Source organism: Pholcus phalangioides, unplaced genomic scaffold, assembly GCF_987345545.1.
Source record: "Pholcus phalangioides strain wild (caught in Gottingen) unplaced genomic scaffold, Ppha-v1.0 ptg000007l_1, whole genome shotgun sequence".
NCBI lineage: Eukaryota > Metazoa > Arthropoda > Arachnida > Araneae > Pholcidae > Pholcus > Pholcus phalangioides.
In genome coordinates this window covers 55,965,607-56,025,323 of record NW_028301600.1, presented here as the reverse complement: position 1 = coordinate 56,025,323, position 59,717 = coordinate 55,965,607, and the positions used below count along the sequence as shown (strand labels likewise).

The following is a 59,717-nucleotide window of genomic DNA, read 5'->3' as shown; positions in this document are numbered from 1 at the left end:
GGTGACTATATTTGAATCAGAAAAATACGGGAAATTGAGATCTTAAATAAGGCACAAAACAGTTTTTTGTAATATAATATTACAAAAAACGTTGCCATAAGTCGACAAAATCACTAATTGCTGAAAATTTACAAATGCGTGATAAGTAAAGGTCTAATGAAAATTGCCGTAAATTAAAATGTAGTTCACGGGAAAAATGTTTAAAAATACATGACGAGTGAGTAGTATATCTATGTTTATAGTCATAATTATCGTAATACAGTTGTATAATTTATAAGTTACGAAAATTACCTTCACATTCACAATTTCAAATAAAGTTTGTTAAAGAAAACGGGACAATTGAATAAAAAAAGTCAGAATGGCCAAAAATACAGGATGTCTCGTAAAATACGAGTCATATGGTCACAATAAATATGCTGTTTGCTGGCGATCCGCTGAACTGTTTCAGACATTTACGGGTCCTTAGGTTTAGAAAGATCGAGAAACGCTGGGTACATTCATTTCGACTAGACAATGTGCCGCCACACAAGTATAGAGTCATCCAATCATGGTTAAAAGAACACTCATCTGCGTTTGAGGTTATGATTTGGCCACCAAGTCGTCATATATAAACCTTATCGAGCATAATTGGGATTAAAAAGCTGTAGAATAAATACGGCTGCAGTACTCGGAACGCAACATTACCGTGGACCGCTCTACAGAATACATGGTGTGAATTGCCAGTAGAATACTTCCATAAGCTAGTCGAGTCGTATTTCTGCATTCGTGTGCCCTTTTAGAGGTAGCTACTATTTTTGTTTATGTGTATTGAATTTTAATTTTTGTTTCTAAGGTGAGATGACTGATTTCGAATTTTCAATGTCTGTCTTTTATCACACGGTGTAGCTACTGAAAAATGCCTAGTGTTTCATGGCCGAAATATTATTTTTTACTGTAAGTTTGCATGACAGCCCGGTACTCAACGCACCAATCTGATGTTTAAGAGACTTATGTTTGAATCCTAGATGAAGCAGCTTCGTCTAGCAGTGTTTCTCCACCTTTCTGAGGCTAAGGACCACTAAATTATCTGAAAAAATTCGACGGACCACTAATTTACAGTTATGCGGAACTAATTTTTTATTTGACCCTTGTGAAAATGTCATCAGCAGTACAGTAGATTCCGCTTATGGCGTTTTTCAAAAAAACATTATGAAAAAACGTTGTTAACGGGAAATACGCTTTAAACGGAATATTTCTATCAGTAATAGTAACAGCTGCGACCACGATAATTGGTCGCGTTAAAAGGGAAAGCGTTGTAAGTGGGATCTACTGTAGTTATTTATATACAATGGATTATTTTCATTTATATTGAATTAAATTTTCAAGTCTGCCTGTGGACCACCTCTGCTACGGACTATAGATTGAGAAACACTGGTCTAGCGCTTCGGAATCCATCCTGACATACAGGTCTCGATCTGATGGGCCTTGGTAGGTAGAAGATATCTGTTGTTTAGTCGGAATCTTTCAGCCCTGAAACCACCGTGGAAGCCTACAATATTACATGATTTCAATAGGGATTAAGTTTTAACATCATAACATAAAACTCGAATTTTTATTTTGTAAGTGATAAAACAAGCATCAAATTACTTCTACTTCAATGCATTTTTTTTTTCATATGGTATATAAAATAAAATAACAATTGAAAAAATTTTGAAATACCGGGTGATCCAAAATTCAGTTAACACTTAACAATCTATATTTTATGTAATAATAAATGTACGGTGACGAAAAAGTTACAGACACACACATGAAATGGCGTTGGGTTTTATTGAAAATCAAGAACAAAAATTTACATAAAAGTAATTACAATAATATTAACAGGTAGTGGTCCATGTCAGAGAAAACGATGTTCATTATGAAAAATATTCCATATGTATGAGCTACTATTGAATAAAAAACCTAAAGCACGTTCGATGCTGCAGAGGTAGTATTATTAAGTCAACATGGCGAGATCTTGGTTTTCACGTGCTTCTCGTCACTGATTTAATTTCTGTCCAATTTTTCACCTGTGTGACAGAATATTGAAATTATTTATATAAGTTTTTTTTTTTCAAATAAAACGTCATTTCATGCGTCTGTGAGTGTTTATTTCATTCCCATACATTCAGTAATCCGGGATCCATTACGGATTTTTCAAATGTATGCGCACTGATTTTTAGATCGCCCGGTATTTTATTGCTCGAGCATGCACCTGCAGTGTTAATTATTAAATAGTTATGTATAGTCTACATTTTTAGATTCATGGAAATGTTTAGAGGGGTTTCGAATTACTCGACTTTTATTTAGATTTTTGCAGTAACATCTCAGGTATCTCACTTTGCTCTAAACATGTATTAATGTTTGCGTAGTGTTATTTTCGGTATTGAAAGTAATGATTTCAATTGTAACAGAGGCTTCGGAAGTGTCTTAGACCTGTGGGTGCTCGACTTGATCTTTATGTAGGAGATTTTAATTTCTGAATTAATTCTGGGGCGATGCTGTCTTCAAACACACACAACACACACGCACAAACACACACATGGGTCCACCCGGGTAGTATGGTCCGGGAGCTTCATGTGCAGAGAGGGCCTCATGATAATCAGATCTGGGTAAGGTTTTTGAGACTGAGTACGTAAATTGGTTAGAAAGCATTTTTAGTCAGGTAAAGAGCCTGAAAAAATGACTTTGAACGAGGCCCGTGATGTTCTTAAGACGGCCCTGTTCTGGGGGTGCTCAGATCGGTGCTAGAAAATACTGTGGGTGCCTGGAAACCCACTGCATCCCCGGCTCCGACGCCACTAGATTGTAATAGTTTTCAATTAAACTGTATTATGTTTCTATACGCAACGTAATCTTACATTGTTTTTTTTTTGTCGTCGCACTATCTTGTGTTTAGTGTGGGGGGACTCTTTTAGAGATAGATATATATATTGTGACGTTTTTTTTGCTGTGATTGCGCGAACACGCACATAATCACTCTCACTAGATCGCTTGATTATTGGTTGAACGCTTGTCATGTGCAAGAACTAACCACTCGCGCATGTATATCATACAATCAAAGCTTTGAAGCTCCATCCAGCGTTAAAAAAAGTAATTGCCGTGTGCTGGATTAGGTGGTTTTCGTGTGCACCCGTGTCTTTATACGTTTTTTTCTTGTTTTGTTTTAGTTATTTATTCGCGATAGGTTTAATTTAAATTAGTGTAAATTTTGATTATTCAGTGCTTTAAAAGAAAGACATTGATATTGAACACAAAATATATAGGAAAAATGTAGTGTTTTTCGGAAGAATCGTTTAACATCTTGCGAACAGTGCATTTGGAATACGAGAAACGAGCTGAACTTTTCATCGGATTATTGCGTACCATGAATTAAAAAAAGGTAAGATATTTTATGAAGCGAAAAAAATGCGTAACACATACAATTTGAGTTGTTTAGAGAAAAATATTTTATACAGATATACGATGAAACCTGTTATGAATACCTTTTAAAAAATTGATTGATATTGAAAATAGAATGATATATTAGGAAAAAATTTTGGACCATTAAAAAATTTCCCTATAGAGATGTGACTCCCCCCCCCCCTTTCACTGTATTTGTTTGTGTACTGCAGTTCTCTAGTTTTTTGAAGTGCTTGATTTAGAACATTTTAATTCGGTACCAACAACATTGGCGTTCTTAATGTAATTGGAAGTAAAGGATTAACAAACACCATAAATGAAGTAATTCTTGCGTATTACATGTTGCATTGACGTTCAAAATCAGAGCCGCAACTAGGTACTCGATGAGCTGGACAAGCTCGAACTTTGGCACCCCCGTGTAATGTTTAAGGAGTTATTACAGAAAGAATTTGGCACCCCCTTCGGTCCAGCGCCCGGGGTACCAGATCCGGTTGCTCCCCCCCTCCAGTTGCGGCCCTGTTCAAAATACAATTTGATGCTCAATTATATTGTTATATAGAATCGCAGTTTGATTCGGAATTTTCAATTTTATTTCCAATTCACAAAGTGAAAATAATGGAATGTTTTTTTCGTGTAAAGTAATTTTAATGGAGAAAACCGATTTTCTATCGATTTCAATTGATGTTTTTCCGATTATGGTGGAAGTAACTGATTTTTGATTTTATTTAGTGTTAAGTTAGAAAAAGCACATGATGTATCTGATTGGATTTCATTAGAAATATCATGTGCACGGTATTAAAGTTTAAACTTGTATAATACTGAGTAAATTTTGAATTTAAAAAAAAATTAAAGGTATGATGTATATATATCTATAAGGTATATGCATATATATCACATTATACTCAATCGACTTGAATATCGACATTGATTTATATCATTTAGACCCCCCCCCCCCGTCTTCCTATGCGATATTGTAAACCAGAATTATGTATTGATGAAATTCCAAATGTTACACACATTATACACGGGAATTGAGGGAACTAATGAAATACAGTGAAACCTCTCTTTTGCGGTCACCGGCGGGGCAAAAAAAATTCGTTCGTAAAAGAGGTGACCATTAATCAGGGGTTTAAATGCATACTTTTATTATGCAAGGGAAAATTATTATTTAACCGTTAAAGAAGGGTGACCGCATCTGGCAATTGTGTCGGTAAAGAAAGGTTTTACTGTATCTAACATAGACGTTTTCAACGAGATGCTTGTGAGCAATCGTGGTGCTCACTGAACTTTTTCATTAGTGCTCTATGCTTGAGCCCGAGTTAGTACTCATTTAGTATTGATTGACTCGCTCATTATGTTTGACTTTGAGTATATGTCAGAGTTGTCGTGTGGGTGAGTTTTTTTCTCGTGATGGATATAGACGGTGCTTGCTCAGCTGTAAATAGAAAGAAAAACGTACGCTGTTGCCCAAGGCAAGCATCCATTGCACATTTCGGTGAACATTCCACGTAATTTTAATCAAAACAAATAGTAACTTCTGCATCTTTGCTCGGGTCATCAGACCCACCTGTCCCCCCCCCAGTTACGTCCATGCAGCAAATAGGAGAGGGCAAGGGGATCTGGTGCCAAGGGCACCGAGTTTACCCTTTTCCCGTTCAAAATAACGGAAATGGGGTTCCAAAACGGATACCGACGCTGGGCAACAGTAAATTTTCGTTTCTAGTTGCGGCCCTGGGTTCATGAGTGCCCGCGACTGAAAAAGAAATCCAAGACTCCTGTTCTAGAAAGTATGCTATCCCTTATTTTAGTGGTTCTCAAAACATGTACCGCGGCTCCTAGGTGCGTCCCCAACTTTATCGGGGGTGTCGCGTTGAGCTGCCTACAATAATGTGTGCCTTCACGGTGCTTTGAAGTGGTTCCTTATTGAACTATTCTACGGAGTCGCGAATATACATCGACTAGAAGAAATGGGAGCCGAAGGCAACAAAACGTTGATAACGACTGCCTTAACTCGTCACTTATTAGCACATGATGGCAGAATGTTTGCTACTCAAACACCGTATGTGTGTGTCTTTTGATTTTTAAATGTTTGAAGTCATCGATAATCTGCTTATGATGACCCTTAGCTTATTCGTGTTATTTGATTTAGAGATTAGAGGCTGCTGCTTACACAACAGAAAAAAGGTTTGAGGTTTAAACAAAACTATGAACGACAATGCCATTTTCTTTGCCAACAAATTATTTATTAAGTAATTATAAGGTTTTATTAAGATGCTTTTCAAAGCATCGAAACAAAATAGGTCATTATTACCGGAAAATGTTGGATAGAGGATTGATGTTCAAGATATTGCAGTAATTGACCCATGATTACTGTATATCCATAAACTATGCACTGTATTTTCATCTAAGGCCGAAATTACGCTATAAAAATTTGATAAAATTCCTTTTATAAAACTTAAAAAATCTAGCCAATAAAGTTCATAGGTTACGTTCGAGCAAATGCAACCCATAATCTTACTGGTTGAATTTTTCAAATTTTATAAAACGTTTTCAGAGAAAACTTTTATAAAACTTGAAAAATGTAACCAAAATATGCGTATCGTTACATTCGAGTAACGCTTCGTTATATCCGGCTGTAACCAACAGATTCATTGGTTGTTTTCAAGTTTTATAAAAGAACATTCACAAAACTTTTAGTGTAATCCCGGCCTAAGACGCGGTTGTCTTAGAACCTGCCCTTCATAATTTACGAGATAGTGAATTGCTTTTTACCGTCAGTGGGCATGGGTTGCCTGGTTTTCAAATACTATCAAAGCAATTTTCGAAATTTCACTTCACGGTCAAATAAATAGGTAGTGGATTCCGTTTATAACGTTTTGCGAAAAAACTACCATTAAAAACGTTGCAAGCGGGAAAACGCTTTAAACGAAAAATCTGGATGAGTATGAGTAAGAGTTTGAGAGAGCGGGGAACGTTGTATGCGGGATTCATTGTAAAGGGTTCCATATGTTCCTTCAATCGAATTGACGAAAAAGACCAACGATGATAGAAATTATTATTCTCAGTTGTATGCAATATTGTAATGAGAGCTAAAAGTCTATTTCAAACCCATTACATCTGTTTCTACCATCCCAGTTCCCTTCACCCATCCACTTTGAGCTATACTTTTTGGATATTCATTTCGTTACAAAAAGCATATTTATCGTTATATTATGAAACGCATAAATAATGCATTTGTTCTCATGCGCTTATCTTGTAAAAGATTGCCGTTCAGGTTTTTAGTATTTTAATGTGATATCAAAGAAATTTTTACCTTGACATGTTCTCAAGTTATTGTTGTCGAGAAGTTTAAAACTCTGATAAGAATGAGCAGAAAAAAGAAACTCGGAATATAAAGAAAAGTAAAAACTTCCAGTCATGAAATCATGAAAACAACCTTTCGAATGATTTTCATTTTATTATGTTACGACGTGAAATAAACGCGAACGTTTCTTTAAAAGAAATGTTTACAATATCTTAAAATATACGTTTCAAGAGCATTGTTATCTTCCTAATAAAGCTCAAGTCTAATCAATCGAAACAACTGTTTGAATATACGAGGAATAATGCTATTTAAAAACAAAAGAGACCAACACGATGTCACATGTTCTTCGTGATAACATTATGATGTGGTTATCACGATATTTGATTTAAAAAAAAAGTTTTTGCATCACGTTTATTCAACGATTTTCTTTCAGTCGATGTTTTTTGTAAAACATTCTAATAAAACGTGTCAAAGTGAAAGAGCCTCGTTCGAAAGTACTTTGTTGAATCTGTCAGATAATTGGGACAACGCACGCATTTGTTGGTTCATCCTATTAGCGGAAAGTTATTGTCAAACTGGATTTACTTTATTTACTGGGTTGAAGTTGAACTGTCGCATAGTGGTGCGTTTTGCGAAAATCGTGGCCAAAACCCCAAAAAAAAGTTTTGCCGTTCGACCCTGATTTTTTCACAGATGAAGAGTGAATAACCCCCGGCTTCTGACGTACATTTTTTTTCGTTCATCACCTCTTAGTTTTTGCCCAGAAGGAGCTCCAATGTGGTGATTCAAGTAGCAGTATACCGCACATCAATCTTAACCTTTTGCAAAACCGCTCTCGTTCAGAAATTTCGTAGCTCTCCGGGGAATTTTAGGCAGTTATTTCTTTTCTTGCAAGTTTGTTAGCAATTTAGAAATACATTTTGAATTTCGTTTTTGATATTTTTATTAAAAAATAAATTATTTTTAATGCGAAGTCATTTTTTAAAAAAGTTCATTTTTGTGAGTGGCGGTAGAAACAAGTGACCTGATGTGACCTCCTGAAATTCATTTCCCAACATACTTTAACATGTTTAGTTTATGAAAAAGGTGAAATTAGCTGCTAATATCTGCTACTCCGCTGACCCCAGCGACTTTTCTTCAACATGCCATAGCTGAGGCTTGTCTATACAAAGGCGGAATAGATCTGAATTTGAGAAAATTTCTTTAAAAATAGCAGTGTTTATTGCTCTGATAACCGCAGATTATTTGAGCTTTAACATTGAAAGCTGCAAAATATACCTCAGATTTTTTTTTTGTCTTTTTTAGTTTCAAACTCAGGGTGCTCCACTCTGAAAAAAATTTAGATTTTTAACGAAATACTTATATAAAGGATCATAGCTCAAATTTTAGGCAGCAATGCACCGATTTAGAAAATCGCGTAAAGAAATGAACACAGAATGACGTTTTAAATTAAGTAAAATTTGAAAGGTGTACAGAAATCGTAAAAAAATGAATTGAAAATCTTGACTGATCTTAACAAACGTTCTCATTTTCTGCGAAGTACTGTACACACAAAGAATCGGTGGTGAACACATATCAGAATTTGCTGAGACTAATAAGAGAACAAAAAGGACAATAACTGATTCATTAAGGAAACAGCACATACATCAAAAACTTAAATAAATTCGAAAAAGTTTCTTGCAAAAATTATCAAGATGTGATGCACGAATTAATAACTTTTTTTCATCCATTCATATCTAGCATGGGGGAAACAACGGAAAAAAAATTAAGATTGCCGCAAAACGTCTTCAATAACTCAAAACTAGTTTTGACTATTTGAGCGATATCTATATATGTAAAATTGATTTTCTGTGTATCCACAATTTTCGATCGATCGTTACCAAATTTTACGTATACTCGTAAACGATACAGGACCCGACTTGAACGATAGGCCGCTGTAAAAGTTTGACAAACAGGTCAAATGCCCGAAATTATCAGGCAAGAATGGCTCTTGGGTCTCAACAATGACTTTCGGAATGTTTACTTTATTCACCGTGGTTCTCTAACAATGCACCTCAGACAAGTTTATTCCGTTACAATGGTTTGTTACTTCTTCAATACTCGCAGTATGTTGAGAAAACCTGGTCAATGCCGGCTATTATGGCTAGTTGTTAATAAATCATAATTATGATTATAATATTATGATACACAATTAATATATAGTACTGACCATAAAATTTTTTACACCTAGACCACGACCAGAAACATTTCTCCATTCATTACAAACTTTTATTATAAATTGCTGTGTTTAAATTACGTTTTATGCTTATTTTAATTTCCTGTTTTTACTTCTTTTTGAATACTTAACTAACTTTTTTATGCAGCATTTTTATGTTGTTATAAGTTTTTAATGCATCTCAGCAGTATTCTTACATGTTACTGCAATTCAAATGTCATATATATGATGATGAGATATCATGAACAAATCCATGCTATGTTTTTTATCGCAATTCTATCAATAGCCATAATGCAAACATATATTTTATCCATTTCATATCCTTAAAATCCCTTTAATCATATAATCTTCACCCTGCCGTTAAAAAAGCATAATATTTATTGTTCCAAACATTTTTCAAGAATATGCAACGAATTTCAAGGCGAGTAAATAGTTTTGACCACGTTTTTCGCAAAACGCACCACTGTGTCGTATTAAAAATAGATTTATCTTAAAGTATTTGGTTCTGTAAAGGTAGTCCTTTCTACTACCGATTTATAGCTGCCAACGTTCCTAGAGCAGAGGTTTCCAACACGGAACCCTTGATTGTCATGAGGCTAGTTCCACTGAACTCAAATTCTGAATAGTATTTCTATAACATGCAATATGTCGCGTAAAGTTCACGTAAGTTCTGCAATTGAAGAATCCACTCCTAGAGGATATAAGTTAAAAAAAAAAGAAAAAGAAACGTATCTTTTTACGACTCATAATTTTCAGATAAAACGGGAAATAATATTTATGACGTCTTATTAGTCGCAGTGTACGAAACGGCTTGTATTTTGAAAATAATTCAATATGACAAAAAACCAACAAAACGTGAAGTGACACTTTAAAAAAAATGGCCAGATTTAAGCCGGAGAGTGCTCTCTAGGCTGCCAAATAATTTTTTTTTCTTATCACGTGATGTCACTAGATAATCGGTACTTGTCATGTAACAGCACACGTGTGTTCTCTTGGGTGTGAAGTCTCAATTTTCAGTTCGTTCACTCATATAAAGTGATGATCACTCATAAGAAATATCTCATACTTTGCTGTTACAATAAAAGTAGAAAAATTTGAACAAAAATTTCAGTGATGTATTTCTTTAACTCTTTCAAATGTCAGCAGTCCTGCAGGAGAAAAACTCCAAAGAACTTTTAGAATTGCTGTCTCCTTTGTTTAGGCGTCCAAATGGAATGAATTTATTTAAAGGGACTTCGTGAGTATCAGTAACAAAAGGGTTTTTCCCCCTTTAGAAGATCTCCCGGATTCCGTGATTTTCAAGGGTTCGATGTTTCATTCCTCGGAAACCCAAAAAGTAATCATGCAAAACATGAATACCACAGAACTCTGTATAATGTATAGAAAGGTATACTCGAGATGTCTCGGAAAGAAACAGGTAAAGCTCTTTCTTAGATCCTGCGTATCTGCCACCAACTTTTTTATTGTGGAAATATCTTGAGTGATTGCAGTTGAACTGTTGAAAACACCAGAAACGATCCCATATTTATGTTGTGTTTAACATCATAGCATCGGTTTTCTTGTTCGTCAATAAATATTGTCTTAAAAGGAGTCAAACGATCGAAAAAAAAATATTGATTGCATTCATTGATGCAAGTGATGTGTTATACCGTGAATTTCTGTTCCAAAGACAGATAATTAACTACGATTTTATTTTGTTACTATCAGGAAAAACTGCCGCCAACCTTATTTGTTGTGAGTTAAGAAGAATGAAGATTGCATTGTCACCCTAGAGGATACATATTGCTGATTTGATAAAGAAAATACCTGACCAAAACTGTATACCTACGCTTGTACAGTTGATCTTTCTCACTGTGAATTTTTGTTTTCCGTGTGAAAATGACTCTAAGAAAAGCAGCATATTTCAGCGAATACCAGATGAGGCTTTCGCTGATTGTTCCCGTGGTTAAGTTTGTTGGCGAAGAATCCGCCAATTTAACAACAATATGAACTGCATGCTGCGGAACGAATCGATTGTCGGTTTCCCGCACATTTTTGCTAGAGGGTAAAACTTTGACCAGAGGCGCATTTACAGGAGGGGGAACGGCTAAGCGAACTACAGCCAAAAATATTCAAGTTTTGACAAAAAGGTTAGACTACTTTACCGCACACCAACTCCAGTCATATATGGCAATTTCCAACTAGTGGAGATGGGTGGGAAATGAAAGCGCCATCCATCGGTCTTCGCCCAAGGCTCGATAGCTAAAGAACTTTTTCTGATGTTCTTTTGACTGGATTCGAACTCATGCACTTTGACGGCAACCTTCATTAGTGGAAGACGAACATCTTACCACTGCGCCACTAGGGCATAAAAAGGTTAGACTAGCACTGGAGGTCAGGCGGCAATACCCTAAATTCGCCTCTGACCACTGTTGCGTCGAAGCCGTACATGATGAAAATGCTTATGTGCACGCAAGATCCTGAACTACTCACCATAAATGGATATGTTCTACGTTTAGAAGGTCTGTGAAAGAACAAATCCGCGTGTGCGTAAAATAAAAATTAGAGGGAACCAATGTTCACCAATACGTATCTAGATGCGTGGTTCACGCATAAAAATTCAATTTTACTACTACAAATTTCATTGACGGGTGAAAATACTCCTTCAAATTTTAGGTGACTTTTTTGAAATAGTTATTTCTTACTGATAAAGGGGAAAAAATTACTCTTTTGTTTTTTTACAAAAGTAAACTTTAAAATTTTAGAAAGGAGTAAAATTACTCTCTTCAAAATTATATTTTCGGATAATACTAGATGAACGTTGCCATCAATCATGACCGCGCAATTGGTTACAGCATGAATTGCTGTCGTTAGAGTTATATTATTCCCTTAGACCAGTGGTTTTCCCAACGGTTCTCGTCGTAGCTCCCAGGGATATCGGGGGGGGGGGAAGAGTTGGTATATGTACCCGTGGCCCCGTTCTGTACTTTGAAATGATTCTTTTCTAGACTATTCTGGGAGCCGCTAACAAACGATTACAAGGACCAGGGAGTCACGGGTGGAAAAAGTTTGAGAATCACTTGCGCTAGACCAACACTACCTATAGAACAAGGCCTCCATACGAACCTCGTCACGTCACTGAAGGATATTTCTGTTATTGCCATTGGATATAGCAGGCCAACGCATGCAATATCTTTACCTTTTCTTGCAGTATATCCAATGACGAGAAATGGCCTTCATTGACGTCACAAGCTTCGTGTGGAGGCCTTGTTATATAGGTGATGTTGGCTAAACACATTTCGATATTTAAGTTCTTCACCAATGTAATCTTTACCTGAGGGGAACGGGACAGAGACACTCTACCAATCTATACTGTATTTTATTTATTTTTATGCTACAAATATACCGGAGGGCCCATAACAAATGCTAATGGATTTTATTATATTTTCTTACAATATGAATTCCATATAGAGAGTCTCTGAAAGATTCTGGCTTTCTGACCGTCATAAAAAGAGGCTTGAGTTCTAGCCCAGGGCCCCCAGTGAATCTTAAATATTTTTTTTAACTGTATAAACTTATTATAGAGGTGCCATGAAAAATCCTGACCGTGGGCACTTGGATGAATCTTATTTTTCTTCTGTCATAAACAGCGAAATCTAGATATAATGATACTCTATGGACCGAAAAAAAAACGTCGTTGTAAAGGGATTATCGTTATATCGAGAGGCGATAGTTTAACATTAGACTATAGGCATTTCCAAACAAGACTTGATAAATTATTGTTGTAGAGGGATTTATCGCTACATTGGCTATCGTTGTAGTGAGGTTTCACTATATTATTGAAGGGTCCGTGGAAAAAAACCTGGTTCTAAGAGCTCCAACAAAGTCTACAGAGCCCTTTACAGGAGGGAAGCTGATGGGGCTCCAACCCAGTGCCGTCTTGATTTGTGGGTCCACCAGGGCCTCGAGAGAACAGGGGCCTCACAAAAATGCGATCTGGTTGAAAGTTTCGAGATCCCATGATGCTCTTTACGGCCCTGCTCCAGCCTGGTGGTTGCGATGAATTTTGTTATATTTTTCTTTCCGCTATAAATGTATTATAGAGGGTGTTTGAAAAATTCCTGGACGGGGGACCGATCATAGACTAAAGATATAAATTATTCTTACTCTGTGGGTATCAAAGATGCAGCTCCAGAGTATGGGGAGAAGATTTTTTTCTCCCTTTTACGCGAGTACTATATAACTCCCACATCACTCGTGAAAATAGTTGAGCACATTTGCACGAAACGCGCGTAAAAGCGTACTTCAAGGCAGTGGTTCTCAATCGGGGGGGGGGGGGTGTCATACCCCCCTATATCCCTCATAAAATATGGGTATTCTGACATCCTTCTTCGTCAGATAAATTACGCTTATCATTGCCTGTGAACATTCTGCATTCTACCTCTTCAATTTGTGATTTACTACCTTTCAACGGGTTTTAATGTTCTGTTTGAAGCGGTGAATTCCAACGTGGTGACGATGTCCCACAATTTGAGAATGAGTTTTTCTGTCAAGTCTTGGAACTTTTCAGAGCTACCACCATTTTTATATCAGTTCAAATTTGTACTACTTAAACAATTTTTTTTCTTTGAGTGTATTCTTTGGAAGGAGGTTTGTGTTTCAAGGCGGACAATTTGATTTGTGCCAGTAAGATGAAGAAAAATGAAGGCCACAGACTTTTTATAAAATCTGTATGAAGCAGGGGTTTTGAACGCATGGCCCGCGGAGCTTTTTTTGTGGATCGCTGATCATTTCGGGGAAATGGTTGAAAACATCGAAAAACGATTAATTCTAGAATTAATGAAAGGAATAATTTTGGAATTTTTGAAATATCAGAATTAGTGACAAAAATACCTTATGAAATAATTTCTATCATTGATTTACAATTTCTGATAAATTTATTTCACAATCAATAAGAGCAATTGTATAATTATTGAAAGAAAAATGGTTTCAAGATATATTGAGAAGAAAAATAATTTCAGAATTGCCAAAATAAATGAAAAATCACTTGAAATGATTTCAGATTAAAATATCACAATTAAATCAGTAATATTTGTTAATAACTTTTTCCGTATCGGCGAAAAAATTCTTTAAGAACTAATCGAAATTGCTGATTAATAAAAAATTAAAAAAAAAAAAAAGCGAAATAAAAGTCAATTATTTTTTTTCCTGTTTAACTCGGGGCCCCATTGGACACTTCTATTAAGATGCCACTATATTTACATGAGTTGGTGACCCGCGGGTTTTGTGGGAAATTTGTTTGGCCCGCCGTGTTTGAAAGGTTGAAGACCCCTGGTATAAAGCAATGTAAAAGCAACGAGTCAACTGTTTTCATCCGAACTCGGACCCCTTCCCAAGTCTCTCCAAGGACCCCTGGTTAAGAACCGCTGCTTTTGACTGAGTAAATGACGTGTTTGGCTCATCTCAACGGGAATAGAAGTTTGCTTTTTGAATAACAAGAATTGCAAGTTACGGGGAAAGAGAGAACTTGAGGGGGGAGGGGTGGGCAAAGCCCTGGGTGCAAAATTCAAAGATGCAAAGCAAAAAAAAGAATGATTTTTACATAACAAAAAAAAGCACTTGGTGTTACGCAATTGGAAAGTTTTCCGGGGGCGGAAAGGGCATCAGGATTTCGGATATGCTTTGGTGGGGCATGGACCCACTAGTTTAAAGTCATCACTAGAGCCCGAATTATGCGTTAAAAAAGTGGAAACATATGCATTAAAAATCGCTGAAATATGCACTAAAACACGCTGAAATATGCACTAAAAATGCTAAACTATGCACTTAAGATAAATCTTCACTTGAATATGCCACATGAATTTGTTATTCGCATATATTTTTGATTTCATCTAATAATGCTGCAGTACGGCACAAAAAATGGAAAATATACGCAAAAATTAAAAAAATATGCACTTGGAAGTGCTGGGAAAAAATTCATAAAAACTGAAAATATGCATCTCTGAAAATGCTGAAATACGCATTTAAAAATGCTGAAATTTGCCTAAAAATGCTGAAATTTGCCTAAAAATGCTGAAATTTGCCCAAAAATGAAAAATATGCACGAATAGAAAAATATACATAAAATGAAAAATATGTGTGTACGAAAATATGAGAAACCACACATACACATGATATTAAAAGCAATGAAGTATGGCCTAACCTAAGAGAAGAAAAATATGCAGTAAAACTAAAAAAAATATGCGCGAAAACGAAGAGAACCTTCATTTAGAAGTGCCTAAAAATGTCCTAAAACAAATAATACTCAATGATGAAATATTTTTTGAAAAAAAAAAATTTGATATGAATTTTGAAAGAATAAAAAGATAAAAATAATCTTGAAAACAATTAGAACAATGGAATCAATAGAAAAAATGCTAAAAATATGCACTAATTTCAAATTTCGGTGATTTTATGCATTCATATGCACTATGAAAAGTTCTCAAATATGCAATTGCATTTGCATATAATAAGGGCTCTAGTCATCAATTTCTTAGGCCGGTCGTCCACTTGGCGAAAACAGTTTTTGCCAATACGCATCAAAATTCAGTTTTACTCCTCCAAATTTTGCTGAGGAGTAAAAGTACTTCAAATTTTTAGGTAATTTTTTTAATGCTGTTATTTCTGTTTTTTTAAATAAAGAAATACCCCCTCTTTTTACAAAATTACCCCTTAAATTTTCAGAGAGGAGGGAAATTACTCAATTTTTTTCTTTTTTTTCGGATAACACTGAGCGAAAACAAGTCGCGTGTATGCACTAGACTACTATAGCCATGGACACAAGATTACATTAGTATAGCAGTTATATTATTACATGAGTCGTGTTATATACGACTATAGCGGTCTTGTGCATACACGTGACTTATGAGCATACAATCCACTTATGAGCATTATGCGCATACACTCTACTATGAGCATTATGCGCATACACTCTACTATGAGCATTATGCGCATACACTCTACTATGAGCATTATGCGCATACACTCTACTATGAGCATTATGCGCATACACTCTACTATGAGCATTATGCGCATACACTCTACTATGAGCATTATGCGCATACACTCTACTATGAGCATTATGCGCATACACTCTACTATGAGCATTATGCGCGTACACTCTACTATGAGCGCAGCCTAGTAGCTTCCAGTGGACGACCGGCCTAAAGGTTTAGCTATACATGAAAACATTTTAGCACTAGTTGAATAGCGTATTAGCTATCTGCTAATACGTACTAGAGCAGTGTTTCTTAACGTTTCTGAAAAGGGCCAATTAAGACAATTTGACGGACCACTGATGTCCCGTATTATGGGACGTTTCTGTAATTTTCGTTCAGATGTTTTTCATACATTTGTTCCATTTTTTCAACGATATTATGATAATTATGGCAAAAATTATGAATATTAATCTCGCATATTTGAAAATTTTAACGTTTTTTCCTCAATTTTTTCGAAATTTTTATTATGAGCGGTGATCGTGCCTACTGGCAATGAGGCTTTTCGAATAGACGTCATAATCATCATCAGCATCACTCCTGAGGGACATACACTGGATGATCCCCGTAGAGATCAATGTTAAAATTGCCGATTTTAGCGTAGAAATACGGAAATTTAGTGGGGTTTTCCGCCACATCAATAATTTTAAAAATTGAATTGAATCTTTGGTTTTCGAAATATTGAGTTCACTTAGAGATACAAAGCCTGGAAAATTAAATATAAAATAATGAACCAGACCCACTCTTGAGGTGGATACTCATGCAATAACATTGATTTCAAATTTTTATTCACATCTTCTCAAGCGGGAAAATGAGAATTAATGCCTCCTTATTGCCTTATATTATCCAATTGCTTGTTTTTTGTCTTTTCATTGACAAGTGTATCGTATTTGAAAATGAATATTATAACTGACAGAAAACATTGAAAAATAATTTTCTTGAATTTACTCATTTACTTGAAATATAGTCGGGTAATAAGGAATTCGAAATGAAGAAAACTTACTCAAATTGATCAAAAACAAGATTTAATGAGTATGACAATGAAAAATAAAAATTTCATCGTATGTTTCTTTTAGTTGATACGGTGGTGTCAGTGTCTATTTACAAGAGTCACAAATGCAATCTTTCCATTCTGCCTCAAAACAGTCAAGGTAGGCCCACAGATAATAGGACACATTATTTCTAGACACCTTCCCTCTTTTATCTTATTAAACTTTCCAATTTGGAAAGATATTCTAGCCCAGCTCAGATAATACTTATAGTACTCCATATTACCCGACACACCATCTGTGAAAAAATAGCATTTCATCCAGCCAAGAGAATTGAAAGCTAAAAATTAGCACGAGACAATAAAATAAAACACTTGTGATGTACATAGTGCTTAGTTTCAAATTAGTGGGCACATTTCCAATAATTAATAAACACCTTTATGAATTTGCCTGAGTAAATTTCAAGAAGGAAAAACAAATGTTCTCCTATAGCAGTCGTGGTGATGGTGACAACCTAGTGAAGCTGACTCTTGACATCATGGGATCATTTTCTTACCTACTTTATCACTGTTCCATTTGGCGGCCATTCCTGAAATTAGAGAAAACCAGGTATTTCATATAACCCGACTATTCTTAGCGTTCGAAATCATTGGTGATCCACTGGTCCGAGAGCAGTGATCAAACAATCGGACCACCGAGAAAAAAATTGTGGTGGTCCGCAACCAGTAACTGAAAACTTCGCCAGTCAGTTTCACACCTGAAAATGTCTTGTTTTTTGCTGAATATGCCGGAGAAAACACGTGTATTTATGTGAAGCTGTTTTAATTATTTCGTAATCAATGTTGATGTTTGAATCTTAGCAAAAAAATATTCAGTATATTATACTTTCTTGGTAGCAAATATCTTTTGCAAAATGTTTTCTGAAAATGTAATTTAAAAGATCTCGTCAAACCTCCACACTTGTTTACCGATAAAGCTACAGAATCAAAAAACGTTTAAAAAATTATCTTTTCTGTTTAGCTAACATCAACGAACATTTTTGAAAAACAAAAAGGAAAAAAAAAGCTATCGGTCAGCGCTAAATCCAATTTTACCAATGTCTAAGTACACTTCCTGCTGTTTGCCTCCAATTGTCGAAGTCGCTAAACAATTTTCTCGCATCATTCTAGCATTTCATATTCTTCATTCATAATGTATATGAAAGTACACTGTATATTTGAAATGTACTGTATTCTGATTGTATACTTGTTCATAGATACAGATTTACTCCGATGTATTTATCAATCTTTTTCTTTTTTGTCATCTGTTTGTTCTGTCCCTAAAATTGCATTTGTAATTATTCATCGATACTTTGTGTTCATCAGTACAGATCCACGGGATCTCTTGATGAATTTGCTTCTCGCATCATTATGTACTATTTCATCATGTGAAATAAACTTTTCAAAAAAGTAATAATCAACAGCGGTTTCTTCATGAGGTTTGACTACAGTTCTAATTGTTTTTGTACCCCTTGGTGGTATATCACTCTTCTAAATGACAAAATATTTAAAATAATGAATTATTATTCAGAAGAGGTTTTTCGTTTAGCGGACCACTCATGATGGCTGCGGACCAGTAAGTTCTCGTATTCAATGGTCCGTGGGAGAAGTGACTTTCAAGTATCTTGTATTTTTTTCGAGGAAATACGGTCAGCCTACTTATGAAACTGTGCGTATTTAACTCTAAAATTGCATGACGTTCAATTCCTTTGTAGAAAAATTTTATTCTTGATTAAAAATCTGTTTCAAGTCGAACTTTTTAAAACTTAAATGGACTGATCACCTATTTTTAAACGCATTAAAACTTGATACTACTACTAAACCAGACGCACCTCGTCCATATTCCTCTGCGGAACTTCTAACAAATTGGTACATGTTGGAATGTGTGTGTAGGTATAGTGAACCTTCCGTGAAGTTTGTTTCTGTGTAATGCTTGTTATGTGTAGTCCCGCCATCTGCAATCAATTTTTTTAACTATGAGTTTTTCCTCAACTCAGTGATTGAAGTGCAATGAATGAATAATTATACCGTTATAGGCCTGCTGCTCTCTCCGGCGAGACTTTTTAACGGGGAGATCGGCTCGCATTCTCGTCTCGAAGTTGGGAACCGCAGAAAACCAATAAAACTTGATACTGTATTTTGTAATAAAGAATAGAAACGCTCGCAAAAAAAAAAAATCGATTGAACAAAATGGGTGGAGATACGTGGGGCCCCCACCGTCAAAGGTGTAGTCGACTGATCTAATGTATATATGCATAGACATCATCATCGTGCCCCCTCCCCCCAGACTTTTAAGTCTATCTCCGCCTGTGAATGAATTGCGTAAGTAAATTTAATTCGATTTTTTTATTCAGTATAATATAATCTGAAAGTTTTTTGTTCAAGAAAAATACTACACAAAATCTATAATTGTGGAACATGTATATAACTTTTTTTTTTTTTTTTTTTTTTTTTTGCAACTCCATATGAAATTAAAATTCTAAATATTGGCCTATGTGTCGATATTTTTGTGACTGAAATTGACTTTTCTTTCACAATTTGTGGATTTCTTTTTCCTATTTACATTCGATATCAGACATTAAATGAATGTGTTATGTTCGATTTGGGTCGTAAATTTGATTTTTATTTTCGTCGCAATACTTGGATTGACCGTGTCTCTAACAAACGATGGATGTAAACATGTTATTATTACCCTTTATCTCTGATAAAATGGCTGCTTTTTTGTTTCCTTATCTTCAGATTATTTGCAGATAATCAGAGAACTTTCGTTCGTGACTGATACGGGTTAGAATTTGTTGTTTTCTCGTGTAATAACTTATCTGGAACGCATCTCTAGTTTTCGAGCTCTTCTCGAAAAAAATCACGTTCCAGTGATTCATCGAAATTTCCTATACACGCTGTTTCCTTAATACATGTAATTTCAATTAGCTTGTCTTTTTTTTTTGTTTTGATAGGACTGCAGTTATCGTTGACTGAAAAAGGAGTGACGCACAACGAGTTTAAATCTAAATTAAAAAAAAAAGTTTGCATCCTCAGTCGTTTTTAATGGCATGTTAATCCTAATATTTGTAGCTTTTTCGTTTTTACTCTAGGTCAGTGTTTCTTAACCTTTTTTTACCCGTGGGCCCCCTTTGAACCATATTTTTTTCTCGTGGCTCCCCCGTCTTACCTAGAGTTTTCAACTCTCATCTAGAAGCAAGACATACGTATTGAAATGGGGTTTTTTTTCAGTGAATTTATACTGAACAAAAATTTTGCAAAGAAAATTGGCCTCCAGACCAGTAGCCTAGAATTTATTGATCTCCCCACTAGTCTGAGTTCTATCAGGACCGTCTCAATATCATGAAGCCCCCCTCCTTAGGCAAACTGATGCTATGTAGTCCCATACTTTAGCTGGAAATAAACAGTCTACATATTTCCTATTTATTTTCAAAATTAATTGTACTATACAAAATATCATAAGGTGGGGTCACTTATGGGCATGAGGCCCCTCACAAGAGTGGGACTGACAGGGCTACAGCCCGGGGCCTAATATGGTTTTTCTCTTTTTTTTTCATACAATAAATTTCATATAGGAAGGGGGACTGGAAAATTTAGTCTGGGACTTTCTTCACGCCTTCATTTTTCTTCTCAGCTCTCCAAACCACCTGTCATGGCCCCTTTCTCCATTTTCTTCCGTGGCCCCCTTGAAGTATCCCATTCTCGGTTGAGAACCACAGCTCTAGGTGCTGATTGAATAACCATTGTAGAGCTCGGTTTAACCACTTGCCCGTGTCAGACCAACACCCCCTATAGATAAGAGCTTATCTATAGGGGGTGTTGGTCTGACACGGGCATCCGCTTCCCGAAATTTACTTACCTGTGCTAAGCATGGGCATCGTAAACTTTGCCCCTAAAAAGCGCTAACGATATGTAAACGTTTAACTAAATCTGCACAAACAATATGGTTTCATGCAACAGCAATATAATGATATCTAGATGCATAATCTTGTAAATTTACTTGAAATATAATTATATTGCAAGATTATGCATTTATGTAATTATATTGCAAGATTATGCATTTATGTAATTATATTGCAAGATTATGCATTTATGTAATTATATTGCAAGATTATGCATTTATGTAATTATATTGCAAGATTATGCATTTATGTAATTATATTGCAAGATTATGCATTTATGTAATTATATTGCAAGATTATGCATTTATGTAATTATATTGCAAGATTATGCATTTATGTAATTATATTGCAAGATTATGCATTTATGTAATTATATTGCAAGATTATGCATTTATGTAATTATATTGCAAGATTATGCATTTATGTAATTATATTGCAAGATTATGCATTTATGTAATTATATTGCAAGATTATGCATTTATGTAATTATATTGCAAGATTATGCATTTATGTAATTATATTGCAAGATTATGCATTTATGTAATTATATTGCAAGATTATGCATTTATGTAATTATATTGCAAGATTATGCATTTATGTAATTATATTGCAAGATTATGCATTTATGTAATTATATTGCAAGATTATGCATTTATGTAATTATATTGCAAGATTATGCATTTATGTAATTACATCGAGGGGCGCGGTAGCCCAGGTAGATAAGATACTCGCCTAACGTACCAAAGGATGTTTAGAGGTGTCGCGAGTTTGATACCCGGTTCGTCCTTGTCAGAAAACTTTCTTGACACAGGGGTACAACAGAGACGGTGACATGATTGCAGAAAAAATTGCTACAGCAGGGAGTCCCCCATCGAAGGGTTAGCGCACCAACCTCTCGATGAGTATAAAAACAAGCCCACCGTTCGGAATCGGCAATAAATTGTAGGTTCCGGTCTAATTAGCCCTCGTGTGCAGGAAATGACTGTGGTGTGACAAAAATGATCAGATGATTAATTACATAGATACATAATCTATCTAAAAACTAGATTATTTATATTACGTGCAAAAACATTCAAATAAGAGCTTTTCAAAAAAAATTTTAATTTCAAGAAAAGGTAAGAGTAAATCAAAATTTTTTAAGGTTTTTTAATTAAATTAAGTATACGATTTTGTTATTCCTAGTCACAGACATGAATAGAATGAAAAAATTAAAAAAACCTGACAGTTTTTGTGCAGAAAAAAACTTAGTGCAAAAAAAAAGCAACGTGGTTATATAAAGTGATGTGAATTCGTACATTTGTGTTACAATGAGATTTAACTAGATAGCCACGAATAAGTGAAACAAGGAAACACAGAAACATTTTCTAAGTTGAGAAGATCGCAGCAAACAATTGTTTCGGTAATAAGAAAAAATCCCTTAGAGCAGTGTTTCCTGAAGTGAGAAATGTTACCCCCGGGGGACGATGGAATGGTCCAGAAAGACTGGTAGAAGCTATAGATTTAGTATAAGATCCTATGGATTGACTTGAGTTTGGGGGGGGGGCGAATAAACGGGAAAATTCGGGAAACGATGCATTAGAGTTTCATATAGGTAGTTGTTCATAGCGATTTGCCATCTTCCTTTATTAGTCGACAACGTTTGTCTTTTTGATATGTTATGCGCGAAATATATTTCCATAGAGGTAAAGTGCCGTGAACGTTGAAACTATCTCGAGATACTCATTATTTGAGTTCTGTCTTCATTATTACATTTTTAAGCCGGGTTTTTCTAGGAGCAGATTTTTTAACGCCGCGTGCGACGTGAATCGCCCAGCGCCACACGCCGTCCACTCACCAATAAAAAAAGCAGTATGACTGTTTTCTAACAGAACGCAATACGCTTCATGACGGCGCTTTACGTCGGGAGTGATTGGCCAATTGCTTCTGGAGCAGTCAAATGCGTCGTGCGCCGATCTTCTCTTCATTACGTTTTACGTTTCTGCCGACGCAAAATGGACCTATTCGGTTCACCTGGTGCAGAAAAACCTATTCCTGGAAAACCCGGCTTTATCCCCAATACAACTCGTGACATCATTTGGGAACCATTGACATACACAGTCGTATAAACGAGTCTTATAACAAGTGATTGTCAAAGATCTTATGTTAAAGATACAAAAACATTTGCTTATAGCAAGTTAAAAATGGAAAAGCTTTCGCTATAACGTCAGAAATACTCTCGAAAGCGTTAGCTTTTCTTTCTTCGAGAATTAAACTAAGGATGACAATTACCATCGCACATGCTTCTCATAAACATTACTGTAAAGCAGTGTTTCTCAGCCTTTCTGAAAACATGTACCAATAAAATGTCTGAAACAAATTGACGGACTACTTGTGTCCTATATTACGGGACATTAATTTTCGTGTTTCCGATTTTTTTTTTCTTAATGAAATATGGCCATCAGGTCACTTGAATTACTTTTTTCATTAAATAAAGGGCTTTTACAAAATCGCAGTAACAAAAATTTATCTTCACACCCTTCAGCAATTTCAACGGTAAAGCAAATTGAATTTAAAGCAACAAATTGCATTTTTTGGCAAAATTCAGTGATATTCCGTTTTTGGAATCGCAATTTCCTGCATTCTCCTCGATGATGTAAAGTGAACCTAAGTGTGTGAAGGCATAATTTTATGTGAACCCATACGGATATTACTAATTTCAATTACAACGAGTGAATAATTTCATCAAGTCTGCTTGCGGACCAACTATGAAATCGTCGCGGACCATAGGTTGAGAAACGCTGCTCTAAAGTACATCTTACAAAGAATGGACAAAAAAAGTCAATTTTTATCCCCCCCCCCCACTTTAGGGATATGTAAGAATTTTATTCAAATTTCATCTATCCCAGTTACTAGCGCCGGGATTATACTATAAAAGTTTTGTTAAAGTTCTTTTATAAAACTCGACAGTTCAACCAATAAGCGCATCGGTTACATTCGAGTGAAAGTAACTAATTGGTTGTTGTTCTTTTTTCAAGTTTTGTAAAAAATCTTTTGTTAAACTTATATGGTGTAATCCCGGCCTAAGAGACCACGGTCACTGCCAAGGCTTTCAGTGAGTCGTTTCCAAATTGTGCTGAAAAAACCTTCCCGATTAGCAGAAAATTGTTAACCTGTCCATAAAGAGTGTGAGATAAATGAGAATTCAAATTGTTCGGTTGGTTGGCTAAATCACTGAGAATACGAAATTCTATGCAAAAACGTTTGAGAATCAACTACCATAAATCAATTTCACGACTGAAGTTCTGTTCATTATAAATAAAAAAAATAATACTGTGTGTGTGTATATATATATATATAGAAATTATCTAAAAGACGTAAAAAATTGTCGCTATGTTTGCATTAAAACGTAGCGACAAATTTTTACAATTTATAACCTGACAAAGCACAAAATTGAAATTCGATTATTCGAAATTGAAATTCAAAATTTCTTCGTGATTGTGAGCTCTCGTTATAACGGAATTTGGCTAATGAAGTTACAATACATACGACGTAAAATAAAGATTTTTGATTCAGAAATATTTTTTTCTTTTTAAGTTAGAATATCAATACATGTCTTTTTAGCTTGAAAGGGAAAAGGTGCATGTGTTTAGGTCAGTTGTTACGAACGTTTTATCCTCAATTTTTATCTGTTGACAGTTTAGCTTTTTTTGCAATGCATCGAATATCGCAATACTGATTATAAAAAATTTCATTACTGTTTTGCATGTAATACCTTTTCCTTTCAAAAATTGTTATGAGGACAAATAGATAAAAACACTCAGATGGGGAAAAAACATTGCAGCAAATATTTATTCATGCTGCCTTCGAGATTATAGAGTAAGGCAGGCTTTTCACTATTTTCATCAAAGAATTGCATAAGCTTGTAGATTAATGAAAAATTCTATTCTTACGTGCTATAATTGGTATATCTAAGTTCAATTTGTTTTGAAAAAATGGAACCTATTCAGTGACTGAATAACATTTGAAACTTTAAACAGCCAAAGGAAAGGAAAAAAATGTGAGACAAGTCACAAAAATTCGAAATAATACATTTTGATAAAAATGAGAACAGTTTTATTTCTTGGGTTACTTACAGATAACTTGTACATAAAAAATTGGACACAACAGGAAATGTATGGATTCATTTGTTTAATGTAATTCTTATAAAGACGTGCAAGTCTGTAACAGTCTCCATACCTGTGTAAAAAAACTAAAAATCTATCTTAAAGGGTATAACAAGCGGCCTCCAGAAGGGACAAGTTGTAAAAATGTGTGAATCCACTGAAGACAATTTGTTGTTGTAAAATCAATTGACTCCACATCATTCTGACTTTAACCTTCTTATATGTAAGACTCATTTTCAAGAATTCTGATTTTAGTCCAGAAATGCAATCTAGAAGTGCGCTAAACTGTTAAAAGAAAGAATGAACCAAGTCTTAGCTTCAATATTGTTTGCCACTAGATTGTGAAATCACAAAATTTTCTCGGCATGGGCCTTATTATAACAACTCTAGTAAAACCTTCTTTTCTCAAAATGAGGATTGATCAACTTGCACCACTTCCCCATCGTATAACAATAAATGACTTATTTATTTGGTAAAGGAGTTTTTGGGGAATCTTGTAAAATGTTTTAAAACATGTGTGAATGTTTAAAACATGTTTTAAAACATTTTAACCTTCCATCGTGTAGCTGATAAGCTACAATCGATCGATAATAAATTATTCCACGTAATTTCACATCAGAAAAATATATTTTGTGTTCTAGTCCGTAGAAACGAATGGCAAATTTTAAATTATATAAAACATTCGTTCACGGGTTAAAATTAACATATTGTGCAACTATTGTACTTGTCATATTTTTGATTTATACGTACTGACAAATCGGCTATTTTGTTTTTTTTTAGAAATTAAAATTAGAATTGAAACTATTCCGCTCCAAATTGCTTGGTCACAATCACTCGTATTTACTGTATGTAATATATATCACGTATTATACATAATTTAAAGTATAAGAATGAATCAATTATTTTGAGCGAACAGATGACTCTTATTTCCTATTGATGTACTCGATCATTGAAAAATAGCTGAAAGATAACATCAAACATCAACTCTAAACTCAAGTAGTGAAACCTGAAAAGGTGTGGTATATGCATTATCTCATTGTTTCTTGATCTTATGTTTTGTCTTTCTCGATTTTGTTTCACAAAAAGTGATTTTTTTTCCTTATTATCAATGAAGATTTGGTGTTATCTTTAAATGGGAAATACTATCGCTGTCCCGCATTTTCTTATCTGAGTAACTGTTCACCATTGCAGCACTGCACATGTCAATTAGAAGTTACTTATCATTGAAGTCAAGCCATCAATTCATATTGCGTATTTTTCCGATAAATTTTTGATTAACAATTTTCTTTAGTTATGCACATTTCAGTAAATATTAGGCTTAGATAAAGTTTATATGAAATAAATTGCACATATACAGGGTGTTCCAAAAAGAATCGTCCGATTTAAAAAAATAACTGTTCAGCTTTTAATCCGTTTTAATCGTAAGTAAAGTAAAATTGAACTAAGGGACAGTTGAGATTTACCGATCAATTAAGTGACCTGCGGCGCCGTTCCAGATCCCTTAAGTGCCTCGTGGTGCAGTTCCACATCACTAAAGTGACCCATGGCGCAGTTCCAGATCGCTTCGGCGGTATGCGTCACATTTTTAGATCATTTAACCCCACAATGCATATTTTATTTTGAGATAATTTTTTTCATAATTAATGAAGCCTATAGTAAGCGGGGAAAAAATCTATTCCGAATTTTGTACTCCTTATACAGGGTCTTACAGAGTACGTAAAATTGCATATAAAATCAATGTATTGAAGTATATATTATTACTTTCTAAATATTACATAACTACCTTCTTTCTGATTCAAACTATAGACAGAAAAAAAAATTGGATTGCAAACTTCAACGTAAAAAAAAGTAAATAAATCATTTAGATCCTACAGTGCATTATTTTCTGATTTGACAATTTACAGAATATTTACATTTTTTTAAATTGAGTTTTACTGCCATCTATGAATGGCTTTCGAACGAAAAGGAAAAATGGGAATAATGAATGTCTCAAACATGAAGCTGCCAATTGGTGACGGGGAAAACATTTAAAGTAGATGTTGCCAATCGGCAACAGTACGCACTGTAGGGTTAAGCGACCCGCGACATGTTTACAGACCACTTGGGTGACCGTGACGTTTTAGCCGAACGAAGTGGCCAGCACTTTTCTAAAGGTTGACCATCCTTGCTCTACTTCATGTCACGTTTTCGACTTGCGAACAATTGCTTACGGACTTGCGTCTAAATGTTTGGAACGTGTTTGAATTCGAAAGTTCCATTTATAAACTTGACGCCATTATTTTCCGGAAGTAAACCCTTGAACTGACGTAAAAGAGTGTTCAGGATATCTTCTCACATAATTCTCGGATACTCGATGATAACGGGAGTAAAACAATATTAAAACGCATATTGAGCAAATATTTTCGAACAATCAAAAGCTGATATAAGATTGATATTTTAGTTACGTAGACAACGAGCGCGTATGTTTGAGAAAATATCCATTCCCACCTACTCTATTGTCAAAAACTTTTTTTGTGTGTATTTTATCATGTGTATATATTGTTTATAATTTGTGTTAATTGCATTTTTAATTGGGTTGCTGTATTTTTGAAATATGACATCCATATTTTTATAGGCATCTTTTTCTCAGCCACTTCGTTGGGCATTTTGCCTGTTGTGGCGTTGTATTTGTATATTTGTATTATTTATCAAATTCGTAAGTATTATAACTAAATAAGGAAAACATATAAGAATCAATGAATTAATCGCATCATCACTAGAAACCGAATAAGATAACCGATCAATAATAGAAATGATTTCCGGGTAAGTTGGGGAGAGGAAAAAAGATCTGTTAGAATAGAGGGGACATATTTTTGGTAGTTATCCGTAGGTGGAATGGATGATGAAACAATGTTTACAAAATGATCATGGGGTTCATTGTTATCAGGGAGGGGATTGATACGATTTTTACCAATTATCTTATCGATAAACTTCCATCGTTTGAAGGGAGTATCACATTTTGAAAACTGTTGAGAAAAGCAAAATTGTTTAGAAATTTTGATTTTGTATAATGAGTAACATAATATGTGCAGTACTAACCTCCTGATCATATGGATATTTTTTAGTTTTTAAATGAAGTTTGTTTGATTTTAATTAGATGTAACAGATTAGTATTTATACTTAATATATATTTTTCAAATTTTCATTTCAGCTCACTGTTTTTCATATTATTGATTTTATCTTTTCACGGTTTCATCCGGTATTATATTTTTGTATTCACTTGTGAGATATAATGCATAAAATTTTTTTCATTTTTTTTTGGGTTAGGGACCATTCAAGTATTACGTCAGCAGATTTTTAGCCATTTTTGTCCCCCACGTCAGCAAAATTTCGTTAGCAGCTTAGAATATTTCATATCTTCAAAAAAGGGTGGATGATGACGTAAGCAACCTTCAAACCCCCTTTGTCATCAAGTCAGCAAATCCGAAACCTCTCCCCCGTCGATGCTGACGTAATACTTGAATAACCCCTTATTTATAACTTAATAAGGATCCTTTTTTTAGTGTTCAAAAGATAGTTATGTTATCGAGTTGTATCTATAAATGATTTGTTTTTGGATAACAATTTCTGGACCAAAAATTTGTTTTTAAAATAAGTTGATATCGCCGTGATAAATGCCGAAGCAGTCTTCATCTCTTAGGCACACTATAGAAAAGTAGATAAACTTTGCCCTAGAATACTAAGCAATCACCAACAAATAAGACAAATATACGGAAAATACAAAAACTAATGCATTTTGACACATGGTGGGTGTCGTCTTCAGAAAAAAAATATACAGGGTGCATGGGTAATGGGGCGTATGACATTTTACTGGCAAACCGTTGATTCTAGAGGCATACTTCCAATTAGAAAAAGTATCCGAATAACGTGTAGTACTCAGATATGTCAGTCATGTTGCAAGGGGTTGTATGGCTATTAAAATAAAAATGTTAATTTTTTTTATACGGATACCCTGTGCTCAAAAACCCAATTACAAAGTTGTTGCCCTGTCTGTCTCTCTTGGTGCCAACAAAAAAAATTCCACGTTTCGAAGTGCAATATTCACCAAGATATTCAAATTCGAAAAATGAAGGAAAACTGGGAAAAATATTAAATGCGGATAAAACGGTTTACCCGTATTTAACGCTGCCTCCCTTTCTCCGTTTTTCGAATTCCAATATCTCAGTGAATATTGCTCTTACAATCGTGGAATTGTTTTTTCATCAGGAGAGACAGGGCAACAACTTTCCAATTGGGTTTTTGAGCACGGGATGCCCTTATAAAAAGTTTTTATTTTAATAGCAATAAACCCCTTGAAACATGAGTACAACCAACACCATCTATAGCAGAAGGCCCCCACGCGAAGCTTTGACGTCGCTGCAGAAGTCCATTTCACCTGTAGCCATTGGGTATAGGCAGACACATGCGATATCTTTAAATTTTTTGCAGTATATCCAATGACTATAGGTGAGCGATATTTTTACCTTTTTTGCAGTAAGCCCCTTAAGAAACCCCTCCCTCTTCTTTAAGGGGTGTTGCATATGCACCCTGTGTAATGACTATAGGTGAGCGATATTTTTACCTTTTTTGCAGTATATCCAATGACTATAGGTGAAATTGACTTCAGTGACGACACGAGCTTCGCGCGGAGGCTTTATGCTATAAGATGGTGTTGGTACTAAACATTATTTGGATACTTTTTCTACTAATTGGAAGTATGTCTACGATCAACGGCTCGCCAGTAAAATGCCTTACGCCATTACCTATGCCAACACCACCTAAGAAACCCCTCCCTCTTCTTTAAGGGGTGTTGCATATGCACCCTGTGTAATCACTACGCTGACCGAGGATCCCACTTCGGTTGGATACCAAATATTTATTCTCGGTTGCTCAGCGGAAAAAAGTACGTCTGTTCACTTCAAACGTCGCGGAAGAATGAAGTCTTTCCCTCTGAAGATGACACCCACCGTGTGTCGAAAAGCATTAGAAATTTGTATTTTCCTTATTCGTTGGTCATGTCTTCATTATGCACACCATTGTTTCATTTTATGTGATCGGGGCTTTCTTGGCACATAAAATAACATTTGTTTATTACTGTATGTTGCTAATCAGTGACGCCTTAACGAGTTTGAGACTCAGTGAGACCAACAATTTTTCAGGCGCCTAAAGCCCAAGTCGTTTATCCAAAACATCTTGTATATGCGTATTGACAAAAATCTTCAATAATTTGCCCCGTGTTTGACTCGGAGACTCCTAGGCTTCATTGGCCTACCCGTTTACACATCATTGCAAATAAAATAATGGTATATATCAGGGATGTACACAGGATCACCTTTTGAGGGGAGGGGGGAAATGATTTTTTTAACTCAGATAAAATTTTCGAGTTATTAACCTTCAAAAAGCATTGTAAATGAAATTAATATTCATATGAATGTATTTTCTTTCGATATTTTTAGTTTTTTTACTAAAACATTTAGGAATTTTTGGAATCGTCTTGGAAGAGTCTCCTATGCTTCCCCCCCCCCCTCCTCCACGTATGCCTCTGATAGTAATATCTAGAAAATTTTTCCACAATATTTTCTCTTGAGCAGATGTTTCCATAACCTCACACATTCGAACGGAATGGCCTGCCGTCTATTGGTGAAAATAAGTACTCATATTTTTTCATGCTAAGGAAAGCATTGCGGCGGTGCATTTATTATGTGTATATATTTTTAAAAATTATTCTTTTGTTTAACATTTTACGATCAAAGGACTTAATATTGCGTCCAAATGCCAGTGGAATGAGTTCAAACAAGTTCACTCTGTTTTCTTTCCTCTCTCCTGATCATCCCGAAGCTTTGTTGCAACCCTACAATTTTTTTTCGTTTTGGTTTTTTGTATACCCTGATAGTGATTTTTTCCCCACGCATGATGTATCTTATAAGAGTGAGAGGTAGGGTGAGGGTGAAAGAAATCTAACTTTATATTTACATTCTTATCACCTTAATTTTTGTACTGTCTTACTCTTTTATTTGTGTATTTTTTTCCTTCCCTTTTTCTAATGCGGTTAGGTTAGGACAAGGCTACTGTATTTATTGCCGATTCGTCAAACGAAGAGCATCCGAATTTTTTTGCCAATTCGCTTTTAAGCGAAGGAGTTAATGAACTTTAACTTCCCCAAAATTTTTAGAATCTTTCCACATAGACCTGTTTTATTACAGACAGCTTATGAGGATATACTAAAAGGGCCACCGTCTTATTTCCCCCCCCCCCCCAGGAACAAAATTGTCCCCCAGGAACAAAACGAAATTGTTTTAAATAAGATTTAGTGTCATTTCGAAAATTAATTTCATGTGCAGGTGCCATAACATGGACGCTAGAACTCTGCTACCGAACTTATTCCCTTGCAGGGATCTCTTCCAACCGGACTTCGTGGCCGAGTCTGGAACACTCATGTATAGGTGCCGACTTCTCAGATTTAGGTGTTGGAACCTGACTCTGATCCAGAGGTCCCCTTCTTCCCAGAATCAAAATATAGATTTTTGTCGTAAAATACGAGACGCATGGTCACCTCGTGTCTTTTATCCTCCCTGGAGACGGGCCTGCTGGAGGCTTGAGCTCCGTCACTTCTTAAATCAAGTAGTTCAGCTTTTCTCAACCCATGGTTCGTGAATCACAGTAAGTCCGCTAACAGATTTGAAGATTAAATTCCAATTAAATGCAAATTACTCAATTGTGTGCTGCGGATATATTTTACATATGATTAGATGAAAGAACACGTACTCTAATTCGGTGGTTCGTCAAACGTTTACTATTTCACCAAACACCAACTCCGGCCATATCACAATTTACCGCCATTAATGAGATGGGTTGGAAATGAAGGCGCTGTCTATTGGTGGTCGCGTCAAGTTCGTTAGGGAAAATATCTTATCTATATCCTCCCTCGGGTTCGAACCCAGGACCGTGACAACAACCTTCACAGTGGTGGACGAGCACCTTAAAACCACGCCACTCAAACTTTTACTGGTCCTTGGGTTTCCTGTACGATCAGTAGCGGCAGTTCTTTCCCCTAAAAGTATTAGTGAAGGGGGTTGAATCTTACCATCCCAAACCATTTATGAACGAACCATCCACCGCACAATATATAGTTGTTAGCCGTCAACACAATTTTTCATTCATCATGAGATATTAATTCAAATTTTAAACCTTAATCCGTGTACACACCCACAGAACTGCACAGAATTCCGCAAGGGAAAAAACCGGCTTTGAGGTAAGGCTAGCATAGTGTGGGTGATATTAATGGTCAATTTTGCGTAGCCACACCTCAAAATCGGTTTTTGCGCTGCTGAATTCTGCGCAGTTCTGCGAGTGTGGACTAATCAGCACTAATTTTAAACTCGTTTAAAAGTTATTTGACGCCAATTAAGGCCCCTTTCACACGGAGCGGATGCGGATCCGCATACCCTTTCAAACGCGCACTGAAGATGCGGACGAATCGCCCGCATCTTTAGTTCGAAATTCGTGCGTAAAAACTGTTTTTTCGCAATTTTTGTAATTATTTTTCTCCTTCACCCCTGATTCAGTGCCCATAGGCAGCCAAGAGGCATTCTTTGGTGGTTTTTATCATTGAGCCTAAAGATGCCTCCATTCCGATCCTCACAAGTAGTCGATGGGAGAAAATATCTTAAAATATTTTCAAAAAATTTTGAAAAAAAATCTGTCTTTTCGGTAAAATATGAAAGAAAATTCCAAAAACACATCCAATGTTCGAAAAATCCAATCCAAAAACATCCAAAACATTCGATGTTCCAAAAAAAAAAAAAAATTCAGCAAATATCAAAGAATTTGCAAGTATAAAAAAAGGGAGGGGTTGGGACTTTCAAAATGTCTGTGCTTAGAAATATTCACATCACAATTCCGTCTTAGGCCGGGATTACACTATAAAAGTTTTGTAAAAGCTCTTTGATAAAACGTGAAAAATTCAACCATTAAGATCACCGGTTGCATTTGCTTGAATGCAACCGATGCGCCTATTGGTTGAATTTTTTAACTTTTATAAAAGATCTTTTACAAAAATTTATAGTATAATCCCGGCCTCAAGTACGGATTACACTATAAAAATTTTATAATAATTCTTTTAAAAAAGCAACTAATAAATTTATCGGTTGCACTTGCAATTTATTAGTTGCTTTTTTCAAGTTTTATAAAATAACTTTCATAAACCTTTTAGAGTGAAATCCCATCCTTAGATTAGTCACTTCTGAAATATAAAATTTCATTTTTTTAAGTTTACAGACTAAATATTGAGTAAAATATACTTGTAGGTATCGAGGGAACCACCAAAAATATTCAAGCGCTAGGGTCTTCAAACGACTTAATCCGGCCCTGAGTGAACACCGTACGTGGATAACGTTGTTTAATAAAAGTATTTTTTTTAAAGTTTAAAAAAATTAACAGTTAAAAAATTTAAAAAAATAATAAATATTTAAAATAATATTTCAAATATTTATATTTTTTAAATAATTTTAAAAATTTAAAAAGAAACAAATTAAAAATTTTAAGTTAAATTTAAAAGTTATTAAAGTATGTAGTCAATTAAATATTGGTAATGAACAGAACGGCTTATAGTTTTGGTCCCGTCAGTGGCCGTTGTTGGCAGGTTTTATTATATAAAATTGTGAAATATGGACAAAAGGCAGTTAAAGTTGCTATATCACAATCTTAGAAGGAAACGAAGGGATATACGTATGTAGGTACATTATACTAATGAGCAGGGACCATCATATGGTGTTTTTAAGGGTATTTATGGCAAATAATTAAAAAAATTCCGTGAAAAATCACCTTCAAAAAGTAGCCAAAGATGCGGACGAATTCGCTCCGCATCCGCATCGTGTGAATAGCTCCGAATAAACCTATTGTCAAAACTTCTATGTGCGGATGCGGAGCCCGCACTTAGGTTTTGACACATGCGGACGACGTCCGGACCCGCATGAACATTTCCTAGGTGCGGAGATTTTTCGGCTCGTCTGAAAGGCGCAGTATATTCCAATTGTTAAAACTTCTTCCGCGTCCGCATCCGCTCCGTGTGAAAGGGCCCTAAGTAATAATCTCAGCTACACTGAAGATATTTTTGTTCAATTTATACTTTCCGAATGGGGATCCTTTTAAAGACTAATATTTTAACATTAACAGAAGCAATTAAATCTTTCCCCCGTCCGTCAGACGCTGCTAATCTGCCGTTATGCAAAAAAAAAAAAAAAAAAAAAATTAATAATGTTCATTTCCATTAAAAATTCCGATATCCTAGACCATAGTTTCCCAAACTTTTTGTTCCATTGCCCCCTTCAGAAATATTTTTCTCTCATCGTCCCCACTCTCCAACTCAAGCGTACCCATAGGATTCCATGTTATACCCTTAGCTTCTGTCGCCCCCTGCACAATTCCATCACCCACCAGGGGGCGACATTGGCCATTTTGGGAAACTGTCATAGACCAAAAATAGGCTCACAAGAAATTTTTGAAGAAAACCTCGAAATTTTCTAAAATAAGGCACGAGCTTTCTGGGGTAGAAAAACGCAAATGGCGTGAGAATGAAAGTATTAAACTTCGCTACAAAAAATAAAGCTTAAATTTATTTCGAAAAGTTTAACAACCTGATTTAGCTCATCTGTCGATCATTCTAATTGTTTCGAGGAATAGAGGTAATGAGAGGTTAATGCCAGGTCTTTTAATTTCTTAAATTTTTTTTGCATCTGCACCTACCTTCAGATTAAAATTTGTTGCACATAATACGATCGTTTTTACTCAATCCTTCGAATTAAAAAATCTTCCGAATAGACTGTATTTTTCCAACGTAGTTCTAATCATCATTGAAAGTAATAAATAATTTTTAGTTGCTGGAATTTCCTTAACAAATAATTTATCTGTCGTATAGAAATCTTTTTGGCGATTCACAAAATATTTTTATACTACTCGATAAATGTCATCGCTAACACTGGCGTGATAGGCCGTATTCTGTCGAAAGAACCATAATTTGAGTGCGTGTAAAAATCGTTTGGCTAGTTATGTGACTTGAAAAAAAATGATTTAAATCATTATTTTTTTGAGGAGAAATTTAGATATTTATCTCCAAAAATTTATTGAATTAATAATTCGCACCCGTTTCCGATTAAAATGATCAGTTCTGTGTGTTCTTAACAATTCAACACCAGAGCTACTCTGGTGTTAAATTATTAACTTCATACCCTTTAGATCTAGAACTAGCTATTTTACCGCTACTGCAAAAATACATGATACAGCTGTAAATGTGGATTTATTTGGGATTAAAACTAGTGCCATAAAAACCAGGGTTGCCCGTCTTGAAATATCGCATGGAGGTTTTTTGGAAACATCGGACTCTTGGAGCCCCAATAATGTGAAAAAATGTTATGTTTATGTATTTTCGAATTTGTATTATATGTTGCTTTCAAAATTTCGGAATGAAAGTTGCTTCACGACAGCCGAATGACACCCCCTCCTCTTACTGAGGAGTTCCGATAAGGCAAAACAATGAAGGGTTACTAGTGATGCCAGCCATCTGGCATATAAGGGGATTCGCACAATAAAGCACGCAGGGATGATACGTGCATTGCTTTGTATCAAGGAAACATTTTATTTTCTGGATATTATGCTGAGGTGAACTCGGAAAGAAAAGTCATCTTGTCTCCGCCGGGACTCGAACCCGGGCCCTCTTGCATACCGGGCAAGCATGCTACCATCTACACCACTGGAGACATGACGTCCTACCTGGGGGGCCAATTCCTGAAGTTAAGAGAGGCTACTTATGTCTCTACTTCAGTGCCTCACGCCACAGTGCGTGAAATAAGGAAGGCAGGGTCGTGTCTCCAGTGGTGTAGATGCTATAAAGTGTTCCAGACTCTGCCACGAAGCTGGGCTCGAAGAGATCTCGGCAACGGGATAAGTCCAGTGGCAAAGTTCTGGCGTCCATCATTCAGTGGTGTAGATGGTAGCATGCTTGCCCGATATGCAAGAGGGGCTGGGTTCGAGTCCCGGAGGAGACAAGATGACTTTTCTTTCCGAGTTCACCTCAGCATAATATTCAGAAAATAAAATATTTCCTTGATATCTTGGGCTGAGAAAAAGATATCTATTGCTTTGTATGTTTGTGAATTATTCAGGGCACGCTTCATAGAAATTCTTGGGGGCTCAAGTGGCCTGAATATTTACGGTTCCGCCAACCATAGTCCCCTCCTCCCATCCCAGATAGAGCAGTCAGGAAAATTTTACGTTTGAAGCTAATACTCAATTTACTTGCAGAAAGAACATGGTTTTCTCGTTGCAATTCTGTCGTTTTTGTTTTCAGGTTTCTGCAACAGGCAAACCATTTTGTCTCACTCATCTTTTAATTGTATAATGACCCGCCCAAATAAAATGAAAAAAAAATGGTTATATCCGGTAAAAAAATACGGGATCTAAGGTCCCAGTACATATTTCACTCCCGCTCTGTCGTACCCTTGACACATACTCCGGGGATTAGGGCCGCAAAATGCATGATCGAAAGTAAAATGTTTGTTTACGACTAAAATGTAACTAAACATGAATGATTCTATACCCTAGTTTTAGATGAGAAAATGAATTATTTCATCTCCTAAAAAATGCATTCACACAGTGTGTTCAATATCTTTTTTTCAATCAGTGACATTGAGAGTTTCTTTTGAACTGTCATATGCTCCTTACTCAGTGAAATTATGAATTTATTCGAACTTACGCATTGCAACATTATATTGATTCTTGACATTTGTACTCATCTGAAAACCATCCAATGTATATTTAATATAGTTGCACTCCTTGCTGTTGCCAAAAATACTACAAATAATGCAAAAGTTTGTTTTGATATTTGATTTTTTCCCCTCGTATTAACCACTACAAAAAAAAACCATGGGAAAAAAGGGAAATTTAAATTTTTAAACCCTCTCTTTTGCGTTATTTTTTCTTTTTTCCGCTTTAGTTTGTTGATATTATTCACCAATAAGTGTTCATTAGTATTCATTATAAACTTGCAATGTGGGTCTACCCCTGGGCTGATTTTTTGTCTCGTCTTGTATTTTATGTAAAAAATGAAACAAAGTGAATTGAATTGAAAGTTTGGTTGTGAGAGACCGCAACGAAATTTTCAACAGCAGTCAAAATAACCACTCGGTAGTGCGAGGTAGTAGTGTTTAAAAATCAAACGGAATGGCTTAAAATTTTAATTTTTCTCCAAAGAATTCCTTTCGATGAATTAGTGAAGTTCGCGGAGGGAAATTTTTAAATTTTGAAAAATAGAGTTGCAAATAACGATCAAAAATTAAAAATCGGTCAGAATGACCGCGTGGTGTTTGAGCGACTGAATGATGTTGCCTCATTTGAGCTATAGAAACTTCTTATCCACTAGTAAATTTTAAATGTCCAAATTGTGTCCAATTTTGAATAAAATCGAGTGCAGTATATTTTTGCTAATCGTAAAAACAAAGCATTAAAAAATTTCCGAAACCTCGAAAACCATATTATAACCAATTTTTATTCTTAATTTCAATTAAAACAAAAAAATGAAGTTTTTGTAATTGATTGTATTAAAATTGATTTGAATGTTTTTTTCAGTTAAGCTCTCTGAAGCTGTTCCGCAAACATATGAACTTTTCACGATGCCAACAAGGTCATGGTGGCTCGTATTGTTTCTAGCATCAGTCTTTCATCAAACCACCACCACCTCCTACATATATACCGGTGCAAAAAGTAAATGTCGTAATCGAGGTGAGTGAATAGATTCTCGTCTCTTCATGCCCATGTTAAAATTTGACTTGAACATCTGGTGGCCACCGAGGTGTTACGACACTCATCTTTGGTCGAAAATGACTAGTTATAAATCAGTAAGTTTGTGCGGTAATACCGCATTCCCTCGCATTAGTTCCCATGTCGGGAGATTTGAATCCCCGATTCCGAATAAGTCTTAAAACGACTGAATCGGCGGACTTGTACCTATTCTCTGCATTTTTAGGATCTTTTCGGTTCTACGAGCTACCTTCAGATAGTTTGAACTTTTGTTTGATTTTGCTACAACGTATCTTGATTTATTGAAAAATGTGATATTAATGAATATGTCGGACAGTCATATTCTTTCTCGTAGATTAGGTGAATTAAATGGAAACATCTCAATCTTTGAACATACAGAAGGACGTGCAAAATACAGTATCTGTATTAGGTTGAAGATAATTAAATTATATTAATAAGTAAATGATCAATTTTCATCAGCAAATATGTTTTGCCCAGGAATTTGATAAAGTTAAAAGGCATAATATACACTACTTTTGATTCATTAAATACTGAACACGAATTGATATCAGGCTTTTGAATTTATTAGGTGATCCTCATTAAACTAATTGGATTTCACCAACTCTGGCCATATCGCTATATTGCAATTTACTGCCATTAATGACATGGGTTGGAAATGAAGGCACTGTATATCGGTGGTCGCCTCAAGTTCGTTAGGGAAAATATCTTATCTATATCCTCCCTCGGATTCAAACCCGGGACCGTGACAGCAACCTTCACGATGGTAGACGAGCATCTTACCTAACGCCACTCGGGCGCAGGAATATAGACAAGACACCAACATTCAAAAAGCTGGTGTCCCTCGACTTTTACGGCATGCTGGCGAATGCCGGGGGATACGGTAATTGCTTTTTATGAACACCTTGAAAATGATTCTTCAAGTTCTCCCGTAGTCCATCAATAAAAGCTTCGCACAGAAAACCAACATCAGTTAGTTGTCCTTTATAAAAAAAATATTTTATTGAAAAAAACTGATCACTCAATCGAATGACAATATAAATGTAAATTGTATATTTCTTTTATTCTGTTTTCTCACGAGTAGTTGTGCAAAATGTCGTTATTAGTCAAAACAAGTCTTTTTAATCTTAAACATTCGCGACACCTTTGGAACTGAGATCAGGGTAACCATGAGAAATTTCGAAACGCAGCATTCATTCTCTTGGTATTGCTCTCTTACCAAAATACTAAAACTCTCTTCTTTTATAGAAACCACTTTTTTTATGGCAGGTTTTTTTCTTGAGTCATGATGTGTGTGTCTTAAATAAGCTCCCTTTATACATATATTTTTTTTATTCTTGAACCCCTAAAATACGTTAAAACACTTGCCGCAAAGAACCGAAATATATAAGATTCTTGATAGCCAGCATCACTTCAAATGTGTGGAACCAATTTTTTTGTGATGTCGGAAAATAAACCACAAATCATTAGAAATTCGTTTAAATAACAAGAAGTTTGCAATTTTAGATATTACAGTACGAAGACGTTTCTATGTTGAGGAACACGAGCTGCCCATAAAAGTCGAAGTGAGCAACAGGATAACCCATCAGCTGGTATCACATATATTTGGAATTCTTATAAATGAAGAGATCGGTTACCCTTACGTTCAGTTTGTGAATCCGGATGTCGATAAAGGATTAGCTGTTGAAAATGCTACGGGATCATTGCAGAGGATTTCCAACTGCATCGATCCCAAGTTCGTATTCATTACTTTTTTCCTCAGTTCTTTTAAAAAATTTAAATTTAAATTTTTAAAATTTTTAATTAAAACATTTTGAATTGGGATCAATTTTTTTTCAGCACGTGCCATCCAATCGCTATATCTACAGGACCAGAAGTCATGATTAACCTAGAGGTTTGGTTGCATCCTGGGTTTCGGTTAGAGGCATGGACAAACACTCAGCAAGTTGAAAATGCTGGCTCTTTAGGGCCTATAGGGAGGTATGTTCTTTATTAGGCCGGTATTACACTATAAACGTTTAATAAAAATTCTTTTATAAAACTTGAAAAATGTAATCAATAAGTACATCTGTTACATTAGAGCGAACTTAACTGATCCGCCTATTGGTTGCATTTTTCAAGTTTTATGAACGAACTTTTATCCAAATTTTATAGTGTAATGCCGGCCTTAAATATGATTTTCAGTTTATGAAATGATCGTGTCTAACCGAAGAATAGGCCAGTGTTTCTCAAAGTATGCGTCCAATCTCCTAGAAGCGTCACCAACATTCATCAAGACCATCTAGAGATATTGATTTGTGTACCTACTTATGCTTTGAAGTAGTTCTTTTATATGAAAAAATATCTATCAAACTGAGAGATAGAAAGCTTTTTCTGGATCACCATTTGATCATTTTTGTAGCACCACGGTCATTTTCTGCACACGAGGGCTAATTAGACCGGGACCTACAATTTATTACCTATTCCGAACGGAAGCCTTTTTCATACTCACCGAGAGGTTGGTTCACTAACCCTTCGATGTGGGATTCCCTGTAGTAGCAATATTTTTTTGTGGCCATGTCGCCGTTTCTGTTGTACCCGTGTCAGGAAAGTTTCTAACAAGGACAAATCGGGTATCGAACTCCCGACACCTCTAAACATCCCTTGGTAGTTTAGGCGAGTATGTTATCGACCTGGGCTACCGCGCCCGGCTTTTTCTAGATAGATGACTTTTCTTTCCGAGTTCGACTCGGCAATATCTATCAAATTATCCCGGGGAGCCGTAGGTAAACCATAAATTGGGCAAGGGAGCCGTGGGTGACAAATGTTTGAGAACCACTGGAATAGGCTAATTGATAATTTTATTGTAATTACTTTCATACTAATTCATTTGTATATTCGATAGGAGTGGATGGCTTGTACCTGATCATGCCATCAAAGAAATGTTGACGAAAGGAGTAGTTTTAGATAACTGGAGAACTTTTAGGAACCGGAACGTGACTAAATTATTTGACATGAATGGAGACAAGATGTTAGTAACACTCAATCCAAATACAAATTCTGCATACTGTACATACAAGGAATGCGGCACTGATGGCATATACAGACCAAAACAATGTCAGTCTGGTAATGTTCAATGTGCTACACTCCTGGCTGACTACCCAGGTGAATGCCTAGAATAAAACGTTTTCTTTATGACGTAAAATCGTTCTTTCTTAAAAAATAAATAGAACTAACCATACCTTTCCACTCTTCCCCTTTTTAACAGAGACGACTTTCTTCTGGTTGACGCATTTGATCAATAAACTGAATTTGTACGTGAATGTGGCTTGGATTGGTGACGGTCTTTTCCAAACTGTACTCAAAAGAACCAGCTCGAAAAACTATACTATATTTTTCCATCATAAACCAAGTTTTTTGAGTAGTCTCAGTGACTACAGCTTCGTAGCTTTTCCTCAGTGTGAAGACGATGCCAATTCCCTTTGCAACTCCGGTGTCTATCAGCTGCAAAAAGTGAGCAAATTTAATTCTATTTTTCCAGTAAAAAATTAACTGTGAAGTGTATGAAGTTCATTAACGACCGAATGAACTCATATCTTCAAAACTTTGGTTATTACAGAATGTTTATTTCTCTTATCGCGTCTCGTTAATGTTTTAACCCTCTTCACTTAAAGTGTTTTTATAACAAATTTGAACGATCTGTATTTGAAGTATTGGCGATAAATCTAAAAAACTGGTTTCCTTGTTTTCTTGTTAGAAATAGAAGTAGCAAAAAATATAAGTGTAGTAGATTTCTCTTTCGCAATTTTTGAGCAGAAAAATCGGTCACGCGTAAAAAATATGTACTCAGCTCTACACAGAGAAAGACGATGGATGGAAAAGAATGCTGAGGTGCACTGGGAGGAGAAAAACCAAATTCCGTTCATAGGGTTACAAAAAAAATCGTGATGAGAAAAGAGGTAAAAAAACGGAGTGAATTTCTCTTCCATTTTCTTTCCGTTGGGCCGAGATATATCGTCCCTGATCGTTAAAGGGTTAATCTCACAACTCATGACATAGCATGTACCGAAATGAATGGCACTAATGAATTCGAAATGGCCGAATGAATTTGGTACATGCAATGTCATGCGTTAGGTGAGATTAAGCGAATAAATTTCTTATACTTAATTGGCAAAAGATAATTTCGAGTGACTGCTTGGTAAAAGGATAATTCCACATTAATAGTGCATTGTCATAAACTAGTCCACCAAATTGTTTATCTACCATCGAGAGAGCCTTTCTTTGAGATCATAGACAGGCGAGTTAACCTACGTAGGCATCGCTTCCAAATAAGAATACCAACGGCTAGAAGGGATTGCTTTTTCCACGGATATAGATGCCGTGTGGCAAGAATATGGAACAGTCTTCCATCAGAACTTGTATGTGCCTCCTACGCAAGATTTGCTTCCGCTATTGGGGATTTCGACCTGACTCCGTATGCGAAGTGCTTCCCGTTCTGACTATTATTATTTTTTTCTTTTCTTCCAGTATAAGTGCATTTCATGCCTTCTGGGGTTATTGTAAATAAATAAAATATGCAACACGGAATAAATTCAGTTGCCTGTATTTATTGTAGCTCTTTTGTATAGAAATTTTCTTACCGCTTTTGTGTTATTTATTGCATACACTACAAAATAAGTTTGTATTATATGTGTATAAACTTTAGACATATATATATACATTTTTTTTCACGCAGTTAGCTTGGTCCAAAATCAAAACAAATGCTCCTCTTGTATATCGCTTATTAAGATCAATGTCTTTCTCGTACAAAGCAACTAATGAACTTTTGGAACTGTACAACTATGGAAAGACCAGAGGTCGCAACATAGAGCAAATAGCGTGTGCTTGGGTTATAGACCACGCATTTTATTGGGGTGAATGGATACCCGATGGTTCAGAAGAGAAAATACCTCTCTACATTGGAGGAATATTTCCATTTAGCGGCGTGTACTGGAGACAGAGTGGTGTAGTAACAGGTGAGCTCACAACCAATATTAATTACAGTACCAACGATTTTTATTCTCTGAAAAATAAATTATTCCCATCAATTTTATTGCTAAGAATATGCAATAAAATTTGAATTTTTCTAAAAATTAAAAAAAAAAATTATATATATATATATATATATAAATAATAATAATTTCGAAATTCTTATTCGTGTTTATTTCAGCTGCGCATATGGCAGTCAATGCTATAAATGCGAATAATTCGTTGCTTGCCGATTACAAACTGGTATTACTACAGCAAGATGGGAGATGTGTTGCTGACCAAGTGATGAAGAGCTTCATAAATTACATCACTAATACAACGTACCCGACCCTAGTCGGAATTTTAGGTGAGCTCATTCTGATGAACCAGCGTTTGTCAAAGGTAGATCACATATCGCACTCGTACCATGTGTGTAGGTTAGAATTTTTACATTGATTTATAACAATCGTGAATAGTTTGTCATGGGATTGTTATATGATTGAGGAATTTACACATCAGTTATATGAAAGTATTTCGATGATCTGATAATTGTGTTTGTCTTTGCTTGAGGGCTGTTGAATATGCTCCTGTTTTCTCAATATCGTTTCCCTAATTAATCAGTTATTAATATCTCGATGAAAAACCAACTTTATCTTCAAATATTAATGTAGGACCAGCATGTTCTGACACAGTCGAGCCTATAGCTGGAGTAGCGAAGCATTTCAACACGATCATAATGAGCTATAGCGCTGAGGGATCGCTTTTTACAGACCGAGAGAAATATCCGTATTTTTTTCGGACTATTCCAGAGAACCACCAATTTCGGTAAGAAAATCCCATATTTTTTTCCGCTTATAATTTAATTAGATTGAGATTTTCATAAGGAAATACTGATTTTATCTAAATACCGTAAGACTATAGGCGCATGGGCGAAGATAGACTTGAAAGGCTGGAGGGGGAGGACGAAGATGTTAATTCATATATATATACTGTTACGAAAATTATGTAAATAGTTCTTATTTATCATTTACGTCATTTTTCGCCTGTAAATAGTCAACGCATTTCTCTTTAAATCTCGCCAAATTAATGACAAACTTGGCAACGTCATGATACCAGAGAAAAGAAGGATCTCGTGAGAATATGGAAGAATGTTCTCGAAACATTTCCTAGCCTGCATAAGTTCCGCCAGAGGGACTGATGGGACGACAAATTGAGTTAAGCCGGGTTTTCCTAGGATCAGGTTTTTTATGGTGCGCGCAGCGTGAAAACGTTGGTTGGTCAAAAAACCCGAATTTCAGATTTTTAACCAATCAGCGTTTTCGCGCTGCACCCGGCGCTAAAATTCTACTTTTAGGAAAACCTAAGACGCCTTCATATATTAAGGGGTTCTAGGAAAACCCGGTTTTAAGGGAGAAGAGCTCTCTTGCGTGAGTATGAGAAACCTTGTGTCAGAGGCTCTCTGTTTAGCGTGTTGTCAAATCGCTGCTTGTAAATAGCTGTTCTGTAAAATTAATCTGTTATCCTTCAGAGTGCTTCGTGCTTTGCCATCTCGAATGCTTCTGAGACATTATCCGGAACAGTACATAATATAAGTTGGCTCCGTCATTGATGCTCGAGGGGAGCGTATTTCCGCCCTTGTCCAGCATGCTGTGTATTTGTATGTGTGTTGTATTTGTATTTCTATGACGCCATTTAGACGAGAATATCGGAGTAGTGGATGGTACTGGACGCGACCGGAAGAATTTTGACTCTGCTTCTATTCTCCTCACTATTCCAGTACCTAGAATTTCGCAATAACCGAAATATTTCTTTATATTCTTGTGAAGAAATAGATATAAGATTAACTAGATTGCGCGTCCTATTGTCCGGTCCCCCTGGGAACTTGATAATTTTTTCCGTTTTTGAAGCATGCACCCCCCCCCCTCGTGACGAGTAAATAACCAGACCATGGTATCCATAAGTTGGCGCACTATCTTAGTACTTGGTGACACATTCCTTGTAATGAGTGAAGAAAATTTAGATTCGTGTTATTCGTGACTTTGTTTAAAAGCGGAAATAAAGCGCATTTTAATATACAAGAGCAATAAGTATACGGTATCTAACTTTCAAAGATGAAATTCCTAATCAAAATTAGTGCAGTAATTCTATTAGTAATATAATTTTTTCCGTGGTTCATAATACACGGACATACCGTGTATTATGAACCTTTGGAAAGGACACAATTAATTTTTCTTATTAGAAATTTTGAGTTACCACCTTTCAAAATGCATTTAAAATTAATAGAGAAATTTATTAAAATATCACAGGGGTTTTTTCGCTATTTCAAATTTCTTAATCGAAATATTAATTCCTTTTCTCTAATTTTTGATTGGATTGGAGGGGGCACGAGCCTCCGATGACTCCCCATCCCTCACGTACGCCTCTGGGCCCTAGGCCAGATTTTTCACTAGATCCGGTTTTATGATTGTAAGTGAGAAAATTTGAGTGTTTTATGATTTTTGTTCCGGGCTCCCGAATTGGAGCAGCCCTGCGGGCCATGGCCAGAACGCCAAGAAAAAAAATGGGTTAGCCACGGATAAATTTTTGCCATAAGAGCTGAAAATTTTTTCATGGACTCAGAATAAACACTCCTGACAAACTGTCAAAATCTCGCCAACTTTGCACGCCAAACATATTTATCATTCGAAGAGACAAAATTATTAATTTCAAAAATGTTAATTGTTATATACTCAATATACAATGACAATAAACATTCTTATTTATCTAAATAATGTATTTTAACTCGTAACAAAGCAAAAAAAAGCTTCATCTGAAACGAAATTGTGCGCCAATCCTCAATCGGTGGGGCACTTCGCGGAACAAAATATCCAATTAATAAATATTAATACCAAAAGGAAAAGGAAATTTAACTCGCCTGTGAAAGGTAATCTTGCCATCTTTTAATAAATGATACAATGCAATCAAAAGCACAGCAGGATTTTGGCATATCGAGCGATTTCTTAAACACTCACGGTGTCCACCCACGTAGTGGCCATTGTGAAAGTACCCCCTCGTCATATGGTTAGGTGTAGGGAGCAAAAAGCAACCCTGCATGCGCGATCTCTATAGCTATATTAAGGGCCTTATATCTGCGTGAGGGTGCTGGACTGAAAACTGCGTCGTTTTTCTTTTGTGTTTTATGCTTAGTACTTTCAGTAGTGAGGAAGAACGGGTCAACTAATCTGTTCAGTCTCTTGGTTTCCGAGACACTGGAGATCGATTTGAGTCAAAGCTGCATTAAGAGCGGCTTTGATCTTTCAAGCGGCTTTGATTTGAGTATTCTCGTATGAGAAGGCCTTAACGTTTACCCACAGAATATTTACCTGAGATCTATAATGCCAGTAATTTAGAAGATTGTTTTCAATCTTTACAGTGTTCTAGAGTAGGTGTCTCCAACGTATTAATAAAAGTGCGGTACCCTTCATGGTTGCGAGACTTCCACGGAACCCGGACACAGAAATGAATATTTCTCATGTATATTTTTATTGCAATTAAAATTATCTAGAACATTGATTTTTAACCCTTTATGCTTGAAGCACCTCCTTGAAATTCGGTAGGGGCTTGCGTATCTCCAGAAATGCGTAAGAGGCGTGCGTTCCGCACTATTTAGAAATGTGCATGAAAGCGCGCGTATCCATTGAAATATATAAAAGGCTTGTTTACTACAACTAATGCCTAAGTGGTGGCGTCGTTGAGTACCCTTAAATTTGCGTAGAAGGCGTACGCATTCCTAGAAATGCATAGACTCGGTTACTCCAGAATATGCGTATGAAACTTAACTTCCAAGAAAGCGTAGTGGGCTCTCGTATCCCTTGAAATTTGTAAGAGGCCTCCTTACCACTAAAAATGTGTGGTAGGTGTGAGTACGCCTGGAAATATGGAAGCCAGTGGTACTATCTTATATTATACCATAACTATGATACTTTTACGTAACTATTTTTCCTCACATTATACATTATTTTCCACGCCCGCTATGTACCCCCTGGGTACGCGTACCACAGGTTTGGAACCATTGTTCAAAAAAAGCAATGAAATTTAAAAATATACAGTACACGATTCACATTTCACTTATGATTTTATATGCAAGAATATATAAACAGGGTGTTTCCGAACATGGGGCAAACTTTAAAAAGTGGCGGACAATACCGAATACATAGTGTAAAAATAAAGGCACTAGAGGGCACTTAAAAGTGAGGTCAAGCTATTTTACCAGCTCACCTAATCCATCGGCGAGTAAGCTCGCTCTAGCGTCTTTATGCTTCGTTTTTCGGCCACACATTTCATGACTAAGAAGTTTCGTTGTGACCTACCGATTTTGAAACACTCTGTATAGCTCACTGTTCATTTTCATGAGAAAGTACAGCTGAATGAACTTTTGAGTGTTTACAAGTCGTTGATATAATGATTTCTTGTTTGTATTTTTTCGACTTTTTAACCGTAAACACCTTGATTTGGCAGTAGCCATCGACAAACATACTCACAACACCGTTTCTTTTTAGGAATGTTTACTTGAAACTATTCAAAAAACTGAATTGGAATCGCGTGGCAGCGCTGACTGAAGATGGGCAGAAGTATCCCGAGTACATATCCCATTTGCAAGATCTCCTTAGAAATAACGGTATGGATTTTATTGCCAATCGCAAATTTCCTAGGGAGAGGATTTCACAGGATATGAAACCTTACTTACAGGAATTGAAAGACAGTAAAGCTCGAATCATCATTGGCGATTTTTATGACTACGCTGCACGAGCAGTCATGTGCGCCGCGTATCAAATGGTAACTAAAATATTTTTCTTTTGAAATTTGAATTATATTTGGGTCGTATTTAGCGAACTTCTATTATGTGGGATCAAATGAAAAGGCGGTGAGGGCTGCAGAAAAAAATACATAGCACATTTTATAAAAGCCAAATATGGTGTTTGACACAGTGCAATGTGGCATTATGTGCAAATTACATTAGTATGACGTAACGTGTTAGGGGAGAGTTCTCTTGATAAGAAGCAGTACAATTAATCTGAACATCGAGTTCATTCTCGCAGCTTCAGTCTGGTCATTATCCTTCGATGACCAAGTAGCTCAATCAGCATCAATAATTGGTCATCTTCGTCGCTACTGATTGAGCATTTTGGACACAGAGCCATCGTCCGCACAGTCGGGCGTACGGTAAGAGTGCAATACCTGTACAAAGAACAAACATTTAGGAATGTTTACTAGGGGCGTTGCGTCTTGTATGATAATGCATGCTCATATGTTCCATCGAAGAACTACACTAAATTATGCTGGAAAGCACAATCCCTCCTCCATATATACAATCTGGACCTGTGACTTTGAAATGTTCCCAGAACGCCGATTAAAAAGAATTGGTGTCCCTCACAGGACTGCCTCCTTTGAGAAGAACATATGCCAACTTGTCAAAAAAATGGGTTCTCTGCCTGTAGGTCTAAAGAATATTAGTCCTTCTGAGGTATATAAACATAGAGATGTGTCCGGTTTTACTGCCTGTAGGTCTAAAGTACATAGTTACTTCTGACCGGTATTTGTATTAATTTCATCCTTAGGGACTCTCGTCATATTTTCATTTGATCAATTCTGATATTTGAATTGTTTTGCATAAGAAAATTTTTATCTGGATTCCTTCACCCTTTTTGGTTAGTTTATTGTAACGTTTCTTTTCAACGAATTTTTAGATGGAACGAAGCAACTTCATTGTGTTGATCTACTGTTATTAATTAGCTGATTAAATTTAAAATTATCATTTCGCGTAATATTGAAATCGTCTGGCTTTTACTCGTTTTTACTGTTATAATCAATATTGAGTAATATTCTAGGGAATGACCTCTGCCCAAGGTTATCAGTGGTTTCTGCCCTTATGGTTCACTTCAGACTGGTTTGATACAGATCTTCATAATAGCATGGGAAACCATTCATACGAGCACGTTTCTTGCACAACAGAACAGATGATAGATGCTATTAATGGACACCTGAGTCTTGCATATAAATTCTACGCAGATCCAGATGTTATAATGCAGGAAGGTAAGACGGTGCAAGAATGGAGGAAAGATTATAAAGGAAGGACCGGGCATAAAGTAAGAAAACTACTAAACGTACAGAAATAACACAGTACTGTATGATATATTCCTGCATTTGTGAATCTACTGATATATTAAAATTTTATGTAGAATACAGAAGAGAGTCGATACGGTGGGTACGCTTACGATGCTGTTTGGGTCTACGCATTAGCTCTAGACGCTCTATTCAAAGAGAACACTTCGTTTGCTGCCACAATTCACTCCGATAAAACATCCAGGTAAATTTAATTTTAGAAAATCAATAGCTAATAATAGAGCCTCGGACTTCGTTGCCATTTCGAATGACACAATGCAAAATTTCTGCAGATTACGGTAGAGATCAGAGACGAGAATTTTGATAATGAATATAATTAGTATTTTATGAATTATATTAGTATTTTTTAGTCACTGAAACATAGCGTCATTTTCCCACCTGTTGCACATCAAAATGCTCGTCTCGATTATCTACTGTTAGAATGTGTAGAAATTTTACGCTACGTACCCACTGGGATATCCTACAGCAGGGGTTCTCAACCGGGCCTACGTGTGCACCTCCCAGGGTTTCCGCGGTGACTCGAGGAAAATAATATAAATCGGTAAATTTGACAGATAAATAAAAAGAGGCCTACAAGGTTCTGCCATAAAAAATTATGTACAAAAAGGGCTTGAGTCAAACGGCTCCGACATAGAAATTATATACTGGATAGGGCTCCGCGAGTCAAAGGTTGAGAACCGCTGCTCTACAGTATCCCTTACCACGAATAACAAAAAAAGTTCGATTAATGAAATTCCCTTTCGATTTGTTACGCCATTGCTGTTCAGTACTAACACTTTAAAGCAGGCGATTTGCAGCTGTAATGGTAGGTTTTTATCGTTTCTTTTAGGCGCAACACTGCAACCCATTCTTTCCCCCATCAGTAGTAGACCAAGAGAAGGAAAAACTAATTTGAACACCATTTCGTTAACCCTGTTTTAAAAATGTGACAAAGGATTCCCCACTCGGCAACTTTCTGCAGCTGAAGAGCCACTTTTAAATTCCAGTCAGACGAGGTTGGACTGAGATCCATACCCCCGATTCGATGTTTTAACTACACTCATGTCCATAAATTAAGGATAATTCAGAATCACACGGAAAACGAAATCTAAAGTAAAAATTTCACCTGTAGAATTTTCACACACATCTGCAAGAATGATATGCAAATTTCAGGAAGCCACCAGATGATGCCGATAGTACGTATTGTTTCTGAACCTTTATTTGCCGGAGCTGGCATTATCCTTAATTTATGGACATGAGTGTATAAGCTTGGTTGATGAAGTTTTTGAAATGACCTTTTGAAAAAAATAAGTTACAAATAAATGATGCAAAGTTTTTAATTTTTCCAACGATTGTACTTGTGGTACAACATTGTTGATTCTAATTCACAGGAGGTTCGCCCAATATTTGAAAGAGGTCAACTTCACGGGAGTTTCTGGGCCTTTGAAATTCGTTAATTCGAGCCGTCTGTCTGAAGTAGTCATTTGGCAGTGGTTGAAGAACACAACACACACCGTTGGTAGATATCTACCGTACTCTCAGACAGATGGTGAACTGGAACTAAATGAAACGAGCATCGTCTGGCTAACTCCAGGAGGTTTGAAACCTCGTGACGGAAGTGAAAGTACGTTCTTATTCGTTTCAACAAGCACCAATTTTCCGAATTTATTGTTTTCAAATCCCGAATCTCTTGACGATTACATTTTTTTTCTCCACAGGTGCATCTACTTGCATTTTTGAGCGGTTAAAACAACGTCTCGGTGTTACCTGTGAAATGGCAATCGGCATCGTAAATATTATTGCCGCATCTCTATTAATTATTTTCACGCTGTTTGGTATAGCTGCATTTAAGCGCAGGTAAGGTATGAGAGAAAATACTGTATATACAGTGTATGTCATTGAAAATTTAATTAAAACAAAACCTTAGAAAAAAATTGGCATTTATTAACGTTATGTTATAAATTAAAATATAATATCCCTCAAATTAATATCCCAAAAAGGAGTCATTTCAATTAAGTGCCACGTCCGTCACCGTTGCTCGACTACTACTTCTACGTTACCTTGCAACTCGTAATCATCCCTCTTGGGAATTTCGAACAAATTGGTACATGGGGCCGTATGTGGTCAGTTTCGAAGGCTACCGCCACAAAAAACAAAAAGCTGCTCTGAATCGGATTTTATTTTAACAAAGATCTCAAACTTTCAGCAACCCTAGCTGCCATTCATCAGTGGCATTTTAACCCTAGTCCGTGAGGCTATCGTTGGAGCAACAATCGTGCGAATAGTCGGGGTAAAGCTTAAGTCTACTAGACACTACTACTACTTATACGTACATGCGCTTCGTAAACATTTCTTGGCGGAATTTCTGACGAATTGTACCTGCCAGAATGTGTTTTCCGAGTGTTTGTGGTCATAACGTATGTTGTCGGAGTTACGCTTGCTTTAGTGGTGTTGCCTTTTGGCTTCCATATTTTGAAGTGAAACTTCGTAGATACAAGCCTGAAGCATATCCCAGTGACGTCACAGTCTAGGTACAACCACGAACTCGCTGCGCTTTACTCAAGCATTTAAAACTTGCAAATGATATGTATGTCTCTATCTAGGAGGTTTTTAATGACTCTCAATTCATATTAATCGCTATGTAGATGCATATCAATAACCTCGGCTTGACGCTCCTAAAGTTTGACTACGATTCTTTGATCCGTGAGACACGCTTTTAGCACCATTGTTTTAATCTCCAGTTAGAGAGATAATAGAAGAATGAGTGGGCAATCGTTGGAATGTAAGCAACAATGTATCGTCAGTTATCTATTGTATAATCTATTTATCTTTATCTGGGTTATAACTGAGCTATAGGGAAATCAGGCCTTAGTACGACGACGATTTCTGATTTACTTAACCCTTTGCTATCTAGAGCTTTTTCAGTTCTTCATTGGTGCTTTATAGTTCGTACTTTCTAAAAGCTCTTCCCCCCACCCCCGCAATGACGATTACAGGAAGGCCCCTAGATGTTAGCTTTTGTGTTTTATAAGATTTTTTACTTGTGTATAAGCTTTCCAAAAAAAAAACAATTATAATCGAGGGGCCGTTATAACCATGAAGTATCGTTTTTTTTCATGTTGATTCCACTTCCACATAAGACCGCAAAGGGTTAAGAACAAAAACATTTCACTCCTGCACGCTTAAATATTTGTTAAATTTTTGTAAGATGAAACTAATCGATTGCATCAATTATTGTGCTTTAATGATTACAGGTACGATATTCGAATAAAGAAAACAGAAGCTAGAATGCGTGAACTTGGTATAATGGCATCTAACAGTCTTGGTAATATGGATGAATGGGAAATGCCAAGAAATCAAATAGTTATCAATCGGAAACTTGGAGAAGGGGCTTTCGGAACAGTTTTCGGTGGTGAAGCGTTCATTCAAAATAAAGGGTGGGTCGCTGTAGCGGTCAAGACACTCAAAGTTGACGCGAAACCTGCTGAAAAGGTAAACTAGAATTACTCGATAAAAACTAAAATGTTCAATTACAAGATGTATATCTTAAATTTTATACTATTGCTCCCATAATAAACTCTTGATACAATACAGTAGATGAATAAAAAACTGTACCTCTTTAACGGCTCATTTCTGAAGTCTAGCGTATTTGCGAAGTTGCCAGCAACTGGTCAATCACAAGATGGCCAGGGCCCTAAGTCTGAGCAATGTGCGAAGTGACCGACCACATTGCGAAGACGCTAGACTCTGACCTGTAAGATATCGATCAGATATTTTTACAATTAAATAAGGATTCTCAAATGGTTTTCTTTTCCAGCTTGACTTTTTGGGTGAAGCAGAGGTTATGAAGAAATTCAACCATGCGAATATAGTGAAACTGATTGGAGTGTGTACTATGGGGGAGCCTGTATATAATGTTATGGAATTCATGCTTTATGGTAAAGATGCTTTATTGATAAATGTTCCGACTGATTTTCAATATTTTTGTTAGTGATGAATAACTTAACATACAATACATCCTACTGATTGATATCTTATTAAAACTTTTTCATTCAAACTACATTTAATATGAAATTAACTTATGAACCTATCATATTTTCATACGGTTAAAATTTATTTGTATTATCTATACGTAATTCTGAACGTTTACTTTGTTTCAGAGCATTGTATGCGCTTTATATTGCCCTCTACGAGCAATGCTGAATTATTTTAAAAACAGATTAAAGTGTATTCAAAGAGTATTGATGTAGGAATGGTATCCCAGGCGATAAAAATATCGGCATATTATGCTAAAAAACGTTCCGACGTTTGTGAGTTTAAAACAAGACTGCACTCAGTCCTTATCAATGTTTCCTGATCATTAGTATTATTAAGTTTCACACACAGATTTCTGCAGATCCTAATAGATATCATCAAGACGAGCATTTTTATATGAAAAATGGGAAGTCTCTTGGTAGAACGTCATAGTCTATGGATTTTTATTATAGTCGTAATTAGTGACACTATATTCAGAGACTCCATGTTACCTATTTGCATTTTAGCATTTCGATTATCTCTATCGGAATCTGCAGAAATCTGACGCTGCGTACCCACTGGGACAACCTATTCCCGCTATCGAGAATGACAGTGGGGCGATTTATCTGCAGGGTGTCCCAGTACCAGGTTTACAAACTTCCAGGAGGGTAGGATCAACACCATCTATAGCAGGCCTCCGCGCGAAGCTCGTGACGTCACTGAAAGTCATCTCACCTATAGACATTGGATATACTACAAAAAAGGGTAAAGATTTCGCATGCGTCGGACTGCCATATCCGATGACTAGCGATGCACCAAGCGCCCAGAACCACCGCTCCCGTATAACGCCACCTAATGCGTCTGGAAAGCATTTCCGACCCTGCATTACATGCGATTCCGATTCCTCTGTATGCACCCTACTCCGCCTAGAAGTTTGTTAACCTGGTGCTGAGACACCCTGTATACTTATGTAAGAGATCATTTCTATTGGTATTTAACACAAAATAAGTATTTGTTATAAGTTATCGCTGCAGGAGCTAAGAATGTGATGTTGAATGTGTTATTTATTTTCAGGTGACCTAAAAACATATCTGCTTGGAAGAAGGAACTTGGTCACAGAAACAGATCGTGCAGAGAACGAAGAAGTGTCTGACAGAAGGCTGACAAACATGGCCTTAGACATTGCTCGTGGGCTCAGTTATTTGGCTAGCCTGAATTATGTCCACAGAGATCTCGCCTGCCGAAACTGTTTAGTAAACTCCTCGCGATCTGTGAAGATAGCCGATTTCGGAATGTGCAGGCCCATGTACGATTCCGACTATTATAGGTTTAGTAGAAGAGGTGAATATGCTTATAAGGATATATATATTCAGTTTAGTACCGCAGATACAAATCTCGTAGTTTTTAATCGATATGAATGAAATCGATGATCAGCTCGTAACAAGTGATTCAAGTTTTCCCGCTTATAACGTTTTTTCGTGATGGTTTTTTGAAAAACGTTATAAGCGGGATCCACTGTACACAAATTTGAATTCAGTGTGAAGCTATAAATTATAATCCGTTTAAAACATCAATATTACAAGTTCAATAAATACATTTTTTCTTAAATTTTGCGAGATTTTTAATTTTTGAAAATGTAATAGTATATAATATTTTTGTGAATTTTCTTCGACTTTTTCAAGGTATGCTTCCGGTTAGATGGATGGCACCAGAAAGCTTGGCAGATGGGCTTTACTCTCCAAAAACTGATGTCTGGAGCTATGGCGTTTTATTGTACGAGGTGGTTACTTTTGGCAGCTTTCCATACCAAGGTCTATCAAATAATCAAGTGTTTGAATTTGTGAAAAATTACAACACTTTGAATGTACCCAAAGGATGCAAACCAGCTTTGTGAGTGTCATGTTTCGATTATAAACTTATAACAGAATTATTTATATATTGAATGTGTTCCTCTAATATTATAAACGTATTGAAAATATGACTGCCGAAGCATCTAGAAATGTTGGTTTTATTATTCGTAATAGTAATTTTTTCCGTAATACTGAACCTATCATCCTCCTTCATAAATGTTTTGTCAAACCAACTTTGGAATATTGTAGTGTTGTTGGTAATTCTTTCTATGCATTTAATGTGTCAACAATAGAACGTATTCAAAACCGATTTCTACGCTTTGCTTATTTCAAAAATTTTCATATTTATGTATATAATGTCCGCTTTCTCTAACTGAAAGATCAACATCTCTCTCAGATCAACATTTCAATATGGTACATTAGAGATTCGAAAAAAAGACCGCAAAAGACTTCGCACAGCTTTCTATCGAAGTGCTCTCAAGAATGATTTTGATTCACCATTACATCCTGTCAATAAAAAAAGTACTTTTTATTGTCCACGTATAGAATACCTTAGAAAGCGTTGCTTATTGTATGTTCATTCAATATCGCACAAATAATATATTAAGAGATTCCTCCCTTTTTCATTTTTTCAATGTATGCTAATGTAGATTTTTAGTATGCATATACTGTACTGTATATGTACGTACATGTGTGTATGTTTAGTTTTTCTTTTTGGTCTTTTTATATTTGCATGTTCTGCGTGTTTGCATGTGTTTTTTTTTCTTTTTCTCGTTTCTGTTTCCCCCGTACATTACTTGATTTTGTTCATCACAGTAAATGGGCTAATGCCTGTTGTGAGTGACTAAATAAATTATCAGAGATTATCTCCCATTTTTTGAGAATTTCTTTTCCCCAGATCGTGCACTTTCCGCACCTGCTCAAATTCCAACCTGAATAATATTTTATTCGGTTATATCTTTTACTATTCAAGTATTGATTACAAAATTTGGCTAATTTTCATAAGAATATAATTTATAGACTTTTTTCCCTTTATAGGGAGGATTTGTTGAAGAGGTGCTGGTCTAGACTCCCGCAAGATAGACCACAAGCTGTCGAAATTGTAGAGCTCTTAGCAAGTGATTCAGAGCTTATATCTCCTTGTCTGGATATGCCTATTGCCAGTGTGGAAGCCGAGGATACAGAATCTCTGGAGATTTATATCAGTGATCGAAATAGAGTTCCTTCTGTTTCTTCGGCTTGGCTTAGCCGACGCCGAATAAACTCGTCAGATGGAGTAACCATCAACTTCGATGATTCGAATCTCCTCACTGTCAAAGATGTTAGCAACGTCACGGAAATAGAGATGAAAGCTCCGTTATCTAATGTCATAAAAAGTCACACGAACAACGTGAAACAGTTCGAAAAAAAAGAACAAAAACCTCACCATCAAATCATTGAAGTCTATTCGCATAGCACGCGACTGTGAAAATGTGACAAGAGGAATCTCAATTCCATAGCAATGTTTATTTTCCTGTGATAATCACGCAGCACGGCAAATCGTTTCGTCAAGAGGGGATGCCCACCTCATAATGTTTATATAGATTTATCCGTCTTCAAAATCTACATCGTTACGAGGATGTAATTTTCTATATTGCAACTAGTCAATAATAAATGAACAAAGTATCTAATTAAATATTAAATTTTGGGTACGATGTTTCAGAAAATTCGGTGGTCACATTATAAAGCCACACTTACATAGAAAATCTAATTCTAATTTTTTTCCTCTAAAAGTAACATAACATGTCATGCTCTACCAATATTTTCTCAAAAATAGTAATTATGTAAGAAACTTGAAGTAGACCAGATCAATAGGTGGTGCAATTGAACGTATTACATGTTCAATTTCATTTTGAGTGAAATTGTAAAAACAAGTGTTATTTGACAACACTTCAGAGCCACAATACGATCGTAAAGCAATGGATTTAGTAGAATGGGAGTAACAGCTTTGCTGAATTGCGTTCGATATTTTTATGAACATAAACTATTACTTTTGTTGTTTTTTTTAAATGCCATTAAGAGTTTTGTTTGCATTCGGGGGGAAAAGGTGGTTTTTTTCTCCAAAGATTCGACATTTTCCTAGCGTGTCGGTATTTATAATGAGACCTACCTGTGTTTTTAGCTGTATGGAAACTAATTTTTTTTATGTATGTTTGCGTATAATTTGTGTTTCTTTTCTCACTTGTCAAAGGTTTTGACCGAGTCTCTATTGCTAATACGTGTATGTACATAATGGGCTACTAATGATTATATTCAGACGTAGCTATTTCTGAAATCAATCATATCATTCTACTCCGAGTAAAATGTTTGCTTTCATGATTGACGTAACTTCTCGTTGCTGGAATATATGACAAAAAAAAAAAAAGATCTGAATGAAAACAAATGAGAAAATAATTTTACTATTAGTTCCAACACGTGAAAGTTTCTATTTTAAATTTGAATAGACGTTAAAATAATTACCAAATTGTATCTAAGGCACCCCAGGAATTATTAAACGAGAAATGAGACTTTAAACATTTTAATTAATAAAACACCTTTGTTATTGCTCATTTGTCAGTTACGATTGTTTTGTGCTTTTATGAATAGAATAAACATTATCAAAAAAAGTTTTTATTTTTTACGTCAATTTATTCAAAAGCAATAGTCAACCGATAAAACTTTTGAAAAACTTATACACAAATACACGGCATTTCGTTCAAAGCATTTTTAAGCGTATCGCTGCAATGGATACCAGGGAAGAGGCGAATTAAGGTCGGTTGAGGCTCCGGGTGCAGAAGAAAATATTGGGTCTATTATATATAACCAAACTTAGTGTCATGAGGAAAAAAAAGTGCGAAGTTGGAGTGCAGGTTGCACGCCTGCCATTAAATCCGCCTCTGGATCTTGGGGGGGGGGGGGGGGGTTGCCCCTCCCACTCGAGAAGTTATAGAAAATGACTCGTATATATGGATTCGCATGGTCTCCTGTATGGTCATTTTGCATCCCCTTCCCCGCGAAAAAAAATTCCGGCTACAACCTTTTACATATCACTATAGGACGAAAATTTCAAACTGTGAATTCAGTTCTGATTGCAAAGAGCGCCATTCACGTGTATCTATTACAGGGCCGTAACTAGATATTTCTTTCGGAGGATGACCAAACTAATTGTACATTAAACTTGACATTTTTTTAATCTTTCTGTCATTTTTTACATTTCGGAAGAGAACGAACCCACAGACATTCCCGCCCTGGTTACAGCTTTAAACTATTGGACATTGCGCATACTCATTTTACGATCTTAAATTAGTAGTATGAAATATACGGGTTGTGACTGAGCACTTGGTCGTAATGGCGCCATAGATTTGATTATAAGATGTACATGCTCAGAAATAAAATTATCTTGGTATTCAATATCTTTGGGGGGGGGGGAAGATTATCAATGGTCTGTTATGAAGCTAATTAAATGCATTTAGGTGTATGAGTGATATGTAGTTATGTTTTTATTATAACATATAAATCAAGTTGCTAATTGCTATCATAGGTTTCTATCGAAGAAATAAAAGCACTAACGTGAGAAATTAACCGAACATATGTAAAAACACTAAAATACGGGGTGTTTAAAAAAGAATCGCCCTATTTGAAATGCTATATTACGAAAAATACTGAACACAGACACTTAGATTATGATTAGCCATGTAATATAAAATTAGTTTTTACAAACCAAATTAAAGGTGCTCAACGTGTTCACCTTGGAATGCACGGCATATGTTTATACGGTAGTCAAATTCGTCCCAAACTTTTGCGACCATGTTTGCATCCACTGCGAGTGGATTTCTGTGGACTACGTGCGAAACTGCCGGATGAGCTCCACATTTTCGTCTGACATGCGGGGACCGCCAGGGGAATTTCCCGATTTCCCTTTACACAGACAACCCGTGTCTCGATATTGTTTATACCATTGCCTAATGCTCTGAGCGGTAGGAAGTTCATCACCAGGGTATTGTCCCCGAAAAGCACGATGAACAGTTGTTACGGACTCACTCCGCGAAGCTTAGAACACAAAACGATTTCTGTTGTGCAGTCGCCATCTTGACAAACACTGAATTGGCGGCCGAAGGAAGAGCGTTAGCGCTACCTCTCGGCGTGAAACTCGAGATTTACCTCTTTCTACCTATAAATTATTCGATTAAAACTGATTAAAAGCTGAACAGTTATTTTTTTAAATCGGACGATTCTTTTTGAAACACCCTGTATATGTGCAATATATTTGAACTTTTATACGTAACTTTTCTCGGTAAAAGTTGAAATGCATTGGCATCATAACTATAGATTAAATTTACTGTTTATTGTTATAGAATTATGTGGTTCTTTTTCTTCTCCGTGATTCCAATTTTAGGCTTTTTTTTTGCACCACGGTTGAAAAGCAAGTGGTTTTGTTTTATTGATTATGGACTCGGTAAAATGCTGGATTATTTTGCAGATGTGGCATAGCCAATGCCAGTCCTAGAAATTTTTCCCCGCCTGTGGCGAATAATTTTTTATCTCCCCTAAGATACAACTATCTGAAAAGAGTTTTCTTTCTTCACGTCTATTACCCTAATACAGTGGTTCTCAAAGTGTGAACCGCTCTCGCTTTCCCCAGGGGGAAGGCGGATCACATTAATGATTTAGAACAGTGGTTCTCAAACTTTTCTCACCCGTGGCTCTCTTGTTATAACGTTTATCTGCTGCTCACCAGAATAGTCTATAAAGAACCACTCTTTGAAGCACTAAATAAACAATCGTTAATGCCAACAGCTCTTCGCGATGTTTTTGGCAATGTTTGGTGACGTCCCTAGGAACCACGGGTCTAATCCCATA

At 36.0% G+C, this 59,717-nt stretch overlaps 1 protein-coding gene and 1 non-coding gene across 2 annotated transcripts; one reads left to right on the top strand and one right to left on the bottom strand.

Moving 5' to 3' along the window:
• Positions 1–3,098: 3,098 nt before the first annotated feature.
• LOC149085517 (uncharacterized) lies at positions 3,099–57,477 on the top strand. The gene is made up of 19 exons (XM_089233575.1): positions 3,099–3,397; positions 37,660–37,812; positions 39,355–39,583; positions 39,688–39,828; positions 40,733–40,992; positions 41,096–41,340; positions 42,563–42,842; positions 43,037–43,201; positions 43,506–43,659; positions 47,373–47,649; positions 48,702–48,959; positions 49,053–49,180; positions 50,367–50,599; positions 50,694–50,832; positions 52,230–52,467; positions 52,793–52,913; positions 54,064–54,330; positions 54,672–54,879; positions 55,878–57,477. Exons 2-19 carry the CDS (start codon positions 37,704–37,706, stop codon positions 56,305–56,307), a joined length of 3,882 nt encoding a protein of 1,293 aa, XP_089089701.1. The 5' UTR covers positions 3,099–3,397; positions 37,660–37,703; the 3' UTR covers positions 56,308–57,477.
• TRNAT-GGU (transfer RNA threonine (anticodon GGU)) lies at positions 35,720–35,793 on the bottom strand. The gene has a single exon. It is a non-coding gene; the product is annotated as a tRNA-Thr (tRNA).
• Positions 57,478–59,717: the final 2,240 nt, after the last annotated feature.

Bases quoted from the DNA above. Each gene is read 5' to 3' on its own strand.
- LOC149085517 (XM_089233575.1), top strand. From the start codon at position 37,704: ATGCCAACAAGGTCATGGTGGCTCGTATTGTTTCTAGCATCAGTCTTT. The intron at 43,202-43,505 runs GTGAGCTCATTC...ATATTAATGTAG, and splicing joins GACCCTAGTCGGAATTTTAG to GACCAGCATGTTCTGACACA. The intron at 50,833-52,229 runs GTAAGGTATGAG...TAATGATTACAG, and splicing joins ATAGCTGCATTTAAGCGCAG to GTACGATATTCGAATAAAGA.